The following is a 72,089-nucleotide window of genomic DNA, read 5'->3' as shown; positions in this document are numbered from 1 at the left end:
GGTATGTTGAAGCTCAAAGCAGCTTTTGTACCATGCAAGATATCATTCACAGTCACTTTTGTGGATACCTGGAAAGGTAAATCAGAGAAAGCATCATGGTAGGTTCAACTAGTTAGAAAATATAAAATATTATACTCTACTTTGTTATATCATAGTCATATCTCTCAAGGTTGATAGCCATATTTTCATCTCGTCATTCGATTCCCATTTACCTAGGATTATAATTAGTTTAAATACTGCTATCTGTTGCAGTAGTCAATACAATACTATCCAAAATATTATGATTTATTTATCTTCGTCCCAGTGTACCTAAAACCCCATAATTTCAAGTTTCAACAATGCAAGCGACTGTTTTCAGTTTACATCACATCTTAGAAAGCTTGGACTTTTTGAAACAATTAGTCGTGAACAAATTTAATGTATTAGAAGTAGCAACCAGTGTTTTAAAACAGGACCGGTCAAGACACCTGTTCAATGGTTTAAGCGTAATTGAACCGGTTCTAATAAATAATATACTAATATTATTAAATATAATAAAATAATTTTATTATGTTAAAAACTAAAAATATATCACTGTTTAACTCGTAACATTCAAAATAAATAACAAAATCTAAATAAAAAATATCATAATAAGTATGTTAAATTAATTAAATACAATAATATTCATTAACAATAATAAGTTTCCATGTAATATAAAATTATAAGAAAATAATATATTAAAAATATAAATGACTAAATTATATGCTTTAAAACAAAAAAAAAATAACAGCGAAAAAAATAACTCATCAATGTGTAAATCTCATTAAATATGACTTATTATTTATTATAAACTTTTAAATTTTAAAAGTTTAAAAGATTAAAAAAATATGCTTTTTAAATTAACAGGTCAAATTAGTTCACTGCATAGGGTTTTGGCCAGTTCTCACGGGTTACAAAATTTTCCCGTTTATATAATGACCAGACGAATTACTAGGATGCTTCCCTGTCCAACCAACTCATCCTGTCCGATTGTCAATCAAAACAATGGCAGCAACATTATGTATATATCAAAGGAAGCATATGAGTAGCAGTAGAACTCTATTACTTACATTAGAGTATGTATCAACTTTCACATCCACTGTAGTATTTCCACTCTTGTAGAGCGTACTTATGTCACCAATAAAAACTTGATCCTTCTTCAGTCCTGTTGCTACAAGCCCCTGCCAAATGGAAAAAAGAAATTTGAAATTAGGCAATTCAGACAGAATGATGGACTAAGGGTTGCAGTAACTTAAGTCTATTTGGTAAAATACAAGTTTCCAATTGTTGTCAACATCTTTAGCACTCATAGGAATGCGCAAACAAACCATGAACTGAAAGACGCAAGTTCCCAACTTTTTTTTTAACCCAACTGGCTCAAGAAAGGAGAAAACAATATTCATCCTCTCCCACAGCACTGTACTTGGCAGTACAATTCCATGTTGGGACGAAGTTTAGTTGACACTGAAGTAAATTTTTGTAAGTACACATGGTGAGTTATTAATGATTTCCTTAATATCTTCAGAATTTAGTATATTTGTTTGTTATGTTATATAGGTAAAGCATGATTCCCAATGAAAGATAATAGTTCTCTACGAATCCAGCTGTTAACTTTATCTTGCAACTCTTGATATATGACTAGCAATAAATATAAGGGTTAAATTTTATTTTAGTCCCTAAACTTGTATGCAGAATTAGAATTCATTCATGTTCCAAACTTTGATACATTTTGATCCAAAACTTTAAAATTGAATAAATATAGTCCTTTTAATCTAATTGTGTTAAACTTTTTTGACATATCAAACATGTTTCATGTTTGTATTCGAGTTGTTTATATTGTTTGATAGATTCTAGCTGAAATGCCAATCTAGAACACTGTTTAACAAGCCCAAAAAATTATTATAGTTGGATTAAAAGGACAATATCTATTCATTTTCAAAATTTATGGACCATAATATATCAAAGTTTGAGACATGGATGAATTCTAAATTCATGTCTAAGTTTAGAGACTAAAAATGTAATTCTAAAAATAACTATACACAATTATTAACACTTTTAAGATATGCAAATTATTAACTTATTGACATCACATCAGTCAACTAAGCATTATACTAAATCTATTCATTCTTCCTCTTCCTTTATTTTACTAAATAGTCGAATAACAAAGAAAGATGAAGGAAGGATGTGATGAAATTTTATTGTCATTGACTGTGCGTGTGATTAAGACTACAACATATTCAAGCAAGATGGATTTTATATCACCATCAACTGCAGTGAAAAGCTGAACCCTAAAATAATACAAGTAATTAAAAAGAAATAATAGCAGAGTGGGTTATGCATTACCAATCCAGTGGAGTTTGGAATTGACAGGCTAAACTTGTGGTCAAAGTTGTAATCCTTGTATAAAAGGTCTGCATAGGAACAACATTATTTACAACTTAATGCCACTGGTATATTTTATAAAATTTAGATGTGATTTGACTTGATATGAAATATAGAAAAACCAACAATCTATATTTTCCACCATGTAATCCTTGGACGGATCAATCAGAAAGGGTTTGAAAGTAGAGAAGTTTTATAGACAACTTGTTCGCTAACATTGGAACAAGATCATTTACAGCTTAATGACATAACAAAATGAATATAATATGATTCCTTTGTCATGAATGGCAGATGTCCGAAGGTCAGATTCTAACATGTAATCATGCCATTGCAGCATGTGATGTTGCCATTCCGGCCTCCCTTAACAAATACCCTAGAGCCATTGGCAAAAAAATCCAACATGGCATAACACAAATTAACATCATATGATTCCAAATGCAAACTTACCTCTCGCCCTTTTTCCAATATCAGAAAACGAAGCCGGACCATTGGCCATAATGAATCAGAATGAAATGCACCAAACCCTGTGAAACACAATTATTGTTTGTATTTCATTGTTAATTTCAGAAATAAAACTGAAAAACAAAATAGAGGACATAAACCAATTACAGTGGCAGAACTGTCTCATGCAACCGATGTATGCAAACATCCAAATGCAATATTGTGTACGTAACAAAAGATTAATATTAAAATTATTCAGCAAGTCAGATCATAATATGACCGTGGAAGTGATAAATGTACGAATGAAGAAAAAGAAAAATAACAAGAATACACCATTGGAAGAAACAGGTGCACAACAAGGTAAGATATTCTTGCTTGTAAAATAGTTTCTTATTTCCTATGTCACGAACTCATAAATTAGGATTTAATTCTTTGCAAATTTTAGGTAGATCAGAATTCGTGTTTATAGTTGGACTTCTATTGAAGCCCGTGTGGACAACAACTTCCGGTCAAATTGTGCTATATGGAGAGGCAATAAGACGTAGGGAAGCCATGTGCTACACAGGAGCAAGAAAAGCATAACTAAGGTATGGGAGATGCATCCAATTTTCAGCCAAGCCTAGAGTAGCCTAGGATGTAATTTCAATGGTCAAATTTCCCTCCACTTCTATTTCAAAATCTCATCCAAACATTATATTAGTCTAGAATTAGGATTCACATTTCATTTTCACTTTTGGATAACTCACTTATAAATAACCATCTCCTCCTCTTGCAACTCACTTTTGATATATGAAACACTCGAGAGAATTTTTGGCACTTGTAAGTGTGATTCCATTTCTAGATAGTCTTATATTCTTAGAAAGTCAAGTGGTGATTCGTCCTTGGTGCTTATCTTGGAGAGGAGCATGGATTTTATTCAAAGCAACAAGCCTTGCTTCTTCCATATCTAACTTTCGTCCATCTTTTCCTTATTTATTTGAGTTCTTATTTCTTTCTAGTTGTTCTTGTTCAGTCACTTTCTCCTATAATCAACTTTATTCATAATTTATGTTGTTTCCTTCTCTACTAGGTTCATATGTCTTGTATTTCAATTTGTTCGGTTTAGTTTATTCTTAGCTCCATTCTATTTGGTGTATTTGAATCCTAGTTTTATTCTTGTGCTGGATACTAATTCTATTCTTGTTCTTAATTCTCTGTATAAGGAATCATGGATTTAAGTCTTTAAAGAATATATTCATGACTTGAGACACGGATGAGATTCAGCTCTTGTTCGATTCATGTTTCATATGCCTATGACTTCCCATGAATATATGATGTTTATCAGGAAGGGTCGTGGAATCAGCTATGAGCTTTATGCAACTATGCACTACTGCATACTTGTCAATTTAGGTGTAAACCGTGAACATAATCAATAAATTGATCATGGAAAAGATTAAAAAAAAAAGGCTCTAAGCAATCCCCTGTGACTAATTAGGATTTAGGACAAAGTTGAAGCCGCTGAAATAACACTAATGCACATGAATTTTAATTTGTACTCTAATTGGACCGTCCCAATCGTATTCTGACCGAGTAGTTGGATCATCACTGCCAACCATTTCACCCAAAACTACTTGAGGATGAGGGATGGTGTCTGCTCCCAACCGTAATGCTGGGATACTCACGAACCCCTCCCTAAACTCTTGCGCGAGAATTGCATAAGGTGAACCAATCCATTTAGACAGGAATATTTGCCCTAACGTGGGAAGATTGGCAAAATTGAATACATTTAGGCTGGAATCTAAACTTAACGGAGGTATACTAGACTGGAAAACTACCCATGTGGAAAAGCATTTAGGCTCCTTCAAGCTACCCCAAACTTAACCGCTGCTATATTGAAAACGCGACACCTAAATCCTTCACTGCAACCACGGGTGTTTATTTTTTTCAATATGATTACAATTTCGCCTCACCAAGTTAATTTCGGGACAATCAACAAAATCAATCCAGGACATTCATATTATCGTAAGCAATTAATATGTGTTCATAGAAACTTAATGACACACAAAACTGACATTGTGAATTTGAGCAGAACAAGTGCATTATTTTCACGCGAAAATCAAACTAGAGAAGAAAAAAATATATAGTTCACTAACCCGTGTTAAAATAAAGCACTACAGGTTCTCCATAAACTCCACTAGTTCGCTAAGAAACACTACATAATCAAACTACTGCGCATCGCATCTTTTAATTTTATAAGCACCAGATGCTCGACAAAATACCCAAACGAAAATAAACAACTCTATCGTGCACAAACTATCGCGGAGTCGAAAGCAAACCAATATCAAGAGATCATGAGTAGGGGGGAAAAACGGAATGAATCTGAAAAGTGATTATGATAGGAGGAAATGATTGCAACGTAATGATGCAGAAGCCTTACAGAGAAGATATGATGAGTGAAGCCGAGAGAAAACGACGCGCCGCCGCCAAAGAAAGAGTGGAATAGAGTCGTTGTCTCTCTCTCACAAGCAGCAGCACTGGTGCAAACTCTGTGTGGGCTGCGGAAGAAAACGCAATGTTCTGGGTCTCAACACAACTCACAAACACTGCTGACGTGGCCTCCCTAGACCTACTACTCACTCACACCTCTTAAAAAAAAGGAATATCACTGTAAACCTCATTGGTTGGTGAGAATGCCCTAACTCAATTTGCACTTTTTGAATAAAAAATAAAAAAATATTTAATTGAAACGATTGAAGATAATAATAATACTGTAAACCTCATCATTTTTTATATATATATATATATATTTTTTAACTTGACCTCGCTCTTGACGCCACTGGTTAGCAATGGCCCCATTCGGAATTTGTCCCACTTTGGTTGGCTCTGGTTAGCTTTGGTATGCTCACATTGGTCCAGGTTGTCATCCACAATTATTTACCCTTCTTCTAATAAAATATATTTTAACCTACGTGAAGTAAAATTTTATTTATTATTAATTTAGTTAAAAATTATATTAGAATATCATTTTGTTAACTTTATTTTAAATTTACTTAATAAAAATGATTTATTTTTTATATAAATTATAATATCTCACTTTATTAACTCATAAAAACAAGTAAAATAAAAATAATCTTATTCCAATAGCAATAAAATAAAAAAAAGTAACTGAAAATTTAATAACTTTAAATGCTTAATAAATAAATAAAAGATTAATGAAAATTTAATTAAAAATACTCAAATTTATAAATAATTAAGAATTAATTGAGTTATATTTAAAATTGTTTGTTTTGTTAATGATTTCATTTGAAAGAAATTTCATTTTTTATTTTTAATGTTATTCTATTTCGATTTTTTTAAAATGATGTTACTAAAACATATAATCTGTTTCGTTAGCAAATAGAGATTAGCTCGTTGTTACGTTTCAGAATGGAGAAATTAATTACTTTTAAAAAAAGGTTCATTAATGTTAAAAATGTTTGTTTGTCATTATTGAATTTTCCGATATTTTTACGGGCAATTTAATGGTTTTCCATGAAGTTGAAAAGTATGTATTTTAATGCTTTATTTACCTTTTTAAATAATGTTACAAAAACAAAGTTTTCTATAAATGATTTATAGTCAAGTTTTTTTCTTCTCAGAAAATATTTCATTGAAAGAGGTAATAGTTTAATTAATACAATAACACCTCAACTTTGTAGAATTACCTTTATAATTATAGCATTGATAAAAAAAAAACATAAATAAATATAAGTGTATAAAATGTATTTATAATACTTCACATAAAAATCTAAATTAATTTTTTAAAATATAGTTCACATTTTACCGATTAAATAATATATATAAAACCAAAATTATATATTTAAATAACAATTCTTCATTATTCAACTTTTATCATTCATATATTTCTTTGTCTCTTATATTTACATTACCTTATAATATAAGACTGTAGAAAGGAAACAAATCACAACATAACACACGATAAAAAAAAGTTATAATAAATTTAAATCATACTACTTATTAGTTAAACATTGTGTAATGAGACCCTAATTTCTCGATTCACACATCATATTCAAATCATCAAATGTCTAAAACATGTTATACAAACAAATCCCTCATGATGTATCCACAACTAGATATATGACTTTATCTTGGAGGACAAGTGTATTAAGTAAAATTTTGTGATTCTGTATTTGTCAACACTCACTTTTGTTTCTTGCGAGAGTTATAAATGTATCATGATTAAACAACGCTCGTCTTAGAGAGTATGATAAAATAAACTACATATTTTTTAGATCATATCTCTTACGCAATTCGAAATAAAAATCTCTTTCGTCTCTCACAACCAATGAAACTTTAACACGACCTCTCTCTCATACTATGACTATGTTCCCTAAAATTTGTCTAATAAATATCCTCTTGTCCAACGAGTCAAGCACATATCTCGTTTTTTACTTTTTTCTATGCTCATCCATCTTTTTACTTACCTAGCGAACCAAAACATTAACACCAATTGGCTAATTCACTTAACCAGTGGTAGTTCAATCGATGAGTAAAATTATGAAACTTTCTCGACTGTAGATTATGTATTCTCACTCAACAAGTCACATGCTTTTCCAAAGAGTCTACATAATTATATAATTATGTTGAACTAGTTATGATAAATTGTGTTCCTAACTAATAAACCTAAACACTTCACTAAATTGTTAAATCAATATCATCACATATTACGAATGTTTAAATTTAAACTAGTTTCACTCATCTAGTGTAAAAAAACTTGACTCGAGATGTTTCCATAGTTTTAATTCTAGTCAAAGATATTTTAACCTCCTACATAGACATTGGAATCATAAATTTAAATATAATGATTATGGCTAAACAAATATTTACTTCAAGTTATTTTGAATCACATACATAGAATCACATGTGTCTCACAATGTTAAATTAACTAAAAAAAGAAGAAAACATATTTTTACTTTATTTTAGATTTTAACCCATAAAAAATATAAATCTATCTGATCATAAATTCACTAGTGGTCTTCTATTGTCAAACAAATACAAGACTAAATAAAAATAAATAAAAAATTTAAGAACAAGTTTCTAAAAATGATATTTTTTATAAAATAAAACTCGTAAAATCTATGTATAGTTAATCTTTTTTTAAATAAAACAAGAAATTATCATCTATTAAAATTTATATATTCCTTAGACCATTTTCTAAGTGATTACGAATATAATGTTTTTTACTAAACCATTTAACGTGATAAACAAATTAAATATTTTGACGAAAGTAATACTTTAGTGATTTTTTCAAAAACTTATATAAATATTTTGATTATTACCAACTAAATATGATTTAGTGGTTTTTATGAATTTTAACACAAGACTAATAATTGTTGGATATTTAAAAAAAAAAATTCTGCCATATGTTACTTTTTGTTTTTGTTTAGATTAAAGAGTGGAAATTAAAGGTTCTATAATTACATTTGGATTTACTTAAAAAAAAAACAATTTAAGTTTAGTTTGCGTAAAACTATATTTTGAAGCAGATTTTGTAAAAGATCTCTACAGTTGTAATTTTTCTCATAACGAAATTTTGAAACTTGTGTGTTGTAAATATTACGTGTATCCAAATATGCATTTAGGATTTGGATAATCTGCGTTTTAGTAATGATTAAAACTATATATCGTGTTGCTTTACTTTGTTATATTATTATAGTTCTTTTACGTTGTGCTTGAAAAGATGCAGTCCAACACTGGGACGAGCCTTTTTTAATGAATGTAAGCGAATTGTTAGAGAAGCATAGATGCAGTCCAATCAATCGTTTTCACATTATGCAGTGCACTGTACTTCTGCAGAACATCGCAGAGTGAAAACAGACAAGACTATAGTGCTGATGAATTCTAAACAAGTGAACGCTCACAAATCTTTAACATGATATTTTTCCATGTTAGGAAGAAATGAAAAGAAAATCCCCATTTGAATTCACTTATTTCTCTTGTTAGGTCCATTACAATATCCTTCAAAACTCAAATTCACCACCACAACAATCATAGACCAGGAACGTTCAAAATTGCACATAGAAACAACAAATCAAGAAAAAAAATCGCACCTTGCAAGTTAATAACGTTCCCTCTATTCTGTTTCTCAACAAATGAAATCAGATATTGTAACATTAATTATTACTATCATCATATATATAATAAAAATAAATAAAATAACGAAATGTGGAGAATGAAAATCAGTAAACTAAGGTATATGATATAACTTGGATGGCTTCAAAGAATGGGTGTGATTGAAAAAGGAGAGAGTCCGAATCCACTTCTCTTGATTCTTCAACAAATGAACTGCAATAGTGTCATTCCAAAGCTCGTGGCTACAAACGGAGGGTGGATCAGGGTAGTTGTACATAGACCACTTAGCATTGTACCTATTCTTTCCACGCCTAGCCCATCGCATCCAATCTCCAAACACCTTATCCTCTGGGCCCTCCACGTGTTTCTTCGGAATATCAGAGCCGTAGATCCACTCCACGATGTCCCAGGACACCACAAACCCCATCCCAGACATGTAGTGTTTGAAGGGGTCCATGCTACCACAGGGTATCACGAACCCATAGTATAAATCCTCCCTCGGCAACGGCCTCAACGACCCCACCAAACTGTTAATTCTCACGTACGTGTCATCATCCGCTTTCATCACGTAGTGGTAGGGAGGGTAGGGCCCCACACCGCTCGTGTCGTTGAACATCTCCGGCAGGCTCCTGAAGAACGTCGACGTTTTGCCCCTGTTCATGTTCTCGGTGCAGTTCAGGATGATGATGTCGTCGTGAAGCATGATCTCCATCGCCACCATCACTTTCTGGTCCTCTTTTGTGAGATTGCAGAACACGAACTTCACATCCACTTTCGCGCCCTCCCAGGTTTGTGTGCCGTACACGAGGCGCAGGAAGTGTCGTCGTAGGTACTGGTCGGGGAGGGTCAGAACGGATATCAGGATTCTAAGGTCTTCTGATTGGTTTTCTGTGGGTGCAGTTTCGTTTGAGAGAGCACATCGACCCAACCTCAGTAAGCTACTGAATCGAACTTCGTTAATTGCTGCGAACAAGCAGAGGAAGAAGATGACCGTGAAACAAGAGCAGACGAATCGCCCCCGGTTGGGCTTTGAGGACTTGGAACCCATTGTGTTTTCAAGCTTCACAAAAGAAAATGCCATTTGTAGTGTAGGGAGTTTCTTAGATGCAACGCATGGGAGGACATTTTCGTGCTACTACGATTTCCCTTTTGACTTCTCCTCTTCTAAAGTAAATTTTCAGTAACTCAAATCTATCACTTTTTTTTTTTTTTTTTTTATGGGTAGTATTGAGCAAGTTGAAATATTAATTAGATGGTGGAGTTGGGCCTGAACGTTGGGCGCGTGCAATTGTGGAGTGTGGTTTGCTTGGTAAAGTGGTTTGGTCAACTTTTCGTAATTAGGCGTATTTGCATGAACAAAGGTGGCTTCTGCATCATTCACGCCATACTTGATTATGATGCAAGTAACGCCATTGACTACCAAATAATTCTTTAAGCTCCTAAGTTAAAATATCAGAAACTCTCTTTATTTATTCAATAGATTTTAGATGCTAATTACGATTAAGATACGAAGGGAAAAGAATAAATATAAAAAAAGTTAGCTAAAATGTTGTCTTAGGCAGTGTTTAATGAATATTATAATTCTTAAAATGTTATTAGAAAAAAAAAAAGAAAAAAAAATTCTAGCAGCTTGAGGTATTGTTTCCCTCGTGCTGGCATAACGTGAAATTCATGAAACTCCACTTTTTCAGCATAGTTAAGAAAAATGGAATAAACAATACTTTTGTGACGGTGGCAGATCCGTTACCCCTTAATTGTTAAAGGAAGGATCCTTTTCAGCATAAAAAGGAATTACGTGTTTTGCTTAGAAATTGCTTATAAATGTTGAAAACAAAATGTTCACAACCTTTTTTTTTAATAATTATCTAACAACTCCTTTCAAATGATAAAATATTGTATTCAGATAATGATATATAATAATAATACTAACTAAATATTTAAATAAAATACTTATATACTTAATTATAATATGATTATATAAAATAATTCAAATATCATGGCTAATTAAAATTTCATTGCATGTTAATGTTAATTCTTTTTTAATTGAACGAGTAGAAATCTGACTTTAGTCTTTTTTAAATCAAATATAATTTGTTAATGATGTTGAACGCTAGAGTTAATGATATTGAACTTGAAAGTTAACGGTTTAGATTAAAATAAAATAAAAAATCGTATTTCATCATCCAATTTCGGACAGTGGAATCAAAACTCAGTTGTAAGGGAAAATTTTGATTTTGAAATTTTGAATAATTAATATTAGAAAGTATTCAATATTGGACTGTCCCTGTTATTTAAAAAATTTGAAGGTAAATCGAATTCACTAAAATCCAAAAAGATCAATGTACCAATTATTCTAAATTATCTAACATATGATTACACACCTTCTCTTTTCCCTTAAACTCCATAAGGTCTCGTTTGAGATGACATAAAATTGATAACATCTATAAATTAATGGTTTAAATTTAATAAAAACCAGCTAAACGATGGTATTCAGTGCTTCCATTCAAACTACCATTTTATAAAATAAAATTAAATAAAAATACATTTAATTGTCTTCTTTTCTGGACACTTCTTTTTCGAATAATACAGTGTCTTCTGACCATAACCAATTGGTTTAATCTTCTCTACAGGTTTAGTTTGACTCTTCAAAGGTACCTTCTGATCCTATATCTGATAATACTAATTTAGATGAAATTGATTCTTGTCTGCCTGAAACCACCAACATACCAAACACTGAGTCTGCTACTGATCAATATAATCTTCCACCTCGTTCTAACTGTGGTCAACCTCCAGCTAAATATGAACCAGACCTCCAAACCAAAGTTAAATATCCCATTAGTAAATATGTGTCATCTCACAGGTTATCTCAATCATATGCATCATTTGTATCTTAATTATCTTCAATTTCTATTCCTAGTAATGTACATGAAGCTTTGGCAGATCCTAGATGGACCAAAGCAATGGTTGAGTAGATGACAGCTTTAGAAAAAAATAACACTTGGGATCTTGTGTCCTTACCAAGAGGGAAGAAAACGGTGGGTTGCAAATGAGTATTTACAATTAAGCATAAAGTTAATGGAACTATTGAGAGGTATAAAGCACGACTTGTGGCTAAAGGTTACACTCAGTCTTATGGTGTAGATTACCAAGAGACGTTTGCACCGGTAGCCAAGCTCAACACGGTGAGAATACTTTTGTCCCTAGCAGCAAACCAAGATTGGCCTCTTCTACAATTTGATGTGAAAAATGCTTTCCTACATGGAGAAAATTCAGAAGAAATTTATATGGATTCTCCACCAAGTATGACAGATTCAACTAGAATGAAGGTTTGCAAATTAAAGAAGACACTGTATGGATTAAAACAATCTCCTAGAGCATGGTTTGGAAGGTTTACTAAGTCTATGAAGGTGTTTGGCTATAGAGCAAGTAACTCTGATCACACCTTATTTTTGAAGAGAAGAAAAGAAAAAATTACAGCTTTGATTATATATGTAGATTACATGATTGCTACAGGAAATGACCAATATGAGATCTCTAGTTTACAACAATACCTTGCATCTGAATTTGAGATGAAACAACTTGAAAATCTCAAATATTTTCTGGGTATTGAAGTAGCTAGACCAAAACATGGTATTTTCTTATGCCAAAAAAATATACTATTGACTTACTATCTGAAATTGGACTGCTTGGGAGTAAACCAACTAATACACCAATTGAACAAAATCATAAACTCTTTCAATGCTCAAATTCAGCAAGCACAGACAAAGGGAGATACCAAAGACTGGTAAGAAAATTAATTTATTTGTGTCATACACGTCTAGATATCACCTATGCAGTGAATGTTGTTAGTCAATTTATGCATGACCCACGAAAGCTTCATATGGATGCTGTTGAGAGGATTTTGAGATATTTGAAGTTCGCTCCTAGTAAAGGAATTTTGTTCTCAACTCATGAAAACTTGAAGGTATAAGGGTTCACCAATGCAGATTGGGTAGGTTCAAAAAATGATAGAAGATCTACCTCTGGATACTTTACTTTTGTAGGAGGAAATCTTGTAACATGGAGGAGTAAAAAACAACATGTAGTAGCAAGATCTAGTGCTGAAGCATAATTTAGAGGCATGACACTAGGTGTATGTGAACTTTTGTGGATTAAAAATGTGCTATCAGATTTGAGATTAAAACCAAATGAAGCTATGAGTTTGTACTGTGACAATACTTCGGCTATAGCAATTGCTCATAATCTTGTGCAACATGATAGAACAAAGCATGTGGAGATTGATAGACATTTCATCAAAGATAAGATTAAAGCTGAAATAATTTCCTTTCCTTTTGTAAGATTAGAGTTGCAGTTGGCTGATGTTCTCACCAAATGAGTGTCAAGAAGATTGTTTAACGAATCTCTATTCAAGTTGGGAATGTGTGATATCCATACACCAACTTGAGTGGAGGTATTAATATATGTCAAATATTCTATTAATGGATATTAGACAATCAAATATTGTGTTATTTATAATTTAGATATTATTATAATTTGTACATATTTGTGCACTTGTCATTTTCTTTAATAGATGAAGTATTATAGGATCCTTATATGTATATACATGATACTCTACTCTTTTAAAATAATATATTATTCTTTAAACCTTCTATTATTAATAACATTGTGAAATATCTTCAATCAAATGAAATATAATTTAGTTAGAATCATGTTATTTTTTTTCATCCTATTATTTCATGGTATCATATCATATCATATTTACTAAACAAGCTTTTATCATTTCACATAGCGGAACAAAACTTTACATGTATTAAGAGAGAAAAAATATTAATGGAATGACTTTTAAGCGGAACTTTATATTATTTGGATGGGTGATTTTAACAATGATGAAATAAAGTGATTATTTTATTTTTTTTCATATATGAGAAAGTGAAGGAAAAAATGTATAGAAAAAACAATTTCATATTTATAATCAAGTTAAAATTATATAAAAAAATTTATACTTGTTTCGGTAAAAAGTTTAAAATCCTGAAAGATAAAAGATTTAGAAAATTCTCGAGTCAAAGTAAATAACATTAAGACAATTCATTCGCTGTGAGTTACTATATTTTAATTATAAGTAAAAACATTACAAATTGTTTATTCTATGAAACATTAAAAAATATTCCAAACACAAATGATAATAACAAAATACAAAAATAATAACCAAGTATAAATCTTTTATCTTTGGTTATAATATCTCCTATATTATATTATGGGTTAATAAAATCTCATATGCTCACAAAATGAATTTAGGTCCAACCATAAACTTTAAACCAACTTTTAAACATTCTATATTTATTTGAGTATCGCATTGATTATTTAATATTTAATTAATTTTTAGTTAATAATGTTTTAAAATATGAAAAGAGATTTTTCTTTAAACAAATCCTCTTCTCACTTGCTCTATTTTATTCGCGTATTAAATTATCACGTTTTATAGAATTATAGCCATTTTCTTAAAAATTCTCCCAATAATATATTTAATCCAGGTGAGGTCAATGCTGACCATTTTCTCAATATTAACAATCTGGGAAAAAGATGTTTAAAATAATCATAAAACTTTATTTTATGAATATATTTTCCCTGAGATTTAAATATAACGAGTCTAATATTTCCCAATGACATAATTGAAAAGTCCTTATACAACATTTTCTTAATATTTTTTGAAGAAAAATGTATATAAACGAAAATGCATACATTTAACACTTAATAACAATAAAAACATATTTAATAAATTATATTCAATAATTAAAGCAAGTCAGAAATGTAACAGAGATTTATTGTTATTATTATGATCGTAAAAAAATAAAAATATTCATACGCATTATAGAGTAAGGAAAATAACAAAAAGAGTTGTTGTAGTATTGTTTTTTAATGACAGGCTGGCAAGCCCATCAACCTAAATCGGACCATTAGAAATCCAAAAGCTCGAAGTTAAACCAACAAAAATATCATTTTTAGGTGACACCAATACCATCAATAACGTGTTTTTTTAGTAATCGTCTTGGATCACTCCAAGAGTAATAAAAGATAATGAGACACGATAAGACTAATTAAACACAATTAATTAAATTATATGACATAGATTTACAAAAGCATTTTCGGCTTTGCAAGAATAAATGTTAATATCCATAATTTTCTAAGTAAATTATTGATGAAATAGTCTGTTTATGAACTAATTTGTAAATGTGTTACTCATTAATTGATTTGTTGGATAATTAATCTAAAAAATACTGTAAAAGTGGATGTCCAAGCCAAATTGAACTAAAAACAATTTGTTGTAAATGATGTAGAACTTCATGCTCATGCTTTCTTCAACTCTTGAAGTTCTTTTAATAGAGATTTTACTGGATTTTTCAATCTCAAATTGAGGCTCCAAGCTAACCTACTTATGTTCTAAAAAATCATACAATAATAAAAGAAAAATGTACATTTATATGATTTATACAAATTAAAAATAAAGAAAACAATATCAATATTTTATTCTTTCAAAATAATAAAGTCATCATAGTTGAGACTTCATCTTCTTTTATTTACTTAACCACGAGTTTTGTGGTTAATGATTTTCATCATACTAAATTAGTTGTAATAAAATGAATGAATATTCATATTTTAGTCGTAATGAAATGAATGAATATTCACATTCAGAATTTATAAATACGCTTTTAATGTATTTGAAATGAATGAATGTTCATATGTATAAATGTAAAAACATATTGAAACTCAAAATATCCAGTAAGAATAAATTTGTGAATTTTATTAAAACACTTAAGGAATCACGCGTAGGAAAATAATTTCATTAAGTAGAAAGACATATGTAAATAAGAGCTTAACATCTCAATATAAAACATACCATAAATATGTTTAGGTATCTCAAAAATTGCATTTACAAATACTTAACAGAGGATAAGTTAAATAAAAAGTTATCATAAATGGCATCTTATTTTTATTACCAACAACCAATATTATTTTCACTATCTTCCTTGTTTTTAGCTGGAGAATACAAGATATAATACTTCAATAGTCAAATCAGGTAGTGTTATTTTTCTAGTTTTAAGCTTGAGATCCTATAGTTTTTACAAATAATTAAACAGACCTAAATTTTATTTTTAAAAATGTGCCTTTTTTTTTATATAATACGGTTTTTATTCACGAACTTATATTTAAAACATTATCAAATTATCCAAATCCATATTCACTTAAACATCGCCATTCTGGCATTAAAAAATCGTTTTAAGTTATTTTCATAATAGTTTTCCTTATCGGAATTGGATACCTCTGTTCCTTCTGATACGTACTCAATATTTTTACCTTTGAAGTTTATAACATATTATGGTATCGAACTAAACTATTGCTATAAAATTATATTATAAGAAAACCAAAGCAATTTGTGACGTGGTTTAGTCATATTATATAGTAACATATTTTTTCCAGTTCTCGTTGCCATCCACGTACATGTTATCTCAGACAAAAAAATTAGCATTAGTACAGTACAAACGTAGTCTCTCTGTTTCAGGCTATCATGTTTTTTTTTTTTTTTTTTTTTTTCCAGTTTATAGGTATTAAAAAATAAATCTAAATTTCAAAAACACCTTATATTTTAGTTTTTCTGTTATCTAATCATACATTTTACAGTAAAATCCATTTTAAAGAAAGAGAATTAACTTCTGATAAATCATCAATAGTTTGTACATGTTTGGAGAAGAAGAAAAAAAAGCCCCTCATATAATTTTCATATTTTATTTTTATTATACAGGGACGATGAGAAAGAAAAAAATACACAAGAGAAACAGGAACAACTAACAAAAACATCATATGTTCCCAGCTTCTTGTAATCGCTGCAAATCGTAAAAAAAGATCAAAACAATCTCAAGAATCCAAAACTTTACAAATGTAAGGGGAAAATAGGCACACTTTTTTGTACACGTTCCTCTGGTGATCAACGCAAAGTGAAAAATGGAGATCTTCCATTAGAAGAAATCCAAAGAGAATTAATCAGGGAGAGACCAAGTCAAGACTATTTTCCCTGCAATAACGTAGCTGCAGTGAGATTTGTCTCTCCATCTGAAGCTGTCGTCTGAAATTGGTTATGAACATCTCTGCTCTCTTATCAATATCATCATCCGAGGGACAGCTTATGGTCCTCTGAAGGGTGTGCGCAGGAGGAGAAATCAAACCCTCCGAATCCGTTTCCTCCGATGAAGAAGGAGCGCACATCATCAACCCTGGTCGATCGTTGAAACTAATCTGGCGTTTGCTCATAGAAACGCGTCGGAGAATGTTCGCCGCATGCCATGCGTGGCTGAGCACGGTGGCGCTCAGCAGGAGCTTCACCTTGTTCACGGCCATTCTGAGGCGGCTCAGTAGAGACTTTTTGTGCGAGTTCATGTTATTGTTGGTCATTGTTGAAGGCGAAATGAATGAGATAATAGTTTTCGTAAAGTTGCTATCGTTGGTGAAAGATATTTATAACAAGTGGATGATGACACGCTGTTTCAATTAAAAATATTATTGAAGCAGAACGTGGTGGATTATTGAGGAAGGAAACCGATGCTGAAAATTTCGTGTACAAATAGATTACCGTGTACACTTTGAAAACTTAGTCTCGTTACATATATCTATGGTCAAAGTTTGATTTTTTTTTTCTCATTTCAATTCAAGCTTTGCTTGTTGGTAGACCCAGTTACAGCAAGGTTGCTATAATCATCACCACTTTCAAGACAATTTTCAATGGGGTTAATGATTTTTTGTATCTTTAAAACTATATTAGCTGTGAAAAATAAAAAGCAAAAAGAAGCAGAAAATGTAATGCAGAAAGTAATAAAAATAGTAATATCCTTAATGAGTTTAGTAATATGGTCAACACGAAATCATAGTTTGCTGCCAATGAGATGCTGTTAGTTTTGTGGCGGCCGCCCGAGCTTGTCTTATTGCTTCTGTAATTCTGTATCTAATCGTTAAGCGGGTGAAAATTACTAAAATAGATTAAAATGAGACAAGGTAAACAAAATAATTTAATGCAATGCTGGAATATCTTTTGAGAAACTTACAGAGTATAATAATTTTTCGTAAATTAATTATGATACACTGTATATGTAATAAATTTATTAATTTTTATACTTGTTAGATATATTTTTGAAATAGAATTATAATTAGAAGCTTGAGATGTAAATGTTTTATATTACTATAATTTTATTTATTGGATGGTCGTATTAATAAGAGACATACTTTACATAGATTGTTTTTTAATTATAATTTTTATGAAAAATGGTATAGGGGTTACGAGTTTGATTGGGGTGTTTAGAAAAAAGTGGGTGCATGAAGAAAAAGAGCTAGCCCAACATACTCTCTTATTACAATGTTGTCTCAGAGGTTGGAGACAACTTTTATGTTGATGTAATAGTCCTACACACTCTCCCGTTACATTGCTTTATCTTTAAATTTCATAAAGGAAAATTTTTTTTAACAACACTTTTTAAACAATTTATTGACATCGCATACTTGACAGCTTGTGATTGGTCCATTTTAAATATTTTTTAAATATAAATTCAAATAGATCAATAAAATGATGACACGTGTTCCGTTGTAAAAAAAGTTGTCAAAAAATGTGTTGTCAAAATATCATTGTCCTTTCATAAATATTTCAAAAAAATGATTAGGTGAAACTTAAGTGACTGTGATTGTTTTACCAAAAGAAACGTATTTTAATTTTATTTTAAACAATAATCAAGTTTAATTGCAATAGTACATTTTATATTTTATGAAATTTATAATTTTATTACTTGATTTGTGCTTCCCTAATTATAGTTTCTTAATTTTTAATTATCTGTAAATTTTTGTTTTTGGATTTATTTTTACTCAATTTGATCCGTTGATTTTAAATTTTAATTTTCAATCATTTTTGTTACTTTGGACATGAACATATAATGACTGATGAAGATGGTAACAAGTTATTACTAAACTTAATCTGACAGTCATTAAATAACTCTTAAAAACTGAAAATTAAACAAAGTTAGGGAAATTAAAATTAAAATATCAAAATTAAGTAAGAATAACTTTAGGGACAAAAACTATGAATAACTAAAAATTACAAAAACTATTAAAATTTCAATTAAGCCTTTTCGATATAAATGTAGTGTTATATAATATATTTCAATGTTCTTTTTTAAATACAGAATGGACGGGCCAAGTAATAGAATTTAAAATCTAAATCTCTCTCTCTCTCTCTCTCTCTCTCTCTCTCTATATATATATATATATATATATATATATATATATATATATATATATATATATATATATATATATNCTCTCTCTCTCTCTCTCTCTCTCTCTATATATATATATATATATATATATATATATATATATATATATATATATATATATATATATATATATTTTTTTTTTTGAGGCCTTTGAGTTTTGAAATTAATTAAAACTTTCAAAAATTTCACTTTGAAATCCGAGTTACAGATAGAAAAGCTTTTAAAAATATTACTTTTAAGTTTTAAAAAATTATAAAAAAGTTTTAGAATTTAAAAAAAAATTGAAAGTGCAGAAATAAATTGTTGGAGGTGCGGGAAGAAGCTTCTCTGTCACATTCATGGGGAGTTCAATAGAGTTTAGGAGAAAAAGAAAACTCATTATGAGCTTCAACAAAAATATAATCTGACCCTCTAATTGAATAATTACTTCTTCTTTATTAGGTTAAAAGTTTTATGATTATTCAACTTTCAGTTAATTATACTCTCACAAACCCGTAATAATTGATGCATTTTGTGTTTAACAACTTATATTGATATTTTAACTTGCCGATTTTGTTTTAATTTCATGTAACAACTTTTTTAATTTATCTATGATACCCCGACATAATTTATATAAATTTTTTCAATTATTTTAGCTTGGTTGGGAGAAAACATGATTGCAAACACTAAAAGTAAAATAAAAATACTCAGTTTTTTGTTAAATAAAAAAACACATAATATTCAATTTTTGATACAAAATTTAATTACATTCACACATTTCAATTTATTTAAACATATAAAAAATAAATTTAAATTTTATTTTCTCTAAATATTTTTAATTAATCTCTAGTTTCACTATTTAAACTCCGTCCTTTTTAGAATCTGATAACACTTTCAATTGTTGGAACGAACAACTTTTAATCGATTAAATTTTCAAATATTTTATTATTAAAAAATTAAGTGACAAATAAAATTCTATTAAAAGTGAGTTTTATTTTATAAAAACATTTATCTCTTTAAAATTTTATCTCTAAACTTCTTTTATCCTTTTTATGACAATTTGATTTTATCATTATTTTTTTTCCAAGATTCAAACTCACCTTAAGATTCTTAGCGCATGACACATGGAATAAGAAAATAATAATATAATAAAATATTAATTTTTATGAACTATTTTCCAATTCATGATGAAAATAAAATGTAGAAATATATACGAATTTATCATGGAAAATAATGAAAGTGACGAGAATAATAATTAATATATTATCTTCCAAATATGAAATATCTTAGATTTTTTTTCTAAATTTCTCTTTTGTTGTGGATGAAAATAAAAAAGATTAAGAATAATACATTCTATATTTAGAAACACGTATCATAACCTTTTTACATAACTTTTACCAGTTATATTCATAATTTTTAACATTTTTAATTTGGTTCGTCATCAATTAAAGATATTACTTATAATATATACACAATTATTCTTTAATACATATATGTGTTTAATCATAATAAATAACTTGTGTTAGTATATATGTATAAATATGTCGTCATTAAAATATTTGTAATAAAGCAATATATTACTGATACAGTTTTTTTAAAATTGAAAAAGTATAAATGTAGTACAATGAATTAGATTATTAAATGATGTGAAAAGTTGTTGACATTTGTTCATCATGGGAGACGTGATTTGATTGGATGGATTTTACGATGCACACTTATCGCATGTGTAATGTGTGCGTTACGCTGAACACACAATCACATGGTTATGAAAACACCACGCACAGGTCCCGCTACCATTTATTAGAAGCCAACAATGGATTTTATGTGAATATGCTTCATGCCAACGCGACACTCAAATTTGCGTCTCATAAAATTTAATGTTCTTTTATACCTATGAAATTTAAAATTAAATTTGTGTAAGAAATATTAGAGGAGATTCATTTTCGTTTTTCTAATGATTTTTTTGACAAAGTTATAACAAAATTTGAAGAAAAAAATTGTAAAAAAAGAGAAAATAGTTACACAAGATAATTGATATGGTCTAGGAGGTTTGCAAACATAGCGGAGACGTCAGTGACTTCCATGACAACATAGAGAAGAGAGAAAGAAAATACCAGGTAAGTGGAAAAATAAAAGCTTTATAATTGATTATTGAATATATCATTGTATAAAGTAAACAAAATTCTTAACTTAAATGGGTTTTTGAGAAAATCTAAAAATAAGAAAACAAAATGCTGATTACTACTTTTGAATAATAATTTTAAACTGACTTAACAAGTCAACAATTTTTCTTTAGTTGAATGATGTATATTCAATAATTCGAGCTTTGAAACAATAGATTGAACGGAACACGATGAGCATAGTTGGTGAAGACGTTCCCAATTGTCATCCGAACAAATGAGAAGAAGATGTAGAAAGTTAGCTTTAATTTTTTCATGCACGATGTGACAATACAGGCCAATATGCTTCGTCCTCTTGTCGAAACTTTAATTACGAGTGATGTATCTACCCAATTTGTTGTCACAATACAAAGTAACAATGGTAACTGTTTGGATTTGAAGGTCCTGAAGCAGGTAACAAAGCCATTGCATTTCACACAATAACAACTATGACGCAATATTCTACTTCAGTAGAAGATCTAGAAACAATACCATGTTTCTTAGATTTCCAAATATGAGGTAAAATCCTAGAAAAATACAGAAACTTGTAGTTGACCTTTTAGTCTTTAGGCAGATTGTCCAATTTGAATCGCTAAGAAAAGATTATTTGAAGGGATGAATTTGATCTACCTAAAGATGTGTTGCAAAGCTCGATAGTAATAATCAGTGGAAGACTACATAAATTGATTGAACAAATTAACAAAAAAACACAAATAAGGTCTAGTATTTTTAAGATATAGTAACATTCTTATTAATCTCTGGTAGGTATTGGGATTGGATAAAAATTTCTCTATTTTATATAGAGAATTTGTGTCACCTAGAAAAGGGGTAGAACATGGTTTCCTCCTTAGCATCCTTGTTTCTTCAAGAGTGTCTAAGGCATATTTCCTTTGGCATAAATACATTCCCTTCTTAGACCTAACTACTTCAAAGCACAAAAAAATATTTAAGTTCTCCTATGTTCTTAATTTGAAAATTATTATGTAAAAACATCTTTATATGCTCAATTTTCATCATGGTTTCCTACCAAGATAATATCATCTACATATACAATAAGTGTTGTGAAATTTGTAGATGTTTTCTTAATAAAAAAGAATGATCAAATTTAGATTGAGTGAAATTTAATTAAACAATGAGAGATGATAGTTTATCAAAGAACTATCTATTGACCTATTTTAAGCCATATAGAGACTTAGTCAATTTGTATAGTTGACCTTTTTCAAGAATATTCAAACTTGGTAATGGCTCCATGTAACTCTCTCTAATTATATCTCCAAGTAGGAAATCCTTATCCACATCAAGTTGATCTAAAAATCAGTGTTTTGAGGCAACAAGTAATGATCTAACATTTGTTAGTTTGGCAATTGGGAAGAGGTATCTAAGAAGTTTATCCCTTGTGTATGTCCTTTTGTCACTAGGCACACCTTGTGCCTTTTTATAGTGCCATTCATCTTGTGATTGACCTTGCACACCCATTTACAACTAATGAGAACTTTTTCAAAAGGAAGGTGAGTTAAATATCAGGTGTCGTTGTCTTGGAAGACTTTAGTTTTTTTTTTCTTAACTTTTATCCATTCAAGTTTTGTCCCAGTTTTAATATAAGACTAATATGATTAAGGTGTACTTAAGTATTTTTCAGATAAAGAGTTGTATTAAACATGGAGTCTAGAAACTATTTTTTGTTTATAAAATTTTAAATGAATGTTAGTGGAAAAACACAGGTAAGACAATCTAAAAAAAGAAAGAAAAAACACGAAAAATAAAATTTTTATGATTGATTATGTAATATATTATTGTATAAAACAAAAGAGATCCCTAACTTAAAAAAAAAAACATAAAAACTAATTACGCTTTTAAAAGGTAATCTATAACTAACTTAACAATTAATCCATTGGATGAAAATTGTGCACATTTAAGTTATATGGTGCAAATTTACTATACTCTTATAACATAAAAAGGGTGTTTGAAAAAGAAAATAAATATGTTACAAAAGTACAACTTATAAATTTATAGAATAGTTTACTTATAAAAAGTACTGATTTTTTAAAATTATTTTAGTCGCATATTACACATATTTAGTACATTAAAATAATTTTCTTATTCCAAAACCCATTGGTGCTGTGTTGAGATTAATGTTGCATAAATTTTGTTTTCAAACTTAATCCATTGATTAAGATGTGTATTAATATTTTTAATAGTTTTGGATGAACCACATATAATTTTGTGGGTGCGATTTGATGATTGACTTAATCCAATTCAGTCTATTTTATTCTTTTGAGTTTTGCTCTTGCTTTTAAATTTTCATCAAGTTTATTTAGACGATTTTTGTGTACAACGAAAATAATTCTTCTTTTAAAGGAGTAATTTTTGTAACAAAACTTTTCTGAAACTCTTTTTTGAATTTAATTGTTGTTAATTTCATTATAAGACTTACAAATTAATTCAAGTTTTTCCATTTATATTTTTATAATTCAAATAGTGTTCTATATTTTCGTCACTTGTTTTATTAGTTTGTACAGAATCACTTTCTTAGTATACTTTTCTTACAATATTTTTATTCTGATGGTGAGAAAAACATTATTAAAATTTCCCTTCTTGATAGTGTCTTAAGTTGGAATCTTATTCTTAAAATTTGTTTCTTTAGTGTTTTCAAGTTGTAATTGAAGACATCCTCCCAAAAGGCAACAAAAAGATCCTGAACTTATGATGATTTTTTAATATTTATAAAACAAAAATTATATATTAATCCATCTTATCCTCATAAAAACTATAATTAGTTATGCTCTTAATCTCACGAGGATCGTCAATGTGGAAAAGATATGATCTATACCAATTCAAATTTTAAAGTTTTGCCAGCACAACAATCTGATTAACTCAGTTCAAGATCTAACCACAAAAAGTTAATTTCCAACATTAAAATACGGCATTAATGTTATTGAATTTGACTCACAGAAGAAAGACAACAATGTCATGGAAATTATTAAAAATTATAAAACTATAAATACAAGAAGTAGGAGAGATAAATAACAGTAAACAAAAAGATAACTAAAGAGCTCCTTACAGTATATGCAGAAATTATGTAAATTTATAAACCAAAAGTTGTAACTACACTGTTATATGTATCTTGACAAAGTCAATTGTTATATGATGCAGTCATTATACAACATAGAATACAACACCATTTCATAATTATTTATATCAACGTACGATGAAAAATTATAATTTGATATACACAAATTATATTTTCTATTTTACCTTTAATAATATCTGACAGAAATTTATAATAACAAGAGCATCACTGTAAAAAAAACATAAAAGAGAGAAATAAGAAATTGTCAGAAGAGTGAAAAGACATTTCGGCCTAATAATTTAAAATATTAATATGTTAATTATATTTTTATTTCTAATTTAAAATGCTAATCTATATTATATAATTAAAGTGTTTTTTTTTTGTTTTACAACTACATAAAATCAATTTAAAATATAAAATGAGTATAAATTTTAATTTATAATTTGATGGTGAAGATTAAGTTAAATTTAAATTCATTTTTTATTATTATGATATCAGAATTATAGTTTAAAGTTTATCTTAAGAAACTTTTTTTATTTATTAAACATATTATTTTATCTTATATCAATCCATTCATTCATGTCAAATACACAAAATAAATATATATATATATATATATATATATATATATATATATATATATATATATATATATATATATATATATATATATATCTTTGACGTGAGAGGAATGCCTAAGTAATATATGAACCATTAATAAAACTAGTTTAAAGTATAAAATGAATATAAATTTCACTCTATAAATCTAATACATTTTTATTTTTGGGTTAAATATGTTTTTAGTTTCTATATTTTGTGACGATTTTGGTTTTAGTGACTCTTTGAAACTAAGGTACAATTTAGTCCTTCAACTTTAGAAAACTTTTGGTTTTAGTCCTTTTAATCAAATTTTTTTAACTTTATTTACTATTTGAAACGCGTTTCTCAGTTAACATTGAAGAAAAAATATGTCAAACAATATAAACAATCCAAATGCTATAATGAAACGTACTTGAAACATCAAATAAAGTTAAAAAAATTTGGTAAAATTGGCTAAAACCAGAATTTTCTAAGATTGAAGAACTAAATTGTACCTTAGTTTGAAAGAGAGACTAAAATCAAAATCGTCCCAAAGTATAGGGAATAAAAACATATTTAACTCTTTATTTTTTTAAAAAAAAAAAGAGAGTTAAGAATGTAGTGAATTTAATGAAAGATGACATCTCAGAAAATAAAATACAACTATCAACTTAAGATATTAATATTTTAATTACTTTTTTTAACTTAAAATGCCATACATATTATTTTAATTTTAAAATAGTCACGTTTGTATAATATTATTCTCAGTGTTAAAAAATAATTTTTCAAGGAGAATGGAATTTTCACAGCCAATTTATTTTTTACTTCCATTTAACATTTCACTATTTTTTTTACTTTCCTTTTATTTTTATAGATAAAAATATTTATTTTTTATGATTATTTTACTAGTAAATAAGTGACAGATAATTATGAAATGAATAATGGTATAACGACAATTTTATTTTTATATTGACATATGATATAAAAGTAAAATAATTATAAAAAAAATAATTTTTTAAATTTTTACAAGAAATAATTTTACGTATCATTTTTTCATTTTTCAAACTCTATTTACTCCATTTTTCTTTCTTTCATTTTCAAACTTTATTTATAATTACTTGAATTTTTTTTGGTATTCTCCTTCGAAGTATTAAAAGATCATAATCATTATTTTAAAAGCATAAACCCAGAACATAAAAACTAGATAATTCAAATTCCTGGCGAGTCCACCATAGAACTACCTGTTCTGCTCTAAGCATGTCCAACTCATCTAAACCAAATCTGCGAAACGAAAGCAGGCAAAGCATAATCACGCAAGAAACTACAGGATACCTCTCACTGCTGTTTAAATTTATTCAAAAAAGATATTTGAAACAGACGAATCTGTGAAAATGTATTATCAAAAAATTGTCCAAAAAAAATTGTTAAACAAACTTTTTCCTATTTTCCCCTTTACCATCTCATCTTCACTCCCATTCACATTCTTCACCACCCAAACCAACAACATAGCAACCACAACCAAATTGGAACAACAACACCACAACCATGACTTCATCTTCCGTTCCAAACTGCCCGACATTTACATTCCCACGCACCTCCCTCTCCACTCTTACATCTTCCAAAACCTCTCCCAGTTCAACCATCGACCCTGCCTCATCAACGCCGCCACCGGAGACTGCTTCACTTACGCCGACGTCCACCTCACCGCTCGCAGAGTCGCCGCCGGCCTCAACAAACTCGGCATCCAACACAGCGACGTCATCCTCCTTCTCCTCCAGAACTGCCCCCAGTTCATCTTCGCATTCCTGGGCTCCTCCTTCTGCGGCGCCACCATCACCACCGCTAACCCCTTCTGCACTCCGGCGGAGGTGGCCAAGCAAGCCGCGGCCTCCAACGCCAAACTCATCATAACACAGGCGTCCTACGTGGACAAAGTGAAGGATTTCGCGAGCGAAAACGACGTCAGAGTGATGTGCGTTGACGGGGCGCCGGAAGGTTTCCTTCAGTTCTCGGAGTTAACGAAGGCAAACGAGAATGACATTCACGGCGTTAAAATATCCCCAGATGACGTGGTTGCGCTGCTGTATTCTTCTGGAACGACGGGGCTTCCGAAGGGAGTGATGCTAACGCACAAGGGGCTGATTACGAGCGTGGCGCAACAAGTGGACGGAGAGAACCCTAATCTGTATATACGCAGCGAGGACGTGGTGTTGTGCGTGCTTCCACTTTTCCATATTTTTTCCCTCAGCATTGTTTTGCTCTGTTCCCTTCGAGTTGGGGCTGCAATTTTGATAATGCCCAAATTCGATATAGTAAAATTGATGGAGCTGGTGGAAAAACACAAGGTGAGCGTGGCACCATTTGTGCCACCCATGATTTTGGCTATTGCCAAAAGTCCAGATTTGCAGCTTTACGACCTGTCGTCGATTCGACTGATTATGTCTGGCGCCGCTCCTGTGGGAAAGGAACTTGAGGATTCTGTCAGGGCCAAACTTCCCAACGCCATTCTTGGACAGGTAATTATTACCATTAATTTAGGATGAAAAATAATATCTTCCCACTCCTTAATAATACAATAATATATATTATAATTTAAATTAAAATAAAATTAATATAATTCAAATATTATTTTTAGAAAAAAATCCTTTTAACAATTTTTTTATAACAATTTGTTATTGATCCATTTTAAATATTTTTTAAACATAAATTCAAATAAATTAATAAAATAATAACACATGTTTCTTTATAAAAAAAAATTATCAAAATTATTGTCAAAATATAATCATCCTTATTTTTTAGGAATTGTAAATGGACATATTTTGTATGATTGAAGTTACCTTATCACCGCCATTTATAGCAACGAGGATTTTGTTATTTCCAGTTACACGTTTACCTAAAGTGGTAAAATTAGTTTACCTTTTCAGCCTTTTTTGCACCTTGCTCTTTGAAGTACATACAGAAACAGGTGACACATATGTGATGTTCGTGACTCTACAGTAAGTTCTGTCTCCCAAAAGTCCGAACATGGTCCCTATAAATCTAAATAATTGCTTATCGTTGTTATTTTTCATTTAGTGAGATGTCAAAGTAGAAGGATAAAATACAAAATTTTATAAATATTTTATCAAAATAAAATATTCTATTTATTAGTTTACTAAGAGACTCTTAAACGAGTAATAAAGGAAAGGTGAACTACATCTACTTTTGAAAAAAAATAAATAGAATATGACTTGTACTAGCAACTTTACGAAGTTATGTACTTGAAAATCGATATCTAACAATAATAAGCATGTATTTTCATTTTTTTAATTTTAAATTTTAATTCTTATATATATATATATATATATATATTTTTTTTTTCTAAATTGGTTGGGGTTTTGATTTATCATAAAGTATTAATTATCTTATTCTTAGCTACGTAGCTATGGTGATTATTGATTAGGTCGTCTTATATATCCATTACAATTTATTTTTCAAGTCATTAAGAATAATAGTAAAGAAAAATATATTTATCTTCTTCAAGATGTATTAAATTTTCACTCACACCCCTTTTAATGATAAATTAGATATTTACTAATACCTGAAATTTTTAATTATACACAGATCTTCTTATTCTTAATAATTAGTATTTAGGTTTGTTTTTAAATAAAAACATGTCTATTAATTAAAAATTAAATTTAAAATGAATATTAAAAATATCATTTTAGAAACATTATAAGAAAAATTCATAAATTTAAATTAAAACAAAAAATAATAAATATTGACAAAATAGATAAATGAATTTTTAAATTTATTAATAATTAATAATAAAATACATATGAATGATTTAATTAATAATAGTTATTTAATAATTTATATAATAATATAAAATATAATTTTAAAAAAATTCCATAGTTAATTTTTTTTAGAAAATTTGAAAAAGTAAGTCAGAATTTAATTTGTGGAAAATCAAAGTTTTGATCCTTATTCTGATCAGAAATAGTAAATAACGATATTTAAATAAATATTATGAATAATGTGTTATTTTTTATTGAGAACCTCACTAGTTTGGAAAAAAATATTTATTTTTTTAATAGTAAATGACATTTATGTTTGCTTATAATAGCATGATAACACTTGGTTAATTATAAAAAAAAGAATTTATATTTTGCTTATAAAAGTTATTCAGTTTTAATGTTTTAAAACTTAAGATTTTAATTTTAATATTTTTTGTTAATGGTTGATTGATATTTTTAAATAAAATAAGGGAAAATGAGTAACATTTAAAATCAAGAGGGATTGTGAGTGTTATTTATCACGACATGAAGTGAGATTGGTGTAACTTCAATTTATAATAAGATATGACACTTATTCAAGTAATTTAATAAAATAATATCTCTCTTTCAATAAATAGTACTTTTTTTTTTTGTCAAAAATATGTGTGTATTTATAATTAATTTGAAAAAAAGGAATAATTTAATATTTAACTAAAATTAAGAATATTAAAATATTTAAATTGTTTTGAATAATAAAATTATAGTTACTTCAGAATGGATAAGTTCCAAGTAAAATGCTTAATTTTTCAACTATTAACCATTTTAGTGAAGTTAATTTGTTTACTTATTTTATAACTAGTTATTTTCAAATTAATCTTTAATTACATCTATTTGTGAATAAGCTTAAATTTTTGAAATTCATTAATTGTTTAAATTTAGTTTAATTGAATAAAATTTTCAATATTATATATATATATATATATATATATATATTTCATTTATTATATTTTAAAACTGACGTGTGGAAGATAGTATATTCTACTTTATTTTTTCTTTTTGACGAAAATGCTCTTAACTTCGTATGGTAAGGTTGGACTCGTTTTGTCAGAACAAAAAAACAGAGTCGAATTGATAAATACACTTTTTTTTTTTTTTAAGTAGATTATCAACTATTGTGTATAAAACTTGACAGATTGACTTTTATCATAGTTGTTTTTCATTTAAAGAAGGTATGGCCATCAGACTGAATGGATAATTTAATATTTTTGACAATTTTATTACTGATATAATTATTATGCAGTTAAGTATATTATCATTTCATTTATATATTTACGATTTTCTAAATATAATATTTTCATCATTGAAAAAGTAATTACATGCTTGTTTAAAATGTTTTAGTCATCAAAAGATAATTTTGAAATTTGACACAGTTTCTTATGGCAGCAACTACAGTTGCTCAACTAAAAAAAGAAAAAAATAAAGAAATGAATAATACATTTTTTCTTTTTTTAAAAAAACAATATAAAAGTTTGTGTTAGATGAATATAAAAATATAAAAATGTATTATCTAGTATTACTCAAAATTGTACCAACAACAACAGTGGAAGGTGTTTAGTAAAGTCTCTTTCTTGTTGATCGTAGAACAACGTTAGGAAAGTAAACTCCGAGAGAAAGAAAAAAGAGAGATAGAGATTGTGATTGATTGTACGGTGCATATACATGCAGGGTTATGGGATGACAGAAGCAGGACCAGTGCTTTCAATGTGCTTAGCGTTTGCGAAGGAAGCATGGCATGTGAAATCAGGTTCGTGCGGGACCGTTGTAAGAAATGCAGAGATGAAGATCGTTGACCCTCTCACTGGTGCTTCGCTTCACACAAATCAAGCTGGTGAGATTTGCATCAGAGGCAACCAGATCATGAAAGGTATAATTTAGGTTTTCTCCCGTGCTAACAAATGAATTAGAGGACTAAGTGCTGACAAAAAAAAATGGTCTGTGAAAACTTAAGCCATTTTTTTGGTTATTAGGTTACCTAAACGATGAAGAAGCCACAAAAATAACTATAGACGAAGAAGGATGGTTGCATACGGGTGATATTGGATACATCGACGATGATGACCAGATTTTCATCGTTGATCGGTTGAAGGAGTTGATCAAATACAAAGGATTTCAAGTTGCTCCTTCCGAGCTCGAAGACATGCTAATTGTGCACCCAAAGATTTCTGATGCTGCCGTTGTGTCGTGAGTTCCGAATTTACCATATAATCTGAATTTTTTTTGCTTAGTTTTCTCTTTCGACACAGAGTTTAATGATGACGTTGATTTCAGCATGAAGGATGAAGCTGCAGGAGAGGTTCCGGTTGCATTTGTTGTACTATCAAATGGTTCAAAAATCTCTGAGGAAGAAATCAAGCAGTACATCTCAAAGCAGGTTTATATCGTTTTTGTTTTATTTTCTTCATTTTTACTATAAACTAAGAAATAAAAATAGATTACAGTGTTCAATTTCATTTAAATTAATATTATAAATGTACGAAAGCTTATAACAATTATGCTTTATGCTCGTTCATCTGTTGTCTTTATCATGCGAAGAAAATTTCTGTCTATCGGTGGCAGGTTGTGTTCTACAAAAGAATCAGTAGAGTTTTCTTTGTGAGTTCAATTCCGAAGGCAGCCTCTGGAAAGATCTTGCGAAGAGAACTGAGGGCAAGGCTTGCAAATGGTATTCCTTCATTGTGAATATAGGGCACGACCTAATTGAGCCATTTTTTCTTAATGGTGCTCCCACTAATTATAAGACAAGAAAAAAAAAACATTTAATTCCAATAATAGCTTAATTGGAAGACCTAAAACTGCTATTTTATACCTCTGTAAATGTGTGTAGAACAATCTGCTACTTGACGAGCGAAGCTCGTATGAGTTCTTTGAGTTAGATCGACTGAATTGGTGGAGTGTGTTCATGTAATGTTTCCTGTTTAATTTGAGTTAAAAACTTTATATATCACCTTATCAATGATAGAACCAATATAAAAAATCTTTTTAATCAATATAATTTTTTTTTTCAATTCTAGAATCAATCTAAAATGTCTTTTTTAACCTATAAAACAAGTTTTTTCTGCACTAATATACTATTACAAGCTATAGAATATGTTAGTAAACTTAAATTAAGTTTTTTTTTTTTTAGTTTCAATGATTTAAAAGAATATAATCAATTCGAATACCTAAATCATTATTATACAAATAAAATTAAAATATTAATTGTTAAAAAGTTGAATGAGAATAACCAATATCCAACAATATTAGGCTTGAATAAATGCATTCAATCACGTAATGATAGATATTATACCAATGATGTCTAATGATATGTTGAAGAGAACAATTGCTCCCATTAAAAAAAAAGCGATAGAAATATAAACCAAAATATATTAACAAATGTGTGAATCTATTGTTCAAGTGAATAATAAGTTTTGTATAAAAAAGAGTTGGTTATTAGAACAACTCCAAAATTTCTTAGCCACAATGCTCACCCTAGTTGTTGTGAAGTTGTTCTACCTAAATAAATTGTAGGCTAAACACATTTGGATTACCACCTATTCCAACTTCTCATCTCAAGACAACTTATTCACAACATAACCTCTTTCGGATCACCAGAAAAATGGTCGGTGGAAAATTCGTTCCAAATTTTTTTAAAAACTTCATATTTTATTTTTAATTTAGATAACCATGTTTTCTACTGGTAAAATATTTTTTCATAAAAGATGTTTTATAAATATATGTTATACACTGCAAAAATAGTTTTTCTTAAATTTTTAGTTTTTTCTTTTCATATATTGAAAGAAAATATTTTTAAAATAAATGTTTTCTATTAATAAATAGATGTCGTCGCACTCGCCGAAAAGTTTGGATACAGACCTGACCATTATACTTAACTTCCATAGTTTGGACTGCAATTAAAGAAGTCCTCTCTCAGTTATAAGGTCATGTGCATTAAACCATATTCTCCACAAACACATCACCATCAATCACTTTGTTAGAATTTATTTATTTTTGTTAAAAAAAAATAAAGTCTATAAATATTAAATTGTATAATTTTATATCAAAATAATCTCAAATCTTTTATATAAAAAACTTACTCTTCAAAATTAGTCAAAATTTTCGTATTATAATTTTTTAATTTTTAATTTTTTTTAACTTAAAATAAATGTTTACGTATTAAATTAATATTATGTAACATGATATTAGTAATGTCACGTTCAGAATCAATGACACGTGTTAATACCATATAATAGTGTTTTAAGTTGATATCAAAATTTAATTAAATTTCTATATTTATTATTTTTTTCAATTCAATTTTACTTTTTTAAATGAAGTATTTTTCTCCATTTCTAAACGAAGACCAAATTAATTTTTTATATAAATATTATATTTATTTTTTATACCGATTATGTGGTTAATATAGCATACGACTTTTAAAATGAAAAGGTCTCTTGAGACGTTGGTCAAATGCCACAAAAGACATTTTTTTTTTATTCGTGTTTAACTGAAAATCAAAGTCTTTGTTTGCGTGGCTTGACGTGTGATACATAATATATTTTCTTTTATGATTATTGCATTTGGTTCTGATAAAGTGGAGTTTACAACTTATCATGCCAAATGAGTAATATTTTGTTGTCCTAGTCTTTACATGTCATTTTGGTTGTTGTTTTTTTTTTTTTAAACAACCTCTATTTTTGTTTATTTTTATCCAACAATAAAAACAATCACAAAACTATATAATTTAATATTAATAATAAATAATATTTAGATAAAATCAAGTAAAATAACTCGACAATATAACAATTATGTCATCCCATTAATAAAAAAATTAAACTATGAAAATTCAATTGAAAAAGGATTAATTATTTTTATACTTCTTTAATTTTTAATGAAAATTGAAATCACTCACTTCAAATTTTAATCCAATTTAGTCTCTCAACTTTAAAAATATGTAAATTTAGTTAGTTTAACTAAAATTTGTTAAATTTATTTTATGTTTTAAATGCATTTCATGATAATATATCATCTGAGATGTTTATGTCAATTTGACACATTTATGTTTCAATGTTCATTGTAAACTCTTTCTTATAACATTTGTATTGTTTATATAATTTGACGTATTTTTACTTCAATATTAATTAAAAAATGTATTTAAAATGTCAAATAAATTTAATAAATTTTGATTAAAATGATTAAATTCTTGAATTTTTAAAATTAGAAAACTAAATTAAGTCGAAGTTTAAAAGAACATAACGAATTCTATTTTTTACCAAAAATTATTGGACCAAAACTATATTTAATAATTTTTTTAATACTCAAAAGATACAAAATTTAAGAAAAACGAAATTAAAAAAAAATCAAATTTATCATAAACTTCAAACTTAATTAAGCATTTTCGATATGCAATTAGGTAAGGAGGTGTACGTGATCGAAGTTAGGAATTAGGAAGGTTAGGGACTGCAATCATGTGCGAACATATTCGGCAGCTTATCTGTGATCATACCTAATTTTTCTATGATTCCAGTTCTTTTATGAAATGTAATAAATTTTGTACATTTTTTTCTTCTTCTTTTAAATACAAGTCTTGCTGTTTGTGACCGTTTTATTAGATTGATATCCTAATTTTTTTTTGGTCTTTTTTATAAGGAAGGTTTAATTGGATTTGGATATATGAAATCTTGGTCTAATAAAACATAAGTTAATTTGAATTAGGAAGATTTGTAATATGGTAAGATCATATTTGAACTAAAGGCCATAAATTTGCATGGATTAATCATAGCTAATGTAGAAAATAATCGGCTTTAGATAACAACACTACAAAGTACAAATTATCCACATCTTTTATCCGCAAAATATAACGTAAATTATATAATATTTTACGTCTGTTCTCATGTTGAATTTATTTTCTTAAAATTAAAATAAAAAAAAAACTTAAAGAGAAAAGATCTCTGTCTTGCTGGTTTGTATCATTTAAAGGATTCTATTTTCTATTTTATACATGTACAACGTCATCAAAATAATTTTATTTTAAAATCTAGAATAGTTTAAAATAAATCAGCTAAAATAGTGAAAAATATTATAGTGATAGAAATCTAACTATAAATTACAGTGCAATTTTAATTAAAAATAATTTAACTCTAAGAAAATAAAGAGGACTTATATATGTTGACACACTCAAGTGGCAATTCCTTTTTTAAAAATTAACCTTTTACTTTTAATAAATATTGAAAAAGATGAAATTACAGTGTAAAGAAAATACGTATCAAAGTAACATTTCTGGAAAATAAAATGACAAAAAAAAACATTTATTTAATTTTTTAAATAATAAAATGCAAATAATTCCCAGTACCATGCATATAAATAAGCATTGTAACTGAATAACAACCCCAGCCCAAGCTTCTCTTCTCTTGCTCCTTCCATCTCCCTTCGACCTTTCACACGCTCAAACAAACACCTTTGCCTGCCACCAACCAAAATGGAAGAACAACAATCTACACAACACCAAAACCATGACTTCATTTTCCGTTCCAAACTGCCCGACATTTACATTCCCACGCACCTCCCTCTCCACACTTACATCTTCCAAAACATCTCCCAATTCAACAACCGACCCTGCCTCATCAACGCCGCCACCGGAGAATGCTTCACCTATGCCGAAGTCCAACTCACCGCTCGCAGAGTCGCCGCCGGCCTCAACAAACTCGGCATCCAGCGCGGCGACGTCATCTTCCTTCTCCTCCGGAACTGCCCCCAGTTCGTCTTCGCATTCCTGGGCTCCTCCTTCTGCGGCGCCATGATCACCACCGCTAACCCCTTCTACACTCCGGCGGAGGTGGCCAAGCAAGCCGCGGCCTCCAACGCCAAACTCATCATAACGCAGGCGTCCTACGTGGATAAAGTGAAGGATTTCGCGAGGGAAAACGACGTCAGAGTGATGTGCGTTGACGCGGCGCCGGAAGGTTACCTTCACTTCTCGGAGTTGACGGAGGCAAACGAGAAAGACATTCCCGGCGTTAAAATATCCCCGGACGATGTGGTTGCGCTGCCGTATTCTTCAGGAACGACGGGGAATCCGAAGGGAGTGATGCTAACGCACAAGGGGATGGTTACGAGCGTGGCGCAACAAGTGGACGGAGAGAACCCTAATCTGTATATACGCAGCGAGGACGTGGTGTTGTGCGTGCTTCCACTTTTCCATATTTATGCTCTGAACAGTGTTTTGCTCTGTTCTCTTCGAGTTGGGGCTACCGTTTTGATAATGGCCGAATTTGATATTGTTAAGTTGATAGAGTTAGTTGAGAAACAGAGGGTAAGCGTGGCGGCTTTTGTGCCGCCCATCGTATTGGCGATTGCGAAGAGTCGAGATTTGCAGCGATACGACCTGTCGTCGATTCGAATGATTATCTGTGGTGCAGCACCCGTGGGAGAGGAACTTGAGAATTGTATGAGGGCGAAACTACCCAACGCTATATTTGGTCAGGTACTTATGAGTTATATTATTATGAATTATGGTTTTATGATGGACTGATCTTGATAATACACGCATGCAGGGTTACGGGATGACAGAAGCGTTAGCTATTTCATACTGCTTATCCTTTGCGAAGGAAGCAGTGGAAATGAAATCAGGTTCGAGCGGGAGCGTGGTAAGAAACGCGGAGATGAAGATCGTTCACCCTCAAACTGGTGCTTCGCTCCGTAGGAACAAAGCAGGTGAGATTTGCATCAGAGGCAACCAGATCATGAAAGGTAAACATTTCTTCTCTTTCCTTAATCACCACTTTAAACTAAGTAACTTATATATAATTAGATTCAAATTTTATAGGTGTTATATATAAATTATTTTTCAATTATTGGTGTTGTATGTAAACTATTTTTCTTGATAAGCTCAACATGTTTCAGATTATACATTGTGTATTTTTAAAATATCAAAATCAGTTATTTAAACACAGAATAAAAAAATAAATCTATAAGAAAATCCCCTCAAATAACATTAGACTATGTCTTATCAAAAGTATTTTTTTAACGATTTTTTTACAATAATAATCTAGTAGCTTAGAATTCATCTATTTTAAATATATAAACTAATAAAATAATAATACATAACTTATGGTCCAACGAAACGTGAGGAAAAGATTCACAACATTATGTTTCCACATTTTTTTAATAATATAGAAAAAAAATGAAAATTTAAAATTTTAATTACTTTTACCAATATCATCGCGTCTTGTAAATGTCTACATATAGGATTTTTCTTTTCAGTATTTAATTTATACAACGATAGCAATTAGAGTTCTAAAGTTTTATCCTTTTTGTTGTCTAAATTCACAGTATATTGTTCTACAATGAAAACTTAAATGATCATGTAATTTTGATTGAAATTAAAAGATATGAAAATTTTAGATACTTCATATAATAAATGCTTCTAATATGAAATTAATTAAAAACATACAAATGTACAAACGACCAAAAAAAAGTTAAATATTTTCTTTTTCATATAGAAAAAAATTAATAATGACGATGCAAAATAATAAGTACTTGACAAAAATTCAATGGAAAAATTTAAAATTTTTGGATATTTGATATAATAAAAAATTTCAATTAATTGAAAACAATTAAATTTATGAAGAATTTGAAATCAAATCAAGTTTATTATTTATATAATAATTTTAAATAATAAATATTTCTATTATACAATTTCAATTAATTTATACAATAAAAGTATTATACATAACAAATGTTTCTTATCTAATGTATACATTTATAGTTTATTTTTATCTTTGATTATATTTTAAAATTAAAAGGTAAAAGAAAAATTTAAGTATTGAAAGTTACTACACATATTTTTTTCATTTAAGTATAAAGTTGGTTTGGTAGTAAAGATGAAAGAGTGACTAATGATGATAGATTATGATTGATTCAATAATCAATTTAATGTAAACAACTAAGATCATAACTACACCTATTTTTATTACATTATAAAGTCACTTACATATTACAACCGTATAACCACTTACTATTTAATTTTATTTTTATAAAAAATGTACAAAGAGACACGAGATGTATTTTTTCTAATTCTATTTGGTAACAAATATATATAATATAAAAACAATAATTTTAAAGATTAATAAGGTAATTCAAAATTAAAATAGAAAGTATAACATAGAAAAAAGTTTTCAACATAGAATTTAAATATCATTCTACTCTTAGTTGCCCGCACTATATTTAAAATAAATACTTACAAACAAATAGTTAAATTAATTTATGTCTATTTAAAGTAGCCTTTCAAAACATTTTTTTTAAACTATTCTTCTTTCAACTTTAATTCGAAGAGTTATAATAATATTTTTTTTTCTTTCACTTTTCTCCAATATTGAATTCATGGTTTTATCCATTTTCATTCTTTGTAAAAAAAATAAATTAATTCCATAAAATTGAAATAGTCAATTATATAGACTGTAACATATAGTAAACTTATATTTTAAAATAAAAAAAATGTTAAAACTATATTGACTGCATTATAAATTTATGCACAACTACATTGGAGCTACTTATAAACACAGATTTCAAAAATCATTAAAAACTCTTTAATTATTATACTTCAACAATTAATTATGTTAGACCGAGTACACACTCACACTTGCCACAAACTCCACCTTTTAATGTTTTGTTGACTACTTAGTTCAAAGCTAGTTTCTTTATTTCCTAAGCCACATTATGTATTGTTTAAATTGCTCCATTTAGTTCCTACCCTAATTTTTTTTTTGTATATTTGAAGAACAAACATAACTGTTAATTAATTTTTTTTCTTATCAGCAAGTGTTAATGGCATCAATAGTTAGAACTTAAGGATTCTTGAAGTGGAAATTTAATTAAGGGAAGCAAAGTGCTAAAATATTTTTTAATTGGTCTGATATTTATTTTGTCTAATATATATTTTGTATTTTTTTTATTAAGATTTCCATATCTAACAACTGAATAATGAAATTCAAGTTGTGTTAATCATGTATTAAATCATTTTCTCTAATTTTTATCTTTAATTAGTGATAAATACTCCGATTTCTTAAAAGCAAACGAAATAGGTTTTTCAGAATATTATTCTAGTGCGAATATGATAAGCAAAAACATTAGTGTAATGTGGATTATAAACTAAATTTGAAACTAATGCTCGAATTACGTTATCTCCTCCATTTTTGAATTATAAAAGAAAAACATTGCATTAAATTTTGAAATCGTTTAACCCTATTTTAAATAATACCACTTTAAAATTGATATCATATAAGCTAATTACAAAAAAAAAAAACTATGCAGATGCAATTGTTTTACGAAAATGGGTTATTGTTTGTGATATTTGGTTAGGTTACCTAAACGACGAAGAGGCAACAAAAAATACAATAGATAAGGAGGGATGGTTGCATACGGGTGATATTGGGTACATGGATGATGATGATGAACTTTTCATCGTTGATCGATTGAAGGAATTGATCAAATACAAAGGATTCCAAGTGGCTCCAGCGGAGTTGGAAGCCATTCTAATTGCTCACCCCAATATTTCAGATGCTGCCATTGTGGCGTAAGTTCTTTATTTATTATTATATAAATTATTTTCATCACATTTTCTTACAACAGAATTTTTAATTATTTTTTTATTTCAGCATGAAGGATGAAGTTGCAGGAGAAGTTCCAGTGGCGTTTGTTGTAAGATCAAAAGGTTCTCATATATCTGAGCAAGAAATCAAGCAATACATCTCAAACCAGGTAATTATAAGTAATGTTTTATTGAAGAGATAAATGAAAACTAATAAATACAAAGATTTTGAAATTAAGTAGTTCAAAATCACTTATGGATTTTTAAAAATATTTAACTGTTAATATTTTGCAAAAATTCTTGTGATTCTATCATAGGATATTTTCTATTTCTCAAAATACAGATGATAAAATAATGAAACAAGGCAATTTACTCTGATCGGATTAAGGGTATAGTCATTTCATGTTATTGATCTACCACCAAAATTCATTATTGGATGAGTTAAGAATACTTTTATGAATTAAAATATAACATTTCATCAAGAGATATAATTAAATTTTTATTTATTAGCATAAATAACGTCAAAGAATGGAATGACCTTTTTTTTTTCGTGTTTGTTTGAATAGTCTGAAAGAAAGAATAATACAAAGACAGAAAATAAATTTGAACATTTTTTAATTGGATATTGTTAAATTTTTATTTATATTTATGAATAATTAAAATTTTTATATTTTTTAATTAATTTTTTAATTTGGCATCATTTTATTTTATCACGATTAAAAGTTTTTGTTACTAATATAAAATAATAAATATTTTTTACGATTTTAATTTAAAACATATTACGTAACGAAATTGTTTTTTCTCCTTGAGATCATGTAAAATTTTCTTTTAGAGGAACATCAATCGTACAGTAAGATGATAAAGTAAAATAATAGAAAACAAATTCAATTAAAAAATATAAATTTTTAATACTCAATATACTGTAGGAAAGATATTTAATTGGAAATTTTAAAATTTACAAAAAGTCATATAACTTAATTAAAACTAAAAAAGTACAAATAACAAAAAAAAGTAAATATAACGAACTAAAAGATGCATTTTATAGAACAAATTAGAATAGTAACTATTAGTTACTAATTAATAATTTTGATTATAATTAAATTTTAATTTAGTAAAATTTGTTTGATTTTATTTCAATTTTAAACATTTACCTTTTAAATAAATTATTACAAGTATACTTTATTTCCTAAAGTAAGTTGAAAAAAAGATAAAGTCTGAATATATTAAAAAAACAACACAAATGTTTACACTAGTTTAAATCTTTAACTGTAGAGTAAGAAAAAAATATATATGCAAAATAATTTTACACTGATTATTTTTCTACTTTCTACACTGATTATTCATTGTTTATATAATATATATTATATGCATTTTCCTTTGTGGCAGGTTGTGTTTTATAAAAGAATCAGCAAGGTTTTCTTTGTGGGCTCCATTCCAAAGTCTGCCTCTGGAAAGATCTTGCGAAGAAAAATCACGGCAAGGCTTTGAGGCCAACCCTTCTCAAAATGAATTCATATCATACGAATAAGTTTTTCCTTCATATTAAATAAAGATGTAAGGGGTGAAAATAGCAAGAAAAGGTGGGGAGAATAGCCACCCCAATCCTATAACTATTGGGCTTACGTTTTAACCACAGCCCATATTGAATCCAATAGAATCTTGTATGTGACGTAAAAAGTGACGTTAATGTGACAATGAGATTGACCTGGACCATCCAAAGTGGTGGTGGTAGGTGGATGTGGAAATTCATTGTCTCTATTTGATTTTGTGTATTTCGTTCATATCAAAGCCAAAAGTTTTTTGATTAACTACATTTCCCTGTTTTATGGACAAAAAAAAACTTGAATATTGCAACAACAGGCAAAAAGTTTGGTGAGATAGGGATAGAAAAAAGGGATGATGCTATTTTTATAATAAAAATCTGTCACAATATATGTTATAGTAGAAAGATAAATTAAATACTGCAGCAAAAAAATGTAATGGGTTAGATAAAATAAATAAATATTTTTCAGTCATCGTATTTAATTTAATTACTCTCTTTTATTCTGATATCATAAAGTTTTGTAAAGAGTTTCCTTATAAGAAAATTATTTAAGAAAAAGCAACCAATATAAGGATTTTACAAAAAGGTATGAAGAGTTGTATTGCACAAAAGACGTAAGGTAGGGATATGTTAATAACATTATTCCTTGTTTCTATTTTTGTTTCATTCATTAATTGTTTCCTCATAAACAAAATTCCGACCACTCAAAAATAATTAAAAATAATAAAATATAAATGTCGGCAAATAAAATTAAAAAACATTTATCTCATGTAACAAAGCAATTATAAAAGTGATATAACAAATCTTAAGATAGAATAATCATGACTAAAAGAATAGACAATAATAACATGAAACAAAAAACAAAGTTAAATATGTAAGAAGTTTAACTTTAACAAAATATATTATGTCCAACAAAATATAAATTAAGACAAGAAATAACATGCTCAATACTCTAATTAAAAAGGTCATGTCTCTTCGTTAAAACAATTTTAAGTTACAATTCAAATTTGTCTATTTGGGAAAAATATTTTATTTATTAATCGAAAATTGAAATAACATTTATTATCTTTATAGTCATGTCTTGTACACGCTGACATATCATAAAATTGAAAGAAACAAATCCAAGTCGTATTAGAACAAACCGTTGGATTTTGTTAAATAGCATTAAATTACACAGTATGGAAATCACACAATAAATAAAGAATAATAAATTACAATAACATATACTTTGTACTTTTTGAGAATTACTTAATAACACCCTTATCTTATTTCAACCTTTCGTAATGGACGAAAGTTACAAGATTTTTAATGTAAAACATAAAACACTCATGATGTGTGAGAAAAACACAAGTATAAAATATTCTGTAGATAGAGTATAAAATGAATATACATGCTCAACAGGAAAAACAAAAAAAAAAAGTCATTATCTTTTCTCTTTCTACCTAAATTAGAATTTAATTATAATAATATTTTAAAAAATATACTTTGACAGAAATAATATTTTTATTTGACACTATTTTTACTTTTTTTTTTAAAATATAAAACTTTATAACGAGTATTTTACTTTTATATCTTATTTAAAATTAATATAAAACATAGGAAATAGTAGTCTTATTTGGTCCGAGTGTTTTTACCTAAACAACGAAGACAAAGACTTCCAATTATATACGTGTGAAGTTGCTGTCGCTGTCTCAACAACTCTTGATTTAACCCACAAGCTTCTCACACACATATATGAATACATGCGACCCTCACTTTGAAGCAAACTCGCAAATCTTCCTATGCCACCAACAGCAACAATGGAACCTTCTCCACAAGAATTCATCTTCAGATCCCCACTTCCCGATATTCCCATTCCCACGCACCTTCCACTACACTCTTACTGCTTCCAAAACCTCTCCCAATTCCAACACCGAACATGCCTTATCGACGGCGACACCGGCGAAACACTCACCTACGCCGAAGTCGACCTCGCCGCCCGCCGCATCGCCGCCGGCCTCCACAACATCGGCATCCGCCAGGGTGACGTCGTCATGCTCGTCCTGCGCAACTGCCCCCAATTCGCCCTTGCCTTCCTCGGCGCCTCCCACCGCGGCGCCGTAATCACCACTGCCAACCCCTTCTACACTCCGCTGGAGCTGGCCAAGCAAGCCACCGCCACCAAAACCAGGCTCGTCATAACGCAATCCGCGTACGTGGACAAAATCAAGAGCTTCGCCGACAGCACTGACATCACGGTCATGTGCATCGACACATGTCCCCCCGAGAACGACGGCGTCTTGCATTTCTCCACGCTAACTAACGCCGACGAAACGGAAGCCCCCGCCGTTAAGATTAGCCCTGACGACCTCGTCGCGCTTCCGTTTTCTTCTGGTACTTCGGGGCTCCCCAAGGGCGTTATGTTGTCGCATAAAAACTTGGTCACCACTATCGCGCAGTTAGTTGACGGCGAAAACGCGCACCAGTACACTCACAGCGAGGATGTGCTCCTCTGCGTGCTGCCTATGTTTCATATCTATGCTCTCAATTCAATTTTACTCACCGGGATTCGATCCGGTGCCGCCGTTCTCATTGTGCAGAAGTTTGAGATGACGACTCTGTTGGAGCTGATCCAGAAGTACAGGGTAACGGTTGCGTCGTTTGTGCCACCCATCGTTTTGGCGTTGGTTAAGAGCGGAGAGGCCCACCGGTACGACCTCTCGTCCGTTCGAGCCGTCGTCACCGGCGCCGCACCCTTGGGAAAGGAACTACAAGAAGCTGTGGAATCAAGGCTACCACACGCCACTTTTGGACAGGTTTCATTTTCATTACAAAAATAATAAATACAACTTCAATCAACACCCAAATTAAAATTAAAACGTTTTCCTGATTTTCTTCACTCACTACAAAAAACAAATTCGTTGACAACAAGGAAGATTTTAGTGACGTAAGGGACTGAAACGGTGGCACTTTCTTCAATCGCTTCTTTTATTATGGCAGTAACTGCAAAATACTTTAATTTCTCTCCATCGATTTCTGATTTCTTTTTACCATAAATATTTATTAAAATGTTATATTTTAATACATACAATTTTTTTATACATAAAAAACTATTTTTTTATGATGGTTTTACCTTTATAAATTAATATAAATATATATACCCTATTGTTTTGGATAACAAATACACGCGTGCGAATCTCATAAATAAATCTTACAAAATATCACCATTACACTCGAAAAGATATTCTTTGTGCAAAGCGTTATTTAAGCTGTAGTTTAATCGTTCTAGCTTTTTAAAAAATAATTTTTTCTTTACATGTTTTATGAAAAATAATTTTTATTTATTTCATTCTTGTAAACAATATTTTATTTATAAGTACAAAATATATAATTTTTTTGAAACAATTAAAGCTTGGTCAAAAGCAGTAAAAGCATTGAAAGAAACCGATTATTAATTTAGCACATCCGTTGACGTGAAATATTGATAGTGGTAAACTGAGTTTGTGATTCAAAAGATCGGGTTTGATTACTCGCACGCGTAGATATATGAAAAGCAAAATACTACTTTAAGCTTTTTAATGAACATAGAAAGTTATGAGCGGCGTGTTGTCTTAATGGTCGTACCGTATTATTATTATTCTTATTGTGGCTTTATTTGAAAGTGGAAATTAAAGTAAAATGAAATAGTTATGATTTTTGACGCACAGGGGTATGGGATGACAGAAGCAGGACCACTTGCGATTAGCATGGCATTTGCAAAAGAACCCTCAAAGATAAAACCTGGTGCATGCGGAACCGTTGTCAGAAACGCTGAGATGAAAATCGTCGACACAGAAACTGGTGTTTCCCTTCCCAGAAACGAAACCGGTGAAATTTGCATAAGAGGCACGAAGGTTATGAAAGGTATTACTGCATATACTTATTTATAAACACTGTCATATAAACAGAGCATGAACAAAACAAATTTTTACTCATGTGAAACTTTCCAACAACTAGTCTGAATAGAAAACAGAGAAAGACTTTCCAACAATTAGTCGTAATAGTCGTTGACTCTCTTCTTCGATACCGATTAGGTTTAAACAAAAAAGCTTTCCATGCCAGTTGGTAAGAATGGCTAAAGATTTGGGTGTAAATTTGAATCTCTCTAATGCTAAATATATTATTTTTTCTTTTCCTTTTTTACAAAAAAGTACTGTAAGTGGGGTGGTTGAGTTGGGTGGAAGAAAAGATTGGGTGACCAAATTGAATGCCATGAGCACCATGATTATCATATTTATATGGCCACACAATTTCAAAGTGGGAAACTCCACACGAGTTCAACGTCTCACGTAAAAATAGCTTTATCAGCTACCAAACCCTGACAATTATTTTAGATAGCTTAATTATTAATTTATTATATATAATTTGTAACTCTGACAGTGACACCATATTCTTGTTCTTCCACTCCGTTCATATGTATTCACGTGCCCACTCACTCTCTTGCATGCTAGTTTTTTCAACAGTTTAATTTTTCGTTCAAACATTTTTCCACTCCCTGTTTTCCTATTTCGTCTTGTTTACTCTGTTATAGGCACAACGTATTTTGGTACAAGTAAATTAATTTCCGTATATGAATTTGTCTTTAAGCTAGTAAATTGTGTGTGCATTTAAGAGGTTTTGAAAATTAAGTAATCTCTAAATATGTTTTACTATAAATTTTTATTTAATTTCCTTTGCGTGCTCAGAAAAACTCTGCTAAGGTACTTACAATATGTTTTTGCTTGTTGCCGAGTTTTCGGTTAAACAAGTTATCTATTTTAAGATTGTAGTTTTATAATATTACATAGACTTAAAAATTCTAACTTGTTTTTTACTGTAAAAATAATTAATCTTTGTTACTTATATTTAAACAATCATGTAAAAAACTCTATCAATATTTTGGAAGGCGTTAAGGAATTTCAGCTAACAAGTTGAAATGGAAAGTGACGGCAATAATGTGTGGAAGTCCACATCTTCACCTACTCCATTTACCAGATTTTCCCACTGAGACGAAATTACAAGGTCCAACTGGTCACAGTTACTTTTCAACAGTCACAATTATTTTAATCACGTAGGACGTGTAATCCACTTATTATGCTCCACACCATACATAAACTTTGGCATGAAAATAGATAGTTTGAGGTAGGTGATCGACATCCATTTGTTTATTATTCAACTAAATATAAGGTTGTAATTGAGAATGAGAAAAGTCTATATTAGAAAAATAGCTTGTTTTTTCTTAGCATGTTGAATTTGTGGTTGGTAGGATATCTAAACGACCCAGAGGCCACAGAGAGAACCATAGACAAAGATGGATGGCTCCACACAGGAGATATTGGTTACATCGACGATGATGACGAAATCTTCATTGTTGATAGGTTAAAGGAATTGATCAAATACAAAGGCTTCCAAGTACCTCCCGCTGAGCTCGAAGCATTGTTAATTGCTCACCCAGACATCTCTGAAGCTGCCGTTGTACCGTAAGTTCGTTACGACCAAATTATAATATATATATATAAATAAGGTGGTATTTGTAACTAATATGAAGGGGTGTTGGTTTCAGCATGAAAGATGAAGCTGCGGGAGAAATTCCTGTTGCATTTGTGGTAAGATCAAAAGGTTCTGAGATCAGTGAAGATGAGATAAAGAAATACATTTCACAACAGGTTCTCTTACCGAACATGTGAATGAAGTATTTAAGTGAGTTATATTTTTGTGGTTATAATAAGAATGTTTTTGTGGCAGGTGGTGTTTTACAAGAGAATTGGTAGGGTTTTCTTCACCGACTCTATTCCTAAAGCAGCCTCAGGCAAAATTCTGAGGAAGGTACTAAGTGCAAGAGTTAACGAAGGTGTGTTGGTGGCCAATTAGGTCCTTGTGACACACCATAACTCTTTTTTTTTTTTTTTTGATTTTTACATCTCGTTTTCAACACGTGTTGAATATAATTGTTTGTGCTGTATAAGTTTATTCATGTACTGTAACGTATGGTGTTGTATGCATGTTGTATATATACTGGAGACCAGACTCTGAATTACAACATGATCAAATCAAAAGTCACCAAACGATTGATCATTGCGGACCTGTGTTAGATGTTTTATAATTTGAATTGAACTTGGAATAGTTAAATGTATGAAGACTTAATTAACATATAATCATGAATTCATAAAGTTATCGAGAGTAATAATGACAGAAAGTACCGTAACATTAAAAAATAGGACAATGATATTTTAACACCATTTTTTTTTACACTATTTTGACACTGCACACGTGTCAAAATGTGATTGGACGATTTCAAATTAAAAAAGTTGAGGCATGGGTATATTTGGAAGAGAAAAACAAAGTTTGTTTTTTAATTTGAAATCGTCCAACCACATTTTGACACGTGTGCAGTGTCAAAATGGTGTCAAAAAATGGTGTTAAAATTTTATTTTCCTAAAAAATAAACGATCGACAAACTAATTTTCAACATTAAAATAGTTATCAAAAGGCAGCAGTCCAAAGAGCAGAAGAACAAACAGAAAAAGGGCTGAACATACACAGAAATAAAAAGTTTTCTATGATGGAAGCTTGAAATTAACCAACTGATTTTTAGATTCTTGGACAATTTTTTATTTCCTATTCTTTATATATATATATATATATATATAGTTATTTATATTATTATACATTACAGTTATGACTATGTAAATTATTATTTATTTCACATATTGACCTTTTAATCTAACGTCTATTTAAATTAGAATTATGAAAACGTTGTAAAAGACAGTATCCATTGTACAATTATGCAATATATGGTGGTGATTGATACTTTATGTATGTGGTTGATATGAACTCTACGATATTATAACTTTATTTGATATAATAATGTTTTTTGTTTTGTTTTTTTGTGTGTATTTACGATTATTCTGAACCCAGTAATTATTGTCCTTTGGAGGAATGCGAAAATAACTTTACGGTATATGATTATTGACTCAATTATAGATCATAAAAGGGGTTGTTCCCTCCAACCCCACACCTTCTCCCTCCATCTCCTCATCTCTCTCCAATTTTTTTTGTCAATTACAAAATTAGCCTCTCTCTCTATTTTTTTTTTCTTACTTTTAACTCGCGTGACCCCACTTTTAACTCTCCTAAATTTCACTTTATTTTTTCTCCAATTCTCATCCACTCTCACGTTGTCTCCGTATTTGTTACTTTTTCTCAATTTTTTTCCAATTATTTCCTAATTTTTTATCTGTCTACTATTCCCACAAGGGAAAACACTTTTCCATTTCTTCTCTGTTTTAGTTAATGCCAACCCTAGAAGCTCCAAGTTTCTTACGATTTTTCTTCTTACGGACCACCTAGTTTTGGGGGCGAGAACGTTCTATGTCTCGAGCAGAAGCATTGACCTTGCCGCAACGAGAATGTCCTGCATTTTTGAACAGAGGCAGGAACCTTGTAGAGACACGGCGGAGGTGTAGCTATGACAGAGTGATGATGCGGCAGAGTCGCGGCGACTGGGCAAAAACCTTGGCCGTCCTGATTCGTGACGTTAGGAGGAATTTTCTTTCTCCTTCTTTCTTTGATTTCGTTTGTGTTTTAGGGGTTTCTATTTTTGCATAAGGACGTGAGTTGGGCGCGTAGGCCAGATGAAAGGTCGAAACAAAACGGATATGAAGACAACGGATATGGTGAGAGTAGGGTGAGAATCCAAGAAGAAATAAAGTGAGATTTTGGAGAGTTGAAAGTGGGGACTTCGCAAGTTAAAAGTAAAAAAAAAAAAAAAACGGGGCTAGTTTTGTAATTAAAAAAAATTGGAGAGAGTTGAGGAGGTGGAGGGAGAATGTGTGGGGGTGTAGGGAACAACGCCCATCATAAAATGGAGATTGAGTTGGTGAATGATTCATCAGAGTTTGAGTAGTATATGGACGTAAGTGTTTCGAGCTTGAGAGTTGGGCCTGTACTGAACACAGGCCCACTGTTTTCTTGTCATTTCTTCCTACACCTCCCTCTTTCTTCCTGCAGCCTTTAAAATCCCTTATCCCAAAATACCGTTCATTAAAATTAGGTTTAAACCGTTAACCCTGTTCCCTCACACTTTCGTGCACCCTTCACATTCAAGCTTTCTCAATTTCTCGACAAGATTTATCATCGTTTTACCGAGAGGGATAGATTAGGTGCTTTTATTGTATTTTGAATTATGTATTTTTAAATTTAAAAATACATTATGAATTATATAATTTTTAAGATAAAAAAAAACACATTTTAGATGGTACAATTTGAATGTATTTTTGGATTCAAAAGTGTATTTCAGATATATTCTGAATTGTAAAAAAAAAGTGTGGTTTTTAATTATATTATGTTATATAGTTTAGAATTTATTCTTGAATTTAAAAATAATTCTAAATTGTATAATTAAATATCAATATTATTATTATTGTTATTATTATATGATTATTTTTAGTACTATTATTATTTTATTATTACTCTTAATAGTATTAAAAATAATAGTAGTAATAATAATAATAAAACAAATGTTTTGTTGTTGTTTAGATTCATTATATTTATTAGACAAGAGTATCACTTAAATGGAGACCAATCAGAATAATTTCACCTAATGTTTATGGATCATTCTATGAATATTTTCTATTTAATATATATGTTTACTGTATTGAATTTATTAGTAGAGATATTCTTTTAATATTCTAGCGAGTAATTTAAAAATAATATATATATATATATATATATATATATATATATATATATATATATATATATTTTTAAATACATTCTGCTTAATTTATAATATATTTTCAAATTCAGAAAATATATTCTGGATTAGATAATCCAAAAAGAATCATTTCAATAAGGGATTAGGTTATCATATTTTATGGGGGTGCGAGAAGAAAAGAAGGTTTTAGAAAGAAATTGGGGCGTTTTCGTTAGACTTCTATTGGGTTAAGATGGAACAAAAACTTACCTATCTTTACTTAATGAAGACAATTTCTTACTGCACTCCTTTTTTTCTCCATGTACTCCTAGAAATGTGATAATAATGATTCTTCTGACATTGTCTAATCCGAAATATTATTAAGCAATAAAAAGAAATTTATCAAGAAAATGTAATAGATTTTTCAATCTAGAACATAATAAAGAAAAACATATTTTGGATTGCATAATTCAAAATATATTTGTAGGTCCGAAAATATATTCCAAATTAAGAAATCCAGAATTTATCCTCTTATTATATTTTAAATTACACAATCTAAAATTTATTTTTGAAATTAAAATCGCATTTGGATAATCCAAAATTGATTTAAAAAATAAAATATATATTTAAATTACTCTTAATAATATTAACATAGTATTTTTACAAAGAAAATAAATATGAACTATTCATATGAGATTGATATTCTCATTTGACATTAATGTAAGTTTAAAAGTGAATGATAATATTCATTAAAATATTTAAATTACTCATAATAATATTAGAGAAGTACTTTTACTAATAAATATAATAAATTCTAAATAATAAAAAATAATCATATTTTCATTATTACTTTAATATTAATATTAAAATTGATTATGAATAAAAATAATAATAATACCAAATTTCAGTGTCCAAAATATCTTTGTATATTTGAAATATATTTTAGATTACATGAAATATATTTTTGAATTTAAAAATACATTTGGAGCTTTATAATCCAAAATGCAATAAAAATGTGCAGAAAGCCTTCTCCATTGACAGAACACCCAACACATTCTCAATCGGTGAAATGATGATAAATTGGAGTGATGCGCTTTTCGTGTGAAGAGAATCTGTAAGCTTAAATGTGAGAAGAAAAGTAGAAAACTTGAATGTAGAAACAGTGGAAACTCGGTGTAAGAAGGTGATAGAGTTAAGGGTTTAAACCTAATTTTAATGATGGTCATTTTGAAGATTAAGGACTTTATGAAATCGCACCAGTACAAGCAGAATTGATCAAAGATAAAAAATTACATTTGTGAAGCAATATATACAAGGACTGATTATATTTATTTTTCTTGTTCAAAACATTTGGTGACATATGTTTGGACGTCATCATTCTTATTGTCTTAATGAGTGAATTTGGCGTCTTTGAACTCATATACATTACTCAATCCCATATTCTTATTCACACCATATTATTTTCAAAGTGGGGTAATCCTTTTCTATCTTACAACTATTTTCATAGTTGTTTTTTTTGCTTGTATTGTCATAACCCACACTTCGGAGAAAGAATGCAATCATTGGAACATACATATATCCTTTTCTACTCCATATCCATTGGACAAAGAATTTTCTTAGCCTCATAATTATTCGTAGGTAATTAATTTTCATTTGGAAACATTTCATTCAGCAACACCACCAATAACTAACAACCATGTAAACTTAGTCGAACCGACATACAGTGAAGTCTCTATATCAACAAACATCGTCTCATACATATGTGCTTGAATAAAAGTTTTTGCATTAATATCGCGATTCATGTCCTCTAGTCAATCTTCCTTGGTGAAATCCACATCATGTTCAGTTTGAGAGAGAGTTGAAAAGTCTATTAATTTTTGTGTCATGTCCATGTTGTGTACCTTTGAAGGAAACCATCATATATAAGGTATTTTATATTTTTGGTTACATTGAACTTTCTGTCTTTTAAAGAGTTGGCACAAGGACATCTAAACTTTACTTCACCACCACTTATACCCTCATTACATGGCTTAAATTGTATAAATTCTTGTACTCCTTTCTATCATACTCAACAATGATAAATGGTGAATTAATCCAATTTTAATTTATACTTTTATTTATATATATATATATATATATATATATATATATATATATATATATATGAAATTATGTGAACAATTTTAATAATCTTTAAATGAATTATCACTTCACTCTTATATATTAAAATCTTCATGAATTTTAAGAATAAAATAAAGTCAAATACGAACTTTAGGAACAACCAACCTCAAGAAAAACACAAAATGAAAAACAAAATAAAATAAAGTCAAATGGGGAAGAAAGAAAAACCATTCACCAATGTTCTAGTGCAACATCATGGATAAAAAATAGAAGTGCTGAAAGGAAGAAAATTCAAAAATGAAAGTGGATATTATCAAGAACTCATGTTTAAGGGTACAACAGACAATGGGGACATGGGGTTCAATGGTGAAGGAAGATTATTTAATGGTGGAAGAAGAAGAAGAAAGTTTTTGCAAAGAAGAAAAAAGGACAACAATAGTGAAGAAATAACTTTTACAATGAAAGAGGAGGAGAAAATAAGATTTACTTTAATAATGCAATAAAACAAAGACTTTGTGTCTTTGTAGAATTTTTGAAAATAAACTATAAGTCAAACTTTAAGTTTCAGTTGTTAATAAAACCGAAACATATATCTTAATAGGCTTCAGTTTTATAAAGAACCAAAATCTAAAGCTTGGAACTAAAATAAAAAATTTTAAATTGACTGATATTTTTTAAATTATTAGAAACATTTAGGCCTTTATTGTTTGAGAACTAAAACTTGTTCCATTTTAAACTTTAGTTTTTAAGAAAACTAAATCTTAAATATTCAAAATAATTTCAAAAATATCAACGCAAGTTTATATTATTTTTCTTAAATCTATATGTTCAGACAAAGTTAAATGAGTTTTTTTTATTAGTAAATATACTTGCTACTTAATGAAGATGGAATAGGACAAAAATATTATATCCATTAGACATACAAATGGAATGAAAATAAATTTTTATTTTGAAAATAAAGATGAGATAATGAAAATCGTCCCATTCACCTTCATTGACATCCTTATAGGTCTAGTAAAAAGCTTTTAATGGATAAATGTTAATACCAATTTATCAAAAGATATCAAAGTAAGTCTATTCTAAAAAATATTAAGACTCAATAAAGAAAATGGAATGACTTAATTAAGTTAAATACAAAGGAATAAAAACAAATTAATTAATGTGACAAATAAAAAGATTAAATCAGTAATTAAATTTTTTTATTGAATTGTATACATATTTAATCGTCAATACTCATATTGCACCAATACATTAATTAAAAAAATCTAAAATTGGGTGAATTTATACCTATGTATAGATTTGAAATAAATTTGTAATAGCCACTTGCAGTTGTTGGAAGATAGATGGACTAAGTGGTAACACATCATGTTCCAATATGTTATAAGATGACTGAGTCTGTTTTGGTCAACTAACATCACTCTTATATGTTTACCACCAATTATATGCTTAGAATTACTCCTATTTCCATCTTCCATTCACCTTCCCTTTAATTCTATCACCACAACCACAACCTCTTTCTCCACCTTACATACCCTAATACCTACAAACACCTACTCCACCACTCTACACTTTTTTCCTAATCATTTTCCTATTTTAAACCTTCTAAAAATTCATCCATTTAAATCCAAAATAGATAATGATATCTAAACAACATTGTTTTACAATATTTAAACATCATCTATGTGTCATTCTGTGATTAATTCAAAATTATTCAACAATCAATAATAATAATCATAAATAACATTATGGACCAATCACAAAATAACATGTAAATAATGTTCAAATATTATTAAAAAAATATTATCTAAGGATCATTATTCATCCAAAAAATATACCCATAAAATGTCTCCACTTAGTCAAAAACAGATGAATGCCTCCTTATATTATTAGACACCAAAATTAAACGTTTCAGATTTCATACAAATTTAAGAGTATTCATGGCCTACGAAGCTTAAATAATTTCATCAATTCACTACTTGTTATCAACAAAGTCGAAGCTTATCCTTTTACTGTGTTACTAATTAAGGATGTTTCCTGGTACTTAATCCTCGGATTCATGTTGTGAATACCAATATATTACTTTATTCGAAAAATACACCCCTTTATGCAGATAAAAGGTACTCATTAATATTATTATATAGTTGAGAATGAAAAAGAAAAGTTAAATGTCTTTGTCGTTTTCGTTGTAGAACAGTTGGATCCTGTTACTTGTACAGAATCCTCCATGTTTGCACAGTTGAGGAATACGATTTGTACCCTTATTGCAAACATAAGGGATCGCCTTCGTGTAAACATCTTGTCCTTACTCACCTTAATGGAATGTCAAATATTTTCTAATATTTACACACAGTATTCTGCTTTTTAAAAATATTTTCTTTTAAAACAAAATTAATATATTATGCAAATAGATTGGCTCCTTAATTTATGGCTCATATAATATATGAAATCTTAATTCAATCAGATTCAAATTTATTATCTCAACTTGTCTTCAAAACCACAATCCATCATATCAACCAAAAACAACAAGAATCCAAATCTATAAAATTATGTACTTACTATAATTACTGTAAGATAAGTATTAAGATGGATTTCGTAAATATAATATTTATTTAACAAAAACTATCCTCATATATTAATTATACTAATAATATTAAATCAATATATTGCAAATATTTATATTAACAAAATTGTTTATAATATATCATATCTAGTATAACTTATAGTTTCAATAGAGATTGAAAGAAAAATATACTGGTGGAAATGAATTCAAAGCTAAATAGTTGGTGAATAAAATTACTTTGTAATACCATCACTGTTTAACTTATTTAAAATTTATTCAAAATAATATCACCCTGAGTAAAAAAATAAATTATTGAATTGTGTTCTATAAAAGCTTGGAAGATAATATAAATATATTTCTCAAACAGTTACTTTATCTTCAGTATTTTAAATAATGGCTTAATAACATATTTTGTTTTTAGTTTTGCTGAATAATACCAATTCAATATCTCATTTTAAAGTGTGTAAAATTGATCTTTATTTAAAAAATTTTGTGTAAACATCGTCCTTTTTCATTGAATACATTAATAAATTGCTATGTCTTAATTTCTTTTTGACTTTTAACTACTTCTTAATCTTTAAGATTCTATCTTATCTTAGATTGATTCCTCAGGTAGATAAATATACACATTCAATTCTTCATTAAAAACCATCCACATCTCTGTAATGTACTTTTAGTGTTATCTTCTTTCCCCTCTTTATCAATATATATTTAATAATTATTTCATTATAAAGATAATATTATAATGATAGGAAATTTATTCTTCAAATAAAAAATTATATAAAAACATCTTACTTTATTTTATAAATACATACATTTTATTTATATAGTTACAATATAAAAATACTCATATATAAATTATGAATATTAATAAACATAATAAATTATAAAAATATTATATTTATTAATTATAAAAAATATTAACAAACATAACAATAACTTACATTTTCAATGAAAATAAATGAAAAATTATAGGAATATATTTAATTTTTTTATTTTTAAAATAATAATATTGTTATAAAATGTGAGTATAATATTGTAGGAATGTGAGTATTTTCTATAAACAATTTATAAAAAGAAGAGAGTCTTAAAAGTAATATAACATTATGAGATATAATTAAAGTAGAATAAAGTTTCAAAAGCATTATCCAGCTTATTTATAATACTGTGATTTTTGTTAAAGATTTTATATATATAAAATAATTTGGGTATTGGTTTGATAGAGAGATTGCTTTAGTCTTCCAAGATGACAGGCACACAATCAGGTTCCTTTTTCTTCCAAAAGGAACTTGAATAATATCTGAATTGAAAGGTTTTGTAGCTTGTAAATCACCAAAATCTACCTCTTCCCACCAAATAAAAAGGACACAGAACCATATATTCCATCCTATAAGAGACAAAATTCAAGCAATAACTCCTTTAAAGAAGAGAAAGGTAATTTCAAAGTGTAAATATATATTCGTTGACTAGGCAAACTTCTTCTTTGAACTGCACCAAAAAAAATCTAGTACTCTATCATCTCTGGGTAAATCCAATTCAACATCATCATTACATATAACAAAAATATTTATGGCTTTGTCGTCACTAGATGTTGTAGAAGCATTTTGGTTCACATAAGCCTACTGGGCTCCACATTTTTTGAAATCTTTTATCTTGATTAAGTTTACATTAATGAAGCTCTATCTCAATCAAGACTAGTACTAATTATTTTTTTAATTCAAAATGAATTCTAGACTAGTTTTGTCCAAATTATTTCAATGTGAGAAACAAAACCTCAATTCATTTGCCCAAAACAAGTCCAAAAGCATACAGAAAAGTAAGTAAGGCAAACGTTTTTGTTGGAAATCGATTAAATTATTTAAAAAACTCAAATATAAGAGGAGAGATCAACCATAAAAACTAATCTATTACATGAAATAATAATTTCTAAATTTATCAAGAAACATATTTAAAGGATATGCAAATTCTAGACACTCAATATTTTATTATCACATATAATTACTGATCAATATTTATTTTACATCTTAGTTTGATATATAAATTATGAATGAAATTTTAAATGATACAATTAACCATTTTGAATATGAAACAACATATCTAAAGTATAATTTTCATATATCCTCAAGTTTAGGTAAGAGTTCAAAAAATCATTTTTAAAAATTGTTCACACATTTTAAATAATAAGACTCGATTATTTTAATATTAAAAGTTTAAAATATAAACAGAATTTTTACAAACAAGTTTCATTGTCTTAATCACACATCTCTCTAAAACTCTTTCCTCAATAAGTCTCTTTTTTTCTCTAGAGTTTTTAACCACTTACTCATCTGTTTGAAGATAAGAGTTTGCGATCCTTGATGCGAACTCTCCACTTCCATCCCAACACTTTTCTAAATAGAGTAGGTTGATTTTCTGATCTTTTCCTTGGTCTGTCTAGTCTTCCTATACATGTGAACCATCTAGGATCACACGTGGTGTTTGAGTATTCTTTAAGAATATACGTTGATCAAATATTTTAATAGTGTGTCACGATCGTGTTTATGTTGTTCATAGGAGCAAATAGAGTTTTTAAGCTTCTAAAGATGTTTTGAGAGTTTTTGAGTTGTTTGGTCATCTTTCAAGTAAAGGAAGTTAATTACCTTTCTTATAAAGTTATGGATGTTTTGAGAATTTCATTTTGGTTTAAATAAATGTTATTTTCTAACATCAATAATCATTTATTCCTTTATTTATATGTTATATTAGTTATTGCTGATGAAACAAAAACTTAAACATAATAAATCTAATCCTAAAAGTTAGTTCATTGAGGGTGTGTTTACTTTGGGGAGATGATTCGGGAGAGAGTGAGTGATGGATTTGAGTGTAAATTTTTTGTTGTTGCTTATTTCAGTGAATTTGGAGGTTAGCGAATGTGATTTTGGAAGTAAAGTTTGTGAAAATTAATATATAATTTGATTGATGTGATGTGACAGATAAAAAAAGTTATTTAATTGGTAGAAATTGAAGATTACTAAAATGTCTATAATTATAAAAGTAATATAAAACGATAATTGTTAATGTTATATTTAATTGTAAAAATATTTATAAAAAAAACAAAATTAAAATTAATTATTAACATATAAAAAAAAGTAATTTAATAAATTGAAATAATAATAATAAAAATTATTATTATTATTATTGTTATTGTTACTGTTATTAATAATTATTATTATTAATTTATGTTGTATGATTCCTTTACATTGAAAATAGTATAAGGATAAAATACAGAATTGATAGTAGATCATTACAAATCTACGCTCAAAAAGGAAGATGAGAAAAATCTTTTCTCATGTAAATTTGCGCTTTGAGTCGGTTGTAGATCTTTTAAAGTAAACATGTAACTCATCTCATATCCGTCCTGGCTAATGAAGAACAACACTATTTTATTTCAAAGTGAACATAGCGTTAGAGAATCTCTATACATTTAAGAAGTGATGAGTGAAGTAATTGGATAGTCCATCTCACACTCTAAGAAGTGTTTTTGATTGAAGATAGAAGAGGATCCAAATTAACCTTTGACTCTAGCCCGTGACATGATAGATTTTCATATTCCACTCTCCAATTCCATATTTAGACTAAAAAAGAAGAGTGGGCGACCTAGCTAAAATGGCTTCACCCTAGTTGAATATCGCAATATAGGCAATGCGACAAAATGAAGCATGAAAAAGAAAATGCGTAGACCCGAGGAGTTGCAACTTGCAAGTGATGAGACATGTTCATTTTGGAGCTTTAATGATCGATCATGTCATAGCAAGTCACAACTATATAAGCCATAACTAAAGTCTAAAGCTGAAATGTGTACGACAAAAGAAATGTTTATCACTAATTCAGAAAAAAAGACAAGAGTCACTTCCATAGTAGAGGTCATTATCTTTAAACCTTGGAAGCAGCGGAAGTTCCAAAATTATGTTTCTCCGATTGATTGTCATCGGAAGAAGACATCAGAATTATTCTTTAAACTTTTTACATGGTATCATAGCCATGACTGGGAAGCTCATCCTAGCGATTTCTGTTTTCGTTGGACATATTGTTTCATTCCCTATCGAGCCGCTATCGGACCACCCATTTAAGTGTATATAAGTGGGTGCAAACCTCGCCCTACAAGCCGGTGCCGATTTTGTGGGGTTAAGTTAAGTTTAAAGTCCACTTATAACACATGGAGGCTGAAAAATGTTTCTGTGCTCCCTCAAAAAAACTCCTTAAGATCATACCAACTGTTAATCATCTTTAAACTTATTATTCATATCATATTCCGTTGGAGTATTCAAATTCACGTCAGTATAAGCTCAATTCTTACTAACTGGATAAATCATTATTCACATTCTCATTCACTTATGAGTTTCGTTTACACTAGAAGCCAGAAAAAACAACCAACGTGTTTGTCACAACCTCTTATCGGAGTCTGCCTTTCGCATATATTCCATATCCAAGCGTGAGACAGAAGACTTTGCTTCCATCTTATCAATGTTTGTCACTAAGCTTTGCAGTTCTCCATGTCTCTGTCACCCACTTCAAGTCTATAATCATTACCAACATGGGCTTATTGAGAATGGATTTCTTTTTTTAATTCAAAAGAAAAAGTTATAACTTATAGATGGTGCTGATTAATTTTTTCGAAAAGCAGTCAATCAATATGCAACAAAAACAAATAAGTTAACAACACTTTTTATAAAGGTTTGGCTGAGAGAAGTAGTATTGGTTTCGGTTATATCTATATATCTGACATTATATATAAAGGATGATTAATCCCTTGCTTTTGATAACAGAAAAAAGTATACAATATTTCATCAACATTTCCGATTTGTCGTTTTGAAATGAGAAAAATATATGGATCCAGAAGTTTATTAAAGGGAATTTATGAGTGATTCTCCTGATTAAAGCTAAAGTGCGTGAGATACCAATGTCTCCGACAGGCAATGGTGCAGTGCAGACACCATAGCCAAGAGAAAGTGAACAGTAAAGCTTTCATTCAGAAGATGGTGGTGTCAAACACCTACTTTACTATGCTTATCTATGAAGAAATGGCACTAAAGAAACTGAAGGTGGGGAAATGCTTCTGAATTTATCTGTTCTTAGATGTTAAAAATATTTTATAGTCATGTTCTTTTCTCTCCAAAAGAAAATCTCATAAAAATTATTAAATACCTGCATGAGATAATAAAAAGATAAAAATATTATTTTATAAAAACCAAAACAATTAATTCAATTACATACGTTATTTTATTATTCTTATTATTATTTTTTTTTAAAATGCCCTTTTATGGATGTTTATGTTGTAATAAAACTTAGGTTTAAACCTTTTTTTGGTCCCTAAGTTATGAGGGGATATTCACTTTAGTCCCCGCTTTTAAAAATGTAAGTCTTTGGTTTCTAAGTTATAAAAAAATGTATTAAATAAGTCCTTTTTTTATGTTCATGGTCAAAGTACAAAGAGCAATATAAAGTGTTGTTATTATTAAGAAACAAATCAGAGCAATCTAAAGATATAGCAGTTGTTAAAAAACAACCAAAAACAGTATTTCAAGTCAAAAAAGAATTCATTTGATACATTTTTTTATAACTTAGAGGGACCAAAGATTTATATTTTTAAAATTGGGACTAAACTAATCATCCGCTTATAACTTAGGGACCAAAAAGAGGTTTAAACCTAACACTTAAATAAATTACCATAACATATATATATATATATATATATATATATATATATATATATATATATATATATATATATATATATATATATATATATANATATATATATATATATATATATGCATATTTATAAACTGTGCTATACATTTTTTTTTTCATTTGATTATTACTTTAAAAAGAACTAAACATGAGATGAATATGAAACTTATTAAGCATTGGCTTTGAGACATTAATTACGAACTCAATCTTGAGGATGGACTTTCCTATTGAGTTGTATAAGGCCCACGCCAAAGTCAGAAGTCCTTTTAGTATTTATTTATTCTATGAATGAATTTAAAATGTAGATATATATATTCTTTTGTTTTTAGAGTTCGTATATGGTGATGCATTTTTAGATTTATTTTGCATAAAACAAATGGACCATAACCCAAACAGTATTTTTCTTCACTGTTTTCTTTTTCTCTCTAAAGTTTCTCAATATTTTTTTTAATATTTTGATATTCATCTTAATTCTAACTTAATGTATTTATCTTAATTACATATTTTACCTCTAAATTATAATCACTTGGTAAATTTTACTATGTTTATTTCTTCTACATTTTAGTAGGAGAAACCAGAAATACTTAACGAAAGTGGTACGAGTTTCAAAGCTTTGGTGTTGTGAATATTGAATTTGATTACTAATATCCCTGATAATTAATGCTGAAAAGCTATGTTATGGTGGGTAGCGCATGAAGTGATAAAAAATAAGAGAAGCACACATTTTTTGGTACAGTAGACATGATCTCAATAACAGTGGTTCGTTATCACGGTCATGGTATCATGGTATGTGTCTTAATTTAAACAAGTGAAGACTGAGAAATGAGTGCAGTTGTGTAACATGTCTACCAGACAATCCCTTATAATTGTATTTTCTAGTGAGTTTAATTAACATTAGCCTTTGTATACATGGAACCTAGTTATCATTAATGTAGGTTTGTTGAAGTACGAAGGGAAACATCCCATTTGACTGAGTGGATATTGTTTAGTTTTGCACAAGAATTAATGTTTACTTAGCTTTGGAATCTTAAGACCAAGTGACTGATACGGCAACAGAACAGGACGTAGTTTCTTGGTTCATTCTGTGTCTGTGATTTGCAGACAACCCCTTCCGCAATGATAGCCGATGACAAGATTATGATCCCTCAATCATGGTTTACGATTAAACTATTCAACCCTATTCCGTGATGGGGATTTTGTGCCATTACGAATACCTCTCTGGGGAGAAAGCTTCCATTTTTATTTCTCTGCTACCCAACAATTTTATAAATCACACACTTCTCTCTTTCTCAAACACTTTTTTCCACAAACATAATATCTTATTTTATAACTACTTCCCCCATGTGCCTGGCCCTGTCAACACATTTGTAAAATCTGTCCAGCCAGAATGGAAGGAGTGGAGAGAGAAAGACAGATAGAAGAGGCTATCTGTTTCTTTCTCCATTCTGGCTATTGGCCATAGTTGATGAAATTGAAGGCAATGCATTCAATACAGATTCAATAGGAGTCAGGTCTGGTGGAAGTGTCACTTTTAGTAGTAGTAGTAGTAGTAGTAGTTGTTGTTGTGCTGCTGTAACGACACAGAGAATCAGAGAGATGGATTCAAAAGGGAACAGTACGAAATTCACTACATATCGACAGGTAGTGTAGGAATATTTTGCTCAAGTCACCCTGCCTTTTTTATTTATTTGATTGTTTTCAAAGAGAGGGTGTACGGTGGATGAAATAAATAAATAAAATACATACACCTGACACAGTTGAAAAGATTATTTTTTGAGGGAGGGGCATATCTGGCAATGGCATGTCATTGCGTGCTTTGCATTGGGACGAAAGGTAATAATCCACATTGTGTAAATTCAATTAACATGATGAGAAAATATGGATTATTGGTTGGTCTGCCATTATTGATTGAATAAAACCAAATTGAGTAGCCTTTGTACTGATTATTATATGTACATATGGGCAGACAGATATGCATTGGTTCTATATTAATTACTAGCTAGATTATTGTACAGAAATTTATAGAGTGGATGATAGTAATTCATACGAATGGTTGAATAGTGGTTAATTAATCTAAGCCGCCGATTTCGTTAAAATGGGTTCAGTGTCCAATCCTGAATGGACAGATAGTGGCATAGTGGAACATAGGTATATATAGCACGCCCTTGATTTAAGACAAAATGTAAAAATAGTCTCCAATCATGTTCATTGTTTAGTCGAGTCAAGATGGTTTATCTTGCCCATTTTGTAATTCCAAAATTGGAACATTGATGGAACACTGCATGATTTGAGTTTAAACTCGTTGTTGACAAGGGTTCACAACAACGCTGCTTACAATTTCTCATTACATGCTTATTGCGAACGTTCACTCATTTTCAAGAGACAGAAACAAAGTTAAAATACAAAAAAACCTGATTAATCTTCTTGGTGGGTTTCATACGGGGTACCCCATAACATTATTTTTTGGCCATCGACCGACAAAGGATCCAAACTCTGCCATTAATGAAGGCGACAACCTCTTTGATTCTCCATTGATCTTGCAGATACATGTCCCTCTATCTCACTCAATACCCTCACTCTTTCACTCAATATACTACTATTTCTGTCTGCAGGAACAGTGAACCTTTCAGCCTCTTATATTACATAAACATCCTCTCTCAACACCCCCACTTCGCACCCTATATCCTTTCCTCTCTATTGCTTTCTTTCCCACACTACTTGCTCCATACTCATTCTAGGAACCACTGCAACTACCTTCTACACCCTCTTATGGCCATGAATTTCCATCCCAATACTTCTCTTCACCTAAGCCAATCGGACGATGAGATCAATCACCTCAATCTAGATCTTCTTCTTGAGCCATCTTCTTCTTCTTCATCTTCTCCCTCACCTATAAGTCCCATTGAGCCCCGGATATTCTCATGCAACTATTGCCAGAGAAAATTTTATAGCTCTCAAGCGCTAGGGGGTCACCAAAATGCTCACAAGCTTGAGAGGACTCTAGCCAAGAAAAGCAGGGAAATGAGTTCAACCATGCAGTCTTACGGAGCACCGGAGCAAAGATCAAACTTCAGTCCTTCACACCATCTTGGTCGTGCTCTTGGGGTTAACGTTGTGGATAACCAAGGACAAAGTTATGTGAGGCTCGCCGGAAGAAAAGAATACAGCTTTGGAACCAAGGAAGGGGTGGCTTCCTGGTCAAGGGGTTATGCTTCTGAGCATGTTCAGGAGGATATTGGCCAACTTGACTTGTCGTTGAGGCTTTGAAATTTTAATATGCTTCTGTGACTATGAGTGATAAGATGAATATTATGAACCATTCTGAATTAATTTCTGATTATGAATGTAGCAAATTAAACAATGCCCCAGTTATACGCGGAGCTAGCTAAGAGGGGCTATCTAGTTAGGGGTCTGTGGGGGAATCAATCGTGTGTAACAATTTGAAGTGACACTTTTTAGAAGATCAGGACGTGCCAGTGCCATTTTTTTCTTTACAAGGTAAAGGAAGCTTTATTTCAGGTTACATAGGTTACTATATTGGTGACTGTGGCTATCTTTATGGTTTACTTTTGTACGTTTTTTGTACTGTAAGAATGCCAGTATATCTATTATTCAAATTTCACATTTTTTTAACATTAAAATAAGTTTGATAAAGAAAAACGGACCAATGCATCGTCAAATTCAAATACTGCTGCACCAGACTAGCAGTGTAACTAATTATCAGAAACCATGCTACGATTTTCCATGGTCTAAAATTCCATGCAATGTTTTTAGGGATTTCCTTGCCACATTGCTTGTTTTTTTGTTAATATTTCTCTAACGTGTAAGAGTTGCAGATGCACATAAATAGTTATGGAATCATGTTGCAGTACTGCATACATAGATAGACTCAGTTTCCTTGAGATTTTATGCAGCAATAACACCCTTTCCTGCAGTTTCTGGACACGATAATACAGTTTCTAAAAGTATTTCACAAAGGTGGGAAATCAAAGTATCCAATGTGTAATAAATAAGTTCCTTAAAAGTTCTATATGCATTTAATTATTTGATACTACCTAATGTCTCCTTCAGAAATTAGTCTATAGTTCCTGAAGTGCAATAGTTCTTGATTCTGAAAAACGAAAATGTATCATTTTCCTTGGCTTCGCCATCAAGCTTACTCCAACAAGGGCTTAACAAGAAAGGGAAAACAAATGACTGTAACAAGCTTCTCAGTGTCTTCTGACACTGAAATGGACCTGAACTAATGAACATGTTTGAAATTAAAAAGAAAAAAAAAATCTAATATTGGAGATAAGATCTATGTATACCTGTAAAACTAGTGAGATAGAAGAGAGATGTACATGATGTTCTAAACAATGATCGTTGTCTCTGGTCTGTTCCTTCACCAAACACATGCGCAGTCTACGGCTCTCTCTATCACGGGCTTCTTATGTTGAAGATAAACGAATAATTGGTCTTTATTTGAGGAGTTAGAATGGAGTTTAATTTAATGATAGGGTAAATAATGCGTTGAAAATTGGTACAAACAATTATGAAGTGAATTAGTGATGTGCATATTGAAATCGTATTTTTTGGTGCGCATAAGTTGCAGAGTTGGTGCTTCAACAAGTGTGACAAGTTTTATCCGTGTGCACATCACGTTGGAGCGCAGGCTGCATTATTGCATTGCTTTCAATATATTTGTGGTTCTGCTCATGCCGTACAAATTCAGCTTTCAGAGAACAAAAACCCGTTTCCATTTTTCAATCCAAATTAGTTTTAAACTCCATATTTATATTTGTCTGTTTATTAATAAAGAATTGGAGATTGAAAAAAATAATAATAAATAGTTTTAAATTTATAATTAAATTTTGAATAGAATTAACCTTTAAAATAATTTATAGGTTTATAAAGTTAATATATTTATAGAAATATAAATAGTAGATTTTGTAGAAATACAAATGATACAATATGTACAAAAATACCGTTGATTATCTAAAAAGTATAAAGATATGTAAAAAAATATTTAAGATATATTATAAGATTTGTCTAATTATAAAATGGATAGAGTAGTCTAGTTTATTAGTAAATTTGTCTAATATGTATAAATAGATTTGTATAACCTATATTGTTAGATTGGTCTAATTTATACATGAACAAACTCCTTCTAATATGTGTTGCAAGATTGTCTTATCAGTGTATGAACGAACATCTTCATTTAATGTGTATTATTAGGCTAATTAATGTGTATTATTAGATTAATCTAATGTGTATTATTAGACACATCTAATCATTGTATGGAATGACTCATCTAATATGTTTTGCTATAGTTATTTAATCAATATATGGACAGACTCATGTAATATCTATTACAAGAATCATCTATTTACTAAATGAATATACTTGTCTAATGTGTATTAATAGACTCATCTAATTTGCGTGTGAAAATATTTTTCTAATGTATATTGCTATAGTTGTCTAATAAACATATGAATGACTTGTCAAATGTTTATTGATAGACTTGCTTAATTATTATCGACAAACTCATCTAATATTTTTTTTACTTTACTTATTTAATCAATATATTCCTAAACTTGTCTAATAATTTTTGCTATACTCATTTAGTGAACGTATGAATTGATTTGTCTAATATTTTTTTGTTATACTTGTCTAATTATTGTACGGACAATCTTATGTAATTTTTTTACTATATTGTTATAATCAATGTATGGAAATACTTGTCTAATGTGTATTATTATACTAGTTTTATCAATACATTAACAAACTCCCTTCATGTATTGTTAGACTTTCGTATAACATATATTGCTAGACTCATCTAATCAATGTATATTTGTATTCATGTAATGTGTGTTGCAAGACTTGTCTAATTAGTTAGTGGAAAAACTTGTCTAATGTATATTAATAAACTCATCTAATTTGTGTATAGACTTTTCTAATGTATACTACTAGACTTGTCTAATAAGTGTATAGAAATAATTGTGTTTTTTTACTAGAGTTGTTTAATTATAGTATGAACATAGTTGTGCAATCATTGTATGTACATTGTCTTGCAAGACTTGTTTAACCAATGAATGAAGTTCTAATATGAATTAATAGACTTATAATTCGCATATGAACAAATAGACTTGTGCAATGTATAGTGTAGACTTATCTTATTCGTGTATGGATAAATTCGTCTAGTGTTTGTCACTAGACTTGTTTAATTAGAGTATGGACAAACTCGTTTAATTAGTATTCAAAGATTTGTCTAATCAATGTGTGGAATGATCCATTTAATGTTTTTTGTTATATTTGCCTAGTGATTTTGTAGACAGACTCATCTAATGTATATTGTTAAACTTGTCTAATCAATTGTCTTATAAGTGTATTGACAAACTTATTTAATATTTTTTGTTATTCTTATCTAATTAGTGTATGCTTATACTCGTTCAATCAATATATGAAATACTTCATCTAATGATTTTTTTTGTATACTTGTCTAATTAATGTATAGATAAATTCTTTTATTATGTAGTGTTAGACATTTATAATTAATATATGTAGGACCTTGTTTACTGTGTATATTGTTAGACTCATATAATGTTTTATTATATTTGTCTAGTATATATTATTAGATTCGTCTAATCAATATATGTCTAATATATATTTTTACACCAAGAAATGACAATATAAATAAATTTGTGATATATTTTAAAACAATTAATTCGTTAGTTTTTACTTTTTATTTTGACCTTAGTATTATAATTATTTAAAACATTTTAATTTATTTTGTTACAAATATAATTATTTAAACCTTATAACAACTTCTATGCACATATTATTAATGTTATTTTTTTACTCAATAATATCAATTTAATTTTTACATACTAAAAAACATGAAAAATATTTAAGAATAAGAATGTTTATATTATAAATTAATATGAAAAAGGTAAATGTAATTTTTAAGAAAAATTATTACATTAAATTTATTTTATACTACATTGTAAACAATTTGTATTATCAATAAATATATATTATTTTTTAATTAATATTATTTTAAGAAATAAAAATAAAATATATATTTTTATGAATTTTAATTTACTAAATTACATAATAATTAGAAATCACAAAAGGATAAAATTAAAAATGAAGAAAAAAACAGTATAAGAAAAGAATTAATATTTTAAATATAAAATATTTTGATCTAATATTTTTTCACTATTTGTTTATTATATATATATATATATATATATATATATATATATATATATATATATATATATATTCAGGAAATAAAGTAAAGAGATTTTGAAATATTTTTAAATTTGAATATTTATTTTATTTTTATAATTTTTTAAAAATACTTTTTTACTTTTATCAAGTTTGTTTCACTAACATTTTTAAAATGAATGAATATTTTTATTGTTATGAATTTTTATTTGTGTGTAATTGTGTTATAATTTATATTTTTTTTTATCCAAATGTTATTTAGTTTTCTGATTTAAAATCTAAACAACTATCATTTCCTTCCAGATATTTGACATTGAATACATTTGTCGATATTGAATATTTGATACTATTATACTTCTTTTTCATAATTTTTATTTTTTATAAAAATGAATTAATTGATTATATTGTCCCACCCTCCTAATATAGTTACATCCAATTTTTTAATCAAGATTAAGCTAATTATCGATTAATCTCATGTTTCTACAAAGCATCCTGTAACAAAAATAAGAAACGCAAAATCTTCAAACTCACGGGATGTCTTACAACCTCTTGGAGAACTCTATTATAAGAAAATCCTCTTTAGACTCTCATGTAAGAATAATATACTTAATAGAAAAAATAATCATAATAAAAAGAAAGAATGATTAATATATGATCTTGATTGAATGATTTCCGTAGAGAAAGTTAGTAGTTTAAAAATGTATTACTGGACAAGGAAGGAGTGCTTAAAAAAAATGGTGATTAGAATTAAGTAGGAAGAATATTAGTTTTGATATGGTTTGAAGAGATAAAAATGAAGATTATTAATAGGTTAAAATAATGGAACATGATTAAGAAGGTTTTAAAAAATGTTGATTAGTTATGGAAAGGAAAGACTTGGTTGAATGGTGTAATAATTAGTTATATATAATGGTAAAGGAAAATGGAATTGGAAGGAAGGTGCAAAGATATGTGGAGGGACTTAAAATGTCAAATGTAGAAGTTAGATGGATGATTAGTAAAGCAGACAGGGATTGTTGCCAAGTACTTTTGAAAACTAGGTAAGTGGGTTGGATACGGTCGGCCATGATTCCAAGTTATAGAGTTGTGAGGGGCCATGTTAGGTGTCTCTTTAAGGTTGTTCATGCTCCTAAGTAGCACAGAAACATAATATATTATCATTATCTATATCTCCATTCTATGTAGTGGTCCATACATCCTTGACTATGAGTCCTTATGGTGGGCCATAATCTTTGTTACTTGCTTAATCAACCACTTATCATCGTTTCATTGTTTAAGGTAGAGGTCCAGTTTGTAATGTGTTTCTTTTTTTTAACCGGTTCACCTAAAATCAAGCAACAAATTCACTCTTTTTCTTCTTCCAGTTAAGCTGCTCCTTCAAGTGCCTTCTGGACTTTAGCCTTTTTAAATCACTTACTACACAAACTTTCTCTTTCAACGTTCCTGTCAACATGCTCATCTTTCATTATACTTTTTTTTTTTCTCATGTATTTATCTATCAAATTAGAAACATCCAACCTTCAAAAAAATTAAATTAAATTATAGATTCAACAGTAAAATTAAATCATATATATGCAGTTATTTGAGCGACAGTGATAGATTTTTACTGAGATGTCTGTTGGGTGAAAAAGAAGGAGGAAAGAATTTGACACGTAACGGACACTGATAAAAGTTTGGCTTTCACAAATGTGGTGTTGGAGAAAAGAAAGCTGTATCCAACAAGTAACAAATTAAAGCAATATGTCAAAGTGATTCCACTAAATTTCATTAGTGTGTCATTATCATTTAGTTTGCATCAAAACCATGTTCCTTCATCTCATTATAATCTCGATTATGTTCCTCTTTCTGAATTTGGGTTATCCTTTTTCTTTTTGCTTCCGTTTCCTCTCCATCACATTTTGCTTTTTTCGTTTAATCCACGATCACAATCTTAAACCGTCAAAAACCTATTATATATTAATCTCCATGCTCACCTCCTTACACTATAATATCAATTTTTTTAATTATCTCCATTAAATAAAATTATCATATTTAAAGATATTTAAATTTTTAAGTCATTATGTCAACATTAAATCAAATTTAATCACAGCTGTTTTTATATTGTTTATTTCTTCGTAAGTTTCATAAACAATTTTTTTTTTATAAGCTAAAATTAACTTACGTAGAAATTAAAAATACGAATTTAGATTAATTATACATGATTTTCTATTGCTTAAATCATGAATAAAATAATTTTTGTCTGCGTTCTCGTACACGTATTCTTTTTATCAAGAAATACCTTAAATTTGTCTATGTCATCGTGTATATGAATGTTGATTTTACTTTGTTGGTCTCGAGTATAAAAGTTGGAGGCAATTCGTTTTATTTTTAGAGATTTTTTCATTATGGAATATTCATTTTGAAATAAATAATAATAAAGAACTTTTTATAGGATGTGAACTACAAATCCCCAAACAGCAAAGAAAAGCCCATAAAAGTTATAAATTGTGACCCAATGTGCTAAAGCGCTGATACTTCCTGCACTCCGCTTTTTTCTTCTTGAACTCCCATAAAAGTTATAATTCCCAAATTAATTCTCATTAAAATATAATAAAAGTCTTTACACTTTCTTATTTTTATGTTTTTCAGATTTGATGTTTCCAAATGTCTTCCAAAACATCCAATTTGAAATAATAAAAAAAAATTCGAAACAGGTGTTCTGAAATGCATTTCTAAAAATATCTTTTGAAATACATGTTCCAAAAATTATTTTGTATTTCAAAACACTTAATCTATAAAATAAAAACAAGTGTTTTAGAAGGAATTTTATTATTCAAAAATGTATTCCAAAACATATTTTTTTTTTTCTTCTCTCCAAATTTCTTTCTTCTCCATTAAAGCTGTTAAAACAAGTAATTTAGCATGATCCGGTTCAACTCATCATGAATTGGTCACTTAATGAGTCAATCTAACCTGACTCACTTATTGGTGAGCTAAAAAAATTTGAACTCGATCTAACCCACCATGGATTGATGAATTAAATAGGTTGACTCATTAGCTCATCTAATTATTATAAGTTTTATTTTTAAAATAAAAAGTTACAACTTTTTTAATTCAAATTTAAATAAACATCACACATGTTAAACTCCAAAGATAATTCAATTTAAAAAAGAAAAGTATCATACAATCTAACGGTAATTCAAAAACATGTACAAAAGGCGAACAAATAAGTTTCTAATATTAATAACTTTTATATTACTTGCTCATTTATAATATTAGAGTCTTGAATAAATAAATCTATAATATTTTTCTTTCTTGAAACATCTTATTATTTATCACCATCCACAATATAATAAAAAAAATGCTAATCAATAATATTGAAACACAAAATAATTAAATTAAGTAGGTTGGTGAGTCAACCCGGCTCACCACGGGTTCAACCCGGTGAGCCGGATTCTAAATGAGCCGAGTTGAAAACTAACTCGCATAAAAAAATTACATTTTTTCAAACTCAACCTAACTAAACTCATGATGAGTCAGGTTGGCTTATGGGTCACAACTCATTTTGACCGTAATAAAAAAGATAATGATACTTTGACAATATTTTAACACCATCTACGTGTCATTCTGCGATTGATCTATGATAATTTTTATGATTATTATTATTGATTAATTTTAAATCAATCATGACAGTAGATATTGTTAAAATGTTGTCAAAGTATTATTATCTTAATAAAAAATTGATGTGAATGGTGAAGGAAAAATCAGTACTTCCGCCTGGTGAAGGACGTGACAGTAACCAAAATTATTCAGACGTCATCAACAACTCTTTACTTCAAGACCATCACAAGAAGGAAGGAAGGAAGATGCTCTTTGCAAGTTATTTATGTTTTGGATATGGATAAGCTGTTGAGATGGGATGGATGGGATATCAAATAATAAGTTATGTGAACCAATATTGAAAATATATAAGTTAAAATGGTCTGTACTGGGATATCGGTAATGTATAGTTGAATATATATTTCATACACTGGAAAAACTCATCAGGCATCCCATTTTACATTTTAGATACTCGTAAATATAGAATGAGATTCAAGATGAATTTTTTAAGTGTATTAAGAAATATTCAAAAAAAATATTCATAACCGTTCAAAAAGAACAATTGGGCCGCCAGCTAAATATAGTCTGGTATTCTTTTATTGGACTTTTAGCAATATTAAACAATTGGGTGTCACTCTCTACACCTCTCCAAGTGGGATATGTACCTTTCCACTATTTTAATTTATTTTAAAAATATTTTACACCTCCTCATATTTTCTTTTATTCCAAAAATATCCTACATCTCTCTATCCTTAACAATCTTTCTCTTTCTTTCTCTACATTAATGGAGCATTTACATGGCTCATTAATGGAGCATTTACATTACTCAAATTTGAACTTGTGATATATTTTCTTAAGTAAGTTTGATTCAATCTTATTTTTACTGTTGAATATATTTTTTTCTTTTCAAATTACTTAATAAGTGGTAAAATTTTGTTCTAAATTTCTAGAAAAATGTTTATATATATATGTGTTTTTTTTACATATAATATATATAATTTTTAACATTATATTATGTTTTAACTCACCGACATGTTTAACTCAAATAACATGAATAAAATATTTAATTTATTAGATAAATAATATAAAAATATTATTAAATATTTAAAATATAAAAAAAAGAGTTATTTGTTAAAGATTTAGAATTTATTTAGTTCTTTCGTCATTATAAAGTTAGTATATAATAATAATAATATAACATTATTTACTATTAATATTATTATATTT

The 72,089-nt window shown here is 29.0% G+C and overlaps 7 protein-coding genes across 7 annotated transcripts in view; 4 read left to right on the top strand and 3 right to left on the bottom strand.

Moving 5' to 3' along the window:
* LOC106765516 (mitochondrial outer membrane protein porin 6) overlaps positions 1–5,471 on the bottom strand; it is a 9,413-nt gene extending 3,942 nt beyond the window's left edge. The window contains exons 1-5 of the mRNA XM_014650171.2: positions 5,258–5,471; positions 2,848–2,924; positions 2,362–2,429; positions 1,089–1,199; positions 1–68 (exon numbers count right to left, since the gene is read on the bottom strand). The exon at positions 1–68 is cut by the window's left edge and continues 19 nt beyond it. Coding sequence (XP_014505657.1) covers positions 1–68; positions 1,089–1,199; positions 2,362–2,429; positions 2,848–2,896 — 296 coding nt within the window. The 5' untranslated portion in view covers positions 2,897–2,924; positions 5,258–5,471. The remainder of the gene's footprint in view (positions 69–1,088; positions 1,200–2,361; positions 2,430–2,847; positions 2,925–5,257) is intronic.
* A 3,490-nt stretch (positions 5,472–8,961) lies between these two features.
* On the bottom strand, positions 8,962–10,067 carry LOC106766492 (beta-1,3-galactosyltransferase 6). Its single transcript, XM_014651216.2, has one exon. The coding sequence runs from the start codon at positions 10,031–10,033 to the stop codon at positions 9,068–9,070; it is 966 nt and encodes a 321-aa protein (XP_014506702.1). The 5' UTR covers positions 10,034–10,067; the 3' UTR covers positions 8,962–9,067.
* Positions 10,068–16,637: 6,570 nt separating this feature from the next.
* On the bottom strand, positions 16,638–17,420 carry LOC106767809. Its single transcript, XM_014652759.2, has one exon. It carries the CDS (start codon positions 17,395–17,397, stop codon positions 16,990–16,992), a length of 408 nt encoding a protein of 135 aa, XP_014508245.1. The 5' UTR covers positions 17,398–17,420; the 3' UTR covers positions 16,638–16,989.
* An 8,820-nt stretch (positions 17,421–26,240) lies between these two features.
* Positions 26,241–31,750, top strand: LOC106767325 (4-coumarate--CoA ligase 2). Its single transcript, XM_014652187.2, has 5 exons — positions 26,241–27,565; positions 30,530–30,728; positions 30,832–31,045; positions 31,133–31,235; positions 31,421–31,750. The coding sequence occupies exons 1-5, from the start codon at positions 26,441–26,443 to the stop codon at positions 31,541–31,543; spliced, it is 1,764 nt and encodes a 587-aa protein (XP_014507673.1). The 5' UTR covers positions 26,241–26,440; the 3' UTR covers positions 31,544–31,750.
* A 3,434-nt stretch (positions 31,751–35,184) lies between these two features.
* LOC106767575 (4-coumarate--CoA ligase 2-like) lies at positions 35,185–41,161 on the top strand. Its single transcript, XM_014652497.2, has 5 exons — positions 35,185–36,320; positions 36,391–36,586; positions 39,197–39,410; positions 39,493–39,595; positions 40,812–41,161. The coding sequence occupies exons 1-5, from the start codon at positions 35,316–35,318 to the stop codon at positions 40,911–40,913; spliced, it is 1,620 nt and encodes a 539-aa protein (XP_014507983.1). The 5' UTR covers positions 35,185–35,315; the 3' UTR covers positions 40,914–41,161.
* Positions 41,162–42,656: 1,495 nt separating this feature from the next.
* LOC106768751 (4-coumarate--CoA ligase 1-like) lies at positions 42,657–47,043 on the top strand. Its single transcript, XM_014654045.2, has 5 exons — positions 42,657–43,763; positions 44,655–44,850; positions 46,232–46,445; positions 46,529–46,631; positions 46,711–47,043. The coding sequence occupies exons 1-5, from the start codon at positions 42,750–42,752 to the stop codon at positions 46,834–46,836; spliced, it is 1,653 nt and encodes a 550-aa protein (XP_014509531.1). The 5' UTR covers positions 42,657–42,749; the 3' UTR covers positions 46,837–47,043.
* A 15,441-nt stretch (positions 47,044–62,484) lies between these two features.
* Positions 62,485–63,841, top strand: LOC106768043 (zinc finger protein 3). Its single transcript, XM_014653009.2, has one exon. The coding sequence runs from the start codon at positions 62,619–62,621 to the stop codon at positions 63,336–63,338; it is 720 nt and encodes a 239-aa protein (XP_014508495.2). The 5' UTR covers positions 62,485–62,618; the 3' UTR covers positions 63,339–63,841.
* The last annotated feature ends 8,248 nt before the right edge of the window (positions 63,842–72,089 follow it).

This window comes from Vigna radiata, chromosome 7, assembly GCF_000741045.1.
Source record: "Vigna radiata var. radiata cultivar VC1973A chromosome 7, Vradiata_ver6, whole genome shotgun sequence".
In the NCBI taxonomy this organism is placed as follows: domain Eukaryota; kingdom Viridiplantae; phylum Streptophyta; class Magnoliopsida; order Fabales; family Fabaceae; genus Vigna; species Vigna radiata.
Note: the sequence above shows the minus strand (reverse complement) of the source record. Positions and strands in the feature narration are given on the sequence as shown.

Bases quoted from the DNA above. Each gene is read 5' to 3' on its own strand.
- LOC106767809 (XM_014652759.2), bottom strand. From the start codon at position 17,397: ATGACCAACAATAACATGAACTCGCACAAAAAGTCTCTACTGAGCCGC.
- LOC106767325 (XM_014652187.2), top strand. From the start codon at position 26,441: ATGTATTATCAAAAAATTGTCCAAAAAAAATTGTTAAACAAACTTTTT. The intron at 27,566-30,529 runs GTAATTATTACC...ATATACATGCAG, and splicing joins CCAACGCCATTCTTGGACAG to GGTTATGGGATGACAGAAGC. The intron at 30,729-30,831 runs GTATAATTTAGG...TTTGGTTATTAG, and splicing joins AGGCAACCAGATCATGAAAG to GTTACCTAAACGATGAAGAA.
- LOC106767575 (XM_014652497.2), top strand. From the start codon at position 35,316: ATGGAAGAACAACAATCTACACAACACCAAAACCATGACTTCATTTTC. The intron at 36,321-36,390 runs GTACTTATGAGT...ACACGCATGCAG, and splicing joins CCAACGCTATATTTGGTCAG to GGTTACGGGATGACAGAAGC. The intron at 36,587-39,196 runs GTAAACATTTCT...ATATTTGGTTAG, and splicing joins AGGCAACCAGATCATGAAAG to GTTACCTAAACGACGAAGAG.
- LOC106766492 (XM_014651216.2), bottom strand. From the start codon at position 10,033: ATGGCATTTTCTTTTGTGAAGCTTGAAAACACAATGGGTTCCAAGTCC.
- LOC106768043 (XM_014653009.2), top strand. From the start codon at position 62,619: ATGTCCCTCTATCTCACTCAATACCCTCACTCTTTCACTCAATATACT.
- LOC106768751 (XM_014654045.2), top strand. From the start codon at position 42,750: ATGCCACCAACAGCAACAATGGAACCTTCTCCACAAGAATTCATCTTC. The intron at 43,764-44,654 runs GTTTCATTTTCA...TTTGACGCACAG, and splicing joins CACACGCCACTTTTGGACAG to GGGTATGGGATGACAGAAGC. The intron at 44,851-46,231 runs GTATTACTGCAT...TGTGGTTGGTAG, and splicing joins AGGCACGAAGGTTATGAAAG to GATATCTAAACGACCCAGAG.